Here is a 72,089-nt window from a genome sequence, read left to right on the forward strand (position 1 = left end):
GCCTACACAAGACAGCCTATCAACAGGCAATCACAGATTGGAGAACTGATGGCTACCAATGGATCCAGGGGAAGGGACGGTCATTGTCTTCAGTTGTATACCCACTTAGGAGCCCACTAGTTCCAAACTCTTGGCTCCACAGACAATCCTGGTTAAACTCAGTGTGTCTCGAAACAAAATGGCATGGATGTGGGAAGGAGACACACAGGGAGAATGATGGATTGGGGAGGAGGTTAGAGAGGATTGGGGCTACAGTAATCAGAATGCACTTCATACATATAGGAAATTGTCAAAGAACAAATTCAATAGCACTTTTCTTTTTAAAGAGTCACAAATGGAGGTGTTTACATATTTATTGAAACAAGTTTCCAAAATCTGCCAGACAATGCTGTGCTTTAAAAAGACACCAAAGTCTGTGTCTTCAATGTTTGTTTTTGTTTTTGTTTTTTTTGAGTAAGGGTCTTACATATTCCAGGCTGACCACAAACTCACTATGTGGTGGAGAATGACCTTGAATTTGTAGGAATCATCTTCCTGCAGCCACACTGAGTTTATGCAACACTAAGAATTGAACCCAGGGCTTTGTGCATGCTAGGCAAACGACTCACCAACTGAGATAAATTCTCTGCCCATCTTCATTTTAAAATCTGATTTATTTTGGTTGGCTATCTAGCCAGAACAAATTGATGAGGTTTTGTTTTAAGAATTCTTGGAGGGTTGGAGAGATGGCTCAGGGGCTAAGAGCACTGGCTACCCTTCCAGGGGTCCTGAGATCAATTCCCAGCAACCATATAGTGACTCCCAATCATCTATAATGGGATCTAATGGCCTCTTCTGTCAAGCAGGAACACATGCAAAAGGAGCACTAATATACATAAGTAAATTTTTTTTAAAAATTATTGGAATTGTCATATACATATGCTGTGCATTGATTGTATAACAATAAAAAGATTCAGGATCCTAGGGTTAAGTTGACTGCTTGGCCCATGCTAATATCCTAAGCCCTGCCAGAGCAAACTAGCTTTGTAGAAAGTTCCTGTGCACTGTGCAGCTAGACAAGTCAACACAGTTCTCAGACATAAACTCAACATCATGCTGGTAAATTTGTTTCTTTGGGAGCTTGAGGCTATTTAGCATGTTGAATGAGAATTTTGTTATCATCTCAGGAAACACTGCTTTATCCAGAGGAACAGTCCAAGACCTGGACACGTCTGAGAACCTCTCAAGTCTGATAATGGACAAGACAGGGTCAGATCAAAGTCAAAGGCCTGGGTAGTCACAGAGGATCTTAGACAGCCCTAGAAAGAAGGAACTAGACTTTTCAGAGAAAGAGAAGGAAATTTCAACTAACAGCCATGGGCAAAGAATAGAAGAGCCATGATGACTCAGAAGGCAGCACCTGCAGTGTGAATGTCTGAGAATCAGGGCAGATTAGAAATTGACTGTGAGTGTCCACCGGGGCAGGGACTCTGGTATCAGTGAGAATGCTGAGAATACAACAGACAAATCTGTTGAGGATACACTGTTGAACACCGTCTTTTATCAGACCACTGCACAGTCCCAAAACAGTGCAAGCAGAGTTGTCTTCCACTGTATAGAGAGCCCACACTAGCCTGCAGCTCTGCCTATAAAATGTCTGCATATCTCAGAAGGCAAGAGCTCGGTAAAGGGGCCCCAAGGAGGCAGAAGGTGCTCTGTGCAGCATGAATGAAGCTTTTCAAACACACCCCAAGTTGAACAACAAAAAAGTTCGGTTAATTTTTAGCTCCCCCTGGTTTCTACATGGTTAGTAGAATAAAATTTTCATTCTTTGTTTTTTTCCTGGAATAAAATACTAAGCATCCCAGGAGAGCTGAGGACTCAATTTGCTAGATGGCCTTTCAAAGTCGGAATTAGAAAGCTAAGCATTAAATGGGGCTGACTAGATTGAGGAGAAGAGGTTAGTGGGCCCTTCTGCATTTTGCTCCATTGTTTCTAAAAAAGCACATGGACGTCAAGCAACCTCATGTAGAATGTCTTCTCTGATGGTCTGATAGCCACCTCTGGGAGTGTTGTATTGAGGACTGGGGACTCTTTCCAGCCCCAGTAGGAAAGGTTGTAGCATGCAGGAGAGACCTCAGAGCACCGTGAGCTACAGTTGCTACGGGTACTGATATATCATGTTCGTCCTTGAAGATCCCAAGATGCAGAAGGGTGATAGATGATCTCAGTCTGCATGCACTCCATGCCTTGTGCCCACACAGCACAGGCCAGGCTGGTGGGATGAGGCAAGATCAGTATAGCAGCTTCCGGATGTTTCGAGCAGAGGTAACCTTAGTGGAGAAGGAAAAATGTTGCTTCTCTCTTTAAAGATTGCTATTTCTTCTACAAGTTTTCCAAAAGTGACCAAGATGTGGCTAAATGTGGCACAGTACAAGTTTACCAGCCACTCATGGATCTTCTGTGAGGATTGTGCACTTTCTTGTTGAGTTTTCTTAGCAGGTAAAAACAAGCTTAACAACTCCCTGGGATGGTGCGGATATGAAGCACTTGCTTTGTTTGCTGTCTTTTCCGTGACATAAAATAACATGGGGGGAAGTTCCAGATGAACTGAGTTGACCTGTCAGAGGACATGAATAATTAGAGGACATTATCCAAAACTGTTAGGGAGTGAGATGACCCAGAAGAAGATCAGCTTCCTGATTCAAGCCCTCGGGGGTGAAGCACACCAGTGACGGTGACTTCAGGGTGATCAGCATGAGTGAGGAGAAGGCAGCAAGGAGGGGATACCCACTGATCGGAAGACAACACATCACAGTGCTCCTTGTGCACCCTGAGTCGGATGGCGGGCAGCCAGGCCTTTCCTAGGATTTCAGTCCTTCCTTCTTCCAAGTCCACGGGATGTCATCGTCTGAAGAGAGGGTGGTGGAAGAAACAGTAAAAGGTTCTTGTGTCTACACTGATTTGAAATTAATTAAACTTGTCTCCTCTTCGTCTTCCCTTGGCAGGCCCAGCAGGTGCCCTCAGGGTGTGCACTCTTGGAGAACATCAACACTGCTCAGAGTTAGGATTCATTGTCACTGGGAAAGAAAGAAACACAGAACAGAACAATAGCACATTTCCAAGAAGCAAGGGAAAGGTGTTCCCTCGATTGCAGAGGTGACTCAAGAGTCTAGATAATCAGAAGGTCAGTATTCTTTAGCTTACGATTTCCCAAATAAGGGCCAGTTTGAATTTTATATTCCATTCTTGAAGAGGAAATCCATGTACACCAAGAGACTATCCCTAGCTCTCCCAAATTCCTCCCCAGTGACAGGCAGACAACTAGATGGAGTTGGGGGTTCTCTCCTTTAATTAAATCTAATCCCATTCCCTGTGAATAGATGCCAAATGTCTTTTCAAAAACAAACAAACAGACAAATAAAGAAAACACACATGTGTTGTTTTCCCTCAAGAGTTTGTGGTCCTGGCTTGTTCGAGCCCACAGAGGGACTAGGGCATGTTCTTTGCACCATGTAGAATTCCATCATGGGTATCCTGGGGTGTAAGTCAGAGACCTGATATTTGAACATACCATGCTGTTGGCTTTTTTGTGTGTGTTCGTTTGTTTCTAGTTTGGTTATCTTTGTCCAATATCTGACTTCACAGCCTTTTCCCTGTGTGGCAGGGGCTCCACTTGCCTGTCCTGGAGAGTAGGTGCAGCCCTGCTTCTTGCTTCCTGCTTCTCCTCTGGTTTTGGTGTCCTCTCTACTGACATTCTAGCACATCTCTATTGTCAGTCAGCTCTATCTCCAAGGAAGGGCATGAATGACCACAGTGAGCAGCTGTGCTCTCTCCTTGGCTCTTGGGTATGTGCAGCCCACTGTGGTCTTCCGATTCATCCCACAGATGCTCAATAATGCATCGGGCATTAGCAAGGGCATACACCTGTAGTTACAACATCTACAGCCCAGGAAACAGTGAAAACTGTCTCAGAAAAACAAAACAACCACAATAGATGATACATCAGTCAATAGATGTCAGTGTGTCCTTGACAAGGGAGAGGACCCTTCACCGTGTGTGTGTGTGTGTGTGTGTGTGTGTGTGTGTGTGTGTGTGTGTGTGTGTGTAAGCTGTGGGAACCAAGGAAGCATAGAAGAGGGAGAGGAAGGCAGAACTGTATCTGATGCACTGATGCAGGAGAATAAACAAAGGAATGACCTCTATAACAAAACTTATCAAATGTGGACAATGAGTGGAATTTTTCCCCTCTGGGGGTGTAATTCAGTGACAGAAAGCTTGCTTACCACAGGTACTGTCCAGACCCTGGGACTGATCTTCAATACCCCTTACACACTAAAGAGGGAATATTCTCTAAGAGTTAGGTACAACAAACCTTTAATTATGTCACTCTGAAAAACTCAAAGTGAGTGAGTGAAAAACTCAAAGGCTTCATTTCCCAGAAACAGGGTGGTAACAAGACAGTATTGCTAAGTCCAGGAGGCCATCTCTGTGGAACAGAAGTCCCCAGATTGTATGGTCTCCCTTTATGGCCTTAACTAGCAAAACCCTCTTTCGTCTGCAACACTGAGCTCTGTCCAATGGTTCTAACAGATACAGTTTTCAAAATTATTGTAAAACCAGCCCATGTTCATTTTTTTTTTAAGTGGAAAATACAGGGCTGGGGATGTAGCTCAGTGGTAGAATGTTTGGCTACCATGAGCAAGGTCCTGGGTTCCATCTGTAGCAAGCCTCCCCCCGCCCCGCCCCCCAAAAAACATAGAATAAAAACACTAGTACCTTCACTATCGCTAAGTATTTGGCACTTACTCTTGCAAGTTTTTCTGTTCTAAACATATTTTCTCCTGTGTTCAAAAATAGGATGTTAATATGCACATTGTCCACTCCTGCTCACACAGAGTGGGACATAGCTCTTCTTCCTAACACACATAAGGTTCAATGCTGGGTTCAATCCCAGCACTACAGCCCACAGGTTAGAATTTTCCCCACTTCCCCTCCCTTTTTAGTAGCTATATAGCAACCTATTAACCCATTGGATGCTTTTAAAATGAGGCTTAGGAATGTAATACAACAGTAGGGTGTTTGGCTGGTGTATGCTGAAGCCTTGAATTCAATCCCCAGTACTAAAGAAAGAAGGAAGGAAGGAAGGAAGGATGGGAGGAAGGAAGGAAGGAAGGAAGGGAGGAAGGAAGACCAGAAAAAGACAAAATAACAATAGAACCTGCCTCTAACCAATATTTATTATAATTAACTCTTTAGGCTACTTCTAATTTTTAACTTTTACAAACACTTCCAATCATTCCCTTTGTATAAGTCTCTACAGGAGGAATTTTGGATGCTTTCAGGCCCATTGTTAAATGGTCCTTCTAGGTGAGAAAGCTGTTATATTTTCTTTATCTATGCTTTTGTTTTCTTTTTTATTACTAAAAAGGATATACTTTTTCCAAACATTGATTGGTAATTTTAATGTCTTTAGCTAAGTTATTTTATTGATAAACTTTGTTCATATTTAATTATCTTTTTATTGGTTCCCATAGTAAAAATAATTTGACTCATTATCTATACTGCAAAACATCTCCAGTTTTTAATTTTGGTTCTAATTTTTTGTTTTGTTTTGTTTTGTTTTGTTTGAGGTGGGGGGTCTCACTCAGTGGCTGTTGTGTAGCAGTTTCTTCTGAGATTAAAACTGTCCATCTTGGCCGGGCGTTGGTGGCACATGCCTTTAATCCCAGCACTTGGGAGGCAGAGGCAGACAGATCTCTGTGAGTTAGAAGCCAGCCTGGTCTCCAGAGTGAGTGCCAGGATAGGCTCCAAAGCTACACAGAGAAACCCTGTCTCGAAAAACCAAACCAAACAAACAAACAAATAAAAAACAAAACAAAACAAAAAAAACTGTCCATCTTGGAGGAAAGCCAGTTAAGGCCCATGATGTTAAAGGGGAGGGGAGTTCTAAAGGGTGGTGAAACATTCCATCCTGCAGGCAAGCTTATCAAGACTGAAAGTTAACAAGGCTTCCTGAACTTCCCAAACTGAGCAGACTCACTAGGCCCCTCCCTCCTTTAGCATGTAAAAGCAGAAAGCACACTGAAAGATGCTCAGACCAGTGATACTCCAACCAGTTGAGCTGCCTACAGGCTGTGCACTGTGTGAGCTGTCACCCATGTTGGGGTGGGCTTTGGTGATGTAGCTTGTCTTTGAGTCATTTCTGCTCCTAAAAATAACCCTAATAAAATTCACTGCTTCACCAGTTTGGACTTTTGTGGTATCCTTACTTTGGTCTGTCATCAGTTCCCTATCTGGAGCAGGTAGACGCTGTTCACACATCCTAAGAATAGTCACACACGACAGTAGCCCAGGCTGCTCCGACTCACTCTGTAGACCAGGCTAACCCTGAACTTGTGTGATCTTCCTGCCTCTGCCTCCCAAGGGTTAGGACTGCAGGCATGTACCACCATGCCAGGCTTTTATTTTGTTTTGCTTCTTTTTCAAACAGGGTCTTACTCTGTAGGCCAGATTATCCTTGAACTGACAGCGATCTTCCTGTAAGCTTCGAGTGAGTTTCCTGAGTGCAGATTACAGGTGTGAGCTGTCACATCCAGATCTCCATTAATGATTCCTATCCAGTGCTAGTGGAACCATGTTTAATTTCTACTGTGAATCTTCTGATATCATGCCCCAGCTCATACCCTGGCTATCTGTGCACAGTCATGCTTCCAAAAGAAATGTGCATTGAGATTTGTAAGAGATCTGGTTGAATTTGAAAAGATAACTTCACAATCTTGTTGAACGTAAAAGTATTAGCTCAGGACCCACAAGACTAAGTTCTCAGCTCAAAGGAGATTTGTTTGCTTGAGAGGGACAAAGGGCTGGGAATAAGAGACAAAGACAGGAGAAGGGGAAGGGTACAAGGGAAAGGGGGCAGGAGTATTTGTCCCAGGGAAAAAAGGACTGCTCCTGGATAGAGAGAAGACAGACATGGCCCATAGGAAATTGGCAGTCTTTAAAGGTAAAGGGGGAACCCTATTTTTAATTGGGCATGTTAATTAGGTGAACCAAAGGGAGCTTTTGATTGGTGGAGTTCAATACTTGGTAGTCAGCTTCAGGAGGAGGAAGTGGCCAAAAAAGGGGAATAGACCTTGGGGTCTAGCTTTAGGGAATGTAATCTAACGGTTTTTAGCAAGGCAGAGGGAATCTGGGAGAAGAGCAAGACCTGCTAGAGCCAAGTTCGCCAGATCCGGGATGGTTAGAGTCCTTTCATTTGTCTTTGGTTAGCAGCACTATGGCTTCTGTTTGTTCACATTTTTTACGTCCCTCAGTAAAAGGAATGAAGGTTCAGCTCAGTGGTAAAGCATGTGCTTAGCATGTGGGAGTTTCTGTTTCAGTTCCCAGCATCAAATAATAAATACATTAATCAACAAATAAATAAATTTGTGTGTGTGTGTGTGTGTGTGTGTGTGTGTGTGTGTGTGTGTGTGTGTTTATATTCATGGATGTAGGTGCTTAGAGTGTAAAGCTGGGAGAGGGTGTTGGGTGTCCTGTTCTGTTACTGCCTGCCTTACTCTCTTAAGACCTCGTCTCTCCATGAGTGTGGAGCTCGGCTGTCAGCTAGCAACCCATCACAGTTCTCCTGTCCCACTGTCCCCACAGTGCCAGGGTTAAAGTCAAGGGTGGGCTCACACCCAGATTCTTTACAGTGTGGGCTAGGACCAAAGCCAGCACATTTACCCACTGTACCTTTCCCATTCCAGTAAATAAATATTCAAACCTTTAAAATGATGATTCCATGCATCGTGTTGTGGGTGTCAGCGCTGGGTAGCTCCCATTTTTTTTTGGTGGCTTTTACAACAGTTATAATGTTGGGGTACACTAACAAGTGGATTCTTAGCATAAGAGGAACACTATTGGGCTGGAGTCTGACCATTTCCTTGCTGTGCGACCATGGGCAAGTTAACCTTTCCTAGCTTCAATTTCCTTGTCTGGTCTCATCTCCAAAACACACCTAATAATTATATAGCTTATAGGGTTGTTGTAAAGAATAAATGGGGAGTTGAGGTGGTAAGACATGAGAGAGGCTCTGGCCTCAGTCCTGAGCATCACACACTCAAAGAAAACCAGAGAAATACAGATAAAACCCCATGTTAAAGGCCTCGTGCTTAGACACACATCTATTGGCAATGCTTATTCCGAAGACCCAGAACCAGTGACTGTTTGCTAGTTGTCTGGAACGTTGCCACTAAGACTCAAGGCTTTAAGGAAACATCTTCAGAAGCATGCTTTACATTTCTAAGGAGAGGCATTTTGTTTAGCAGTGTCATTACTTAACTTCTCCAAAGCAAAGTGCTCATGATCTCTGGCCCCTCATCGTGGGATGACAAGGTCCCAGCATAGACACAAGCTGCTTCTGCTTTGATGAGACAGCCGGCCATTCCCAGGGAGCAGCTGCCCTCCCGGTGTTTTGTGTGGTTTGATGTCCACCTGGCCAGTGAGTGAGTCAGCACCCTCCCCCCACAGCCTCCCACAGCCCCAGCACAGTGATCCAGGGCATCCCCCGTTACAGGCTCATTCTTTTATTTAGTTCAAGGCGCTCGCTGCTGCCTCTGGTTATTCATCATCTCTGGGAAATGATCAAATAAGCCATGCATTTTTAACTCTAGCAAACCCTGGAGTTCCCTGTTAAAAATACCTTGGCGAACTGCCACTGAGCTGCAACAAACACAATAGTGGCTCCGAGTTAAACCTTCCCTGCTTGCCATGATGTGCACACGTGCAGTTTTAGCAACTTATTTCTGACAGTGACATTAAAGAGCAATTTGTCTAGGGGTGTTACATAAACACGTGAAGCACATGGAACACCTTTCCACAGCGTACACAGGGACAGAAGGACAAACTGTAAAATAGTCTGCAAGCAGGCACTTGATTGGCAGGCTGCCAGCAGAATGGGGCAGATTCAGCTCAAATACCTCACCTCATAGCTGTGACTCTGTTTGTCCAGATTAGACAGTTATCCTCTTCCAGACCCATCTATCCAGCAACAATTCTGACTTATGGCCACAGCTAATACAGCCATCTCTGAAGATGGCAATACGCCATCGCTAAGCCCGTGGAAGGTCACGGTGCTCTGACTCAGCTTCAGAGAGCGTAGAGCTCAGTTTGGCATGAAGTCATGTAACAGTTAGATCAAGCTCCTTCTCATCAATACAAAGTCCCTTCCCGACAGAGCTGGGCCTGGGTGGAGTCACAGGGATGAGGTGCGGAATTAGCCCAAGACACGGAGATGGTGCCTGCTGTGGAGATATAGTCTGGTTACGGGGGGGGGGGGGGAGGGAGGGAGGGAGGGAAGAGGAGAGAGATCATGCAGAAAAGGGCAGTTAGAACACGGAAAGTGAAAATCAAGGACTGGGATGGACTCTAAAAGAGCTACCCTTTCCCAGAAGCTCAGGGGACATCTGACATCCAAAGAGAACTGGTACTGAACATGGATTCTAGAAGTCTTTGTTTATCAGGAGGATCGACAGTGCGGCAAATTCACTCCATTTTTGCTGTTCCATGCTTTTTGAAGCATTAAGGTCACCTGATGAAGGCTGGTGTCTCAGGGGTCAATGCCAACGGTTACTTGATGATGACAATTGATTGTAACAAATGTGTCACCTGTGGGGAGGTGTTGATGATGAGCTGGGCTGTGTATGGGTGAAGGTAAAGGACAAGTGACAGTCCTGCAAATTCGCTCTGCTTTCAATATCATATGCCTGTGGCAGTCACTAGAAGGGGTGTTGTAAGAGCTGAGACTGGCCAGTCTAGAACTCCAGTGCTGCTTTCCCAGACAGGGAATGGGGGGAAGCCCTGGCAGACGTCCTGTGAATCAAAGCCAGATGGTTCCAGGCCCACAGAGGAGTTCAGATACTCACTTGCAAAATGATCAGTTCACATAGAACAACTCTCCAAACAGATAAGGGCTTTTTTTTTCAGGCAACTTATTTTGAAACCAACCTCTCTATATTCAAAAAACAAAACAAGATTTTTAATAAATTTCATTACCATACAATTCTGTAAGGGTGGGTTTCTTCAGCAGTACCAGTAATTTCAGAGTGAGAGTCATATGTATAAAACTACTGACATTTCTCAACGCTGAAGGGGCAGCAATAATGTGAACAGAGTTTGAGGGTGATCTGTACTGACCCATGTGCCGTCTTGTTAGGAGGGGAAGGTTAAGATATGTGGAAAAGATTTCTCTGTGATGTTCCTTGTCATATAACTGTGGCATTATTTTTCTTCCTTTTGCCTTCTTGTTACCATCTGGAATATCATTTAAGTGAAATAGAGTATTTTTCTGACGTAGAGATGAATTGTAACATACAAATACCCCAAGAGGCAACATGGACTTGATCTCTAAGAGTCAACTCGGAGTTTGAGCTGAGGCTGGCCTGGGTAGGACTGTGGTAGTCCATGACTGAGAGAGATGAAGGGTGGTGAACATTTGGGTGGCGTACCGAGATTCTAGAGGTATAGATGCAGAGACAAAGACCCCAGAGGAAAACCTAATAAGATCTTTACTTGCAGTGCTGTGGCCTCAGGGACTGTCTGGTGACATGTAACTGCATTCTGGAAGCATCTAAGAGAGCTTGTATGTTCATGGGTACTCACCATGCTTTCAAGCTTCTTCTGTGTGTTCTAACACAAGTGTTTCATTTCCATCACAGTCCAACATCTCTGCTGTCTGGTCATCTTTGTGTTACCCCAACAGAAAACTTGGTGACCTCCCTCCAAATCATAGTGATGCTCTGAAGAGCAAGTCCCCTCTTAATTCCTTCTAGTTTTTTCCACATACTGAGCAAACACTTCGCTAATCGACAATCCCCCAAACTCACTCATTTCCCTCCTCACAAGATAATATCATTTAAATGATACCATCCAGGGCTAATAAATTACACCTGGCCCCAAGGCACTAAAATTTTCTATCAAGCAGAGCCACCTAGTGGTAGAATGGAATATTCTTTTAATTTCCATTTAATTTCTCTCTGATAATAAGTCCAGACCAGGTGGGTTGGGGTTCTTTGTTTGTGGTTTGCTTTTTAGCAAATGTTCCTCCTAGTCATGATTACTGAAAGCCACCTCCTTTGGGACTGTCCTCTCCACCTGTTTCCTTACCAAACATCTATCCAAGGCAAATAACCTCACAATTCAATTTGTTATAATCAGCAAATTTTAGGACTAAAATGGAAGCCAACTCAACAAAGTCTCCTTGAAATATCAAGGGCACATCAACACTAATTTATATCTAAGGATAAAGAGCTACTGGGATATTTTGTATTTTCCAAAACATTCTTCCTGACCACACATTCCTCCATGAAAGCTGACATATTAAATTGCCAGGCATAGGAAAGGCAAACAAAATTCTGTGTTGTGGCTGTGGCCCTCTTCCACCCTACATGATCTCTGACGTACCTTGGGCTGAGGTTTGGCTCCTTTTCTTCCTTCAAAGTAGGTAAACATTCATAGTTGGCTAAGACAGAAGAAAAACAATTCACTGTTAGTCACCAGAATTGCTTTTCTACCCACAAAACTGACACAGCTGGACATGGACATAGCCCTCTGTGTGGCTACCTGTGAGGAAACAGCCCTGCTATGGACTTCTAGAGCTTCAAAGATTAATGATGCTGAGGCTCTTTAAAGGTAAGCGCACGAATCACGCAGATACAAGACTGCAATGTCCTGTGCCCCTGATGAAAAGGGCACAATTCATCATCGCTGGCTTAGTTGGTCCCCTGAAGCCCACTGTGTTCTGAAAGCTAGAATATGCCTCTTGGAAACTAGACAGGGGAATAAAATGTCTGTGCCTCAGGTCCTGAAGTGTCTGCAGAGCAACTTTATAGCAGAAGCATCAGGAAGGTGGGGAGTGAGTGACCACCTTCTCCCAGGGAGCTTCTTTCTCCTCTACCACACACACACACACACACACACACACACACACACACACACACACACACACATGCATGAACATACACATACCACATAACATCTGCATACACCATGAATGTAATACATACAAATACAAATAGCATGATAATCTAAATAGTGGATTTTTATCAATTTCATATGAGCGTTAAGAAAAATTTATTGATTTTTAAAGAAAACACACCTGTTACCATTTTAAAGACTTGAAATTTTTTGTGTGGGAATACCCTATTACTGTCTACAGTAGTCCTGCCTGATAGCACTATCTACCGACATAGAGATGTTCTATAGTCTTTTTGTCAAATACCATACCCACTGGTCACCAATTGTTACTATTCGGCTACTAAAACTATGTTTTATTTTTATATGATTAAATAGGCACACAGCTCTAACACTTTTGTATTGGACAGTGACTCATGTAAAATACACTTGATGAAGCTGTATAACCACATACAGATTGAAATTCTTTAAATTCAAGAAAATGTAAGGTCATGTCAGATTTCCTCCCCTAGATAAATTGGTATCAGATTTCCTTCCCTAAAGAGAATGATGAAGGCTGGGGATGCAGCTTAGTGGTAAGGCACATGCCTAGCATGTGATAGGCTAGGGTTTGATTCCCAGCACCACACACATGCAAAACCAAACCAAACACACACACACACACACACACACACACACACACACACACACACACACACGTGTGCTCGCACGCGCGCACACACACACACATGAACACACATACATGCACACACACACATGCACACACACGTGTGCATACACACACACACACACACACACACGCATGAACACACATACATGCACACACACACACACAACACACACACAGAAAGAAACAAGTAACAGCACCATCTCCTTTTGAAAAGTCCCATTTCAACTTGTACACAAATAAAACCAAGAGGTAACAGATATAATGATTATGATTAAACTGGACATTTAAAGACCATTCAGACCCTGTGCCAGATGGAGCATGACCTCAGATTTACTGAGTTGTCGGCTAGAAGCTGAGGCAGCCTTCTAGCCTTCCATTACCAGAGAGGCAAACAAACACTTGGGGTTTCCACGTACCGTTTCTATTCATGCTGTTCATCCATTTATCAAGCTCTTCCATCTCTATTTCCATAACAGAGGGTGTGTCCTCTTCAAAAATAGGGCTAGACAGAGAGTAGAAACACACGTTTTAAAAAAGAACAAACCCTGTAGGCTGAACGTTGCTCAGTTAGAAACAACCCGATTCAGTGTCTGATGCCCCAGTCCAGCCCAGGTTTGCCCTGATCAAAGGAGATCAAACTCTAACAGGAAGAAAGGCAAAATCTGCAAGAAACCCTCATCTGTCACTAAGGCCAAACTAGATGGCATAGAGGCTGGGAGTTGACTAAAAGAGAAGCTGCTCCCTGGAGACCAAAGACACGGTTGCCAGGGTGCTCAGTGGCTGCCTCATTTAGCTTCCTGGCCTTGCCTAGCATCACTTCTCTTTTCTTGGAATTTTGATCAATGACCCAGATCAAGAGGCCAGTCACCAGGCTACTTTTATCTGGTCTCTTTCAATGCCCAGGCTTTTCTAACTAGGAGGAATGGAACTGCAGCTCTAGGAAATGCCCTGGCCCCATCTCCCAGGCTTTGAGGGCATGGATAGGGGCAAAAGCTCTGGTCAGAATTGATGGAGCCTGGGAGGAAAGACCCCATCTCTGAATGCAATGTGGGCGTTGCACTGGGAGATGAAGTAGGTAGTGTCTACTCCAGGGAAACTGATGGGAGGGGCAGGAGAGACATCACTCTGTGTCTTTGGATTTCACCCAGGGCCAGAATATTTAACTACTATGCATTTGGCACCAGTAGCAGCCAGACAAAAATTCTTTTCTGGCAGGTGACAACAGCAGAGACCACTAGGCAAGGTTTGGAGACTAAGACACATCTCCCTTGTGACAACAGGGGCAGTCAGAGTCCAGGGGTATTAGCCACAAGAGACTGTCACCACCCAGATTGTCACAACAGAAGCTGGGAAAGGCTAATGGCTCTGTCATCTCTTCTCCCTGACTATTCTTGTCTACACAGCAGGGGGACTAAGGACTGGCAGGGAGGACTCACTCACACTTTCAGGTTTTCACCAACTGGTTCATCTGAAAGAGAATAAATACAGGAGTAACGTCAGCTCTGATCATCTGCAGCGATTTATGACAACAACCCTAAGTCTGTTGTACAATGGGAAGGAAATAGAGGCAAGTAGATTGTATTTTAAAAACTTGTTTTTCTTGTATGTGCTCTGTGCATGGGGACCCATAGCACTTAAGTGAAGATAAGGGGACAGTTTGTGGAAGTTGGTTCTCTCCTTCTACCATGTGAGTTCCAGAGATCAAATGTAAGGCCTTTACCCGCTGAGTGAGGCACCTTGAGGCAGTGAATCACATTTCTAAAGTAGTAGGGAATAGCCTCCAAGTCACACAGTGCAGACGGCTATGATGAAACCAAGTCCGAATCCCCATAGAACCATGGGACTCTGCTTTCTTTAGAGATGGGTGCTCCCTGAGAGTGCTCACCTTCCTAATTATTTTTGTATCCACGTGAAGAGGGAAAGCATGGTCAGGAAAGAAAGGAAGTGTTAACAAAGCCAAGGGATTGATTCTTGATTCCTTCCCTTCAATAAAATAATGTTCTAGCATCATTTCTTTCTGACACACCATTCTGAACACTATGCCATATGGGTGACTCCATCAATGGATGCCTTTGAAAGTCCCCTTTATCCTGCTATTTGAATGGCTGGATCCCTCCACTTCTCAGTCAATCATCCCCACCTCTGTTTCAGGAAGGTCCATCTGTCCCATTGGTCCCTGGCTCTGCATCTCGCTTGCTTCCTTCACAGTACTGGCCAGTTTCTCACCTGTTAGACCATCTGTTTGAGTCTGTTTCATCTGTCTCTCCCACCAGAGCATAGCTCCCAAAGGGCCAGGATAGCATCTGCTTGTTCACTGTGACATGCCCCAGTCCCCATCTTGCTAGCACAGTACCTAGAAAGTGCCTAGTAAATATTCACCAGACAGATGAGTAGGTTTGAATCTCAGTTGTCTAGCAATGGAGTTAAATTCATGTCTGATCTTTTGGACCTGTCATTATTATAATAGTGGGACTTCCAACCAGCTTGTCTTTGATGGCTGCTGATTGGGGTGAGAGTCAGGCATCATTTGACTCCAGATGAACAGGTGGCAAGAATCATAGCCTGCTGCTTGGCCCAAGCAAACTGTGTTTAGTTTGGCAGGGAGACCGACATCCCCTGAGAAAGGAATCAGTGATGGCAAGTGGGTGCACGGCAAAGGAGACAGATGCTTTGGAAAGCAAACCTTTGTTGAGGTCCCAAGATAGTCAGATGCTCCTGACCCCTGACAGTCAGAGGCCACCTGGTGTCTAGCCTGCAGAAGTACAGTCATCAGTGAGGAAACACAGCCAGCAGGCACCTGCAACTGAGCTCAGCGTGGCACAAGCTGCTATGTCCTGCTGGTTGGCAAGCTTCAGTGGCATGGCTAATCTAGGAGAGCTGGTAAGATGCAGGTTTCATGCCATCACTACACTGCTTGCCTTGAAGGCACCGTGGTGCTGTCTCCCTGCACCCCAAACACACACACACACTGAATACAATCTGAAGCCTCCTGCGATGCTTGACTTTTCAAAACTTAGGTGGGGGTAGGATAGCTTCATCTTACACTTTGTGCCTACAGTTTTGTTGTTTAAGACATTGTTTGAGACATGGTCGCACTTAGTCCAGGCTGGCCTCAAACTTGCTATATAGTTGAGGGTGGCCTTGAATTTCTGATCCTCTTGCACAGGCATTATAAGCATGCATCACCACCCCTGGTTTCTGCAGTGCTTGGGGACTGAACCCTGTAGAGAACCCCTTGCCCCATCACCCTCCACTCCTGACCAAGCCCCCTTTCCCTGCTTACTAACTTTCCCACTAATTTCTCAGAGAGCAAGGGGCTCCACAGCCTGCTGCGAGCACAGATTTCTTTCCCTAATCTGGACCCCCACAGGCTTGGAGGTGAGCAGGAGCTGACCCACATGCAGATGATGGAAAAGTTTAAAAATCCATTACCAAAGTGCTCCAGATACACCAAATGAGAGGCTCTGTAATCAGTATTAAAAGAGCAAAAAGCCTTCTGTGGCCTCATCTTCCCCGCTCCAGGGCCATTACCTCTGCCCCAGCCACCATGGCAACAGAAACACATCTGGGAGAGAGTACAAGAGCACAGCATTAAGCCAGGGAGGAGACCAATTACTTGTCCTCAGCAATCAGGTCCTGCCTGCTCCACTCCACATGGCCTACATCTCTTTATTAACAGCCACCGACTCAGTGCACCTAGCCCCATTGGGTTCCATTTTGTCCCTTTCCATCCTGCCATGTCATAGTCCCCCCCACCCCTGCCCCACCTTGCCTTTCTCCTTTACAATCACATATCTTGATGAGACCCTCTCCAGCTCCTCTTCTTTCTGTGGACGGTGGGATTGCTGGCACAGTGGCTGAGGGGAGGAACTACGGAGGGCTCTGGCCACCTGGTTTCCTGGCTGAGCAGGAGACTCACTGTGCAGAGCCAGGCATCGGGTGGCTGAGGCCTGTTCTAAGTGAAGACTTCCTGCCCATGCTTCAAAGCAGTTCTTTGAGAGACGCCCAGCACATCAAGACAACTCAGAGAAAAGGCATGCCCACCCTAGCTTACTCTAGACTGTCTAAAACAGTGAAGATCTTTTTCCCTCAGAGATGACATTTTGCAAGTAGAATTTGCCTCTGGTTTGAGGTAGAGGACGACTGTGGCCCTGGGAATGACACCACCTGTCCAGAAGTACCCACAAGGCACACAGTGATAAATAACTTATTAAGAGTAGAAAGGGTGCCACTGTATACGTTTATCAAAGTAAGTTGAGACTGTAGCTGCAATTGGCTCTATTAAGCTACATCAGGAAAACTGGGCCTGAGAAGTCACTTGACATACCAGGCTGAAAAAACAGTAGAAATCTGTCACCTGAACAACAAAGACTGGACAGCTGACACTGTGATAGCAACAAGCCTACCCAACTGTCATCTGAACACTGTGATGTGTGTGTGTGCATGCGCACACGAGAGACAGTTTTATTTTTTCTGAAAGCCCATGTATTTAACGTGGAATTTCATTTATTTAAATATTCTTTGAACTTAAATTATGCTAAATGCAAATGAATAGGCTACATAAGAGGCATTTAACCTTTCAGCCTTTAATTGGAGAAAAGGGAATTTGTACTTACATAAAAATAGTGGTTAGTATAGAAAAGTATCAAATAAAGGTCTCCATCAAAAACTTCTCTGGGGCAGAGGAGACAGCTCAGTCAGGAAGGAACTTGCCTCACAAACATGAGAACTTGAGTTCAATCCTCAGGACGTGGGGACAAGTTCTGGGCATCAGGGCCCGTGCTTGCTACCCAGCCCTGGGAGGTGGAGTCAACAGGATCCCAGGGGTGTGCTGGCCAGCCAGGCTAACCCTATTAGCCAATGCAGGCCACTGTCTCAAAGGAGGTAGATGGTGTTTCTGAAGCAGACCCTCCAGCCAGCCCTCCACACACGTGCATGAAGCGGCACATCAATGAACATGCACACACACACATATCCATACGCACGTGTAAAAACTTTCTGAAATCTATTGTTTCAGAATTTGTAGTTTTCTATGTAATATTTTCTTAAAGTGAGGCATATTTAAACTAAAGACAACGAGCTGATCTGTAGTAGGGATAATGGGCAAATCTGTGCTTTGTTGTTGGGACAGAGTCTTGTTTTGTAAAGTCCAGACTACCCTGGAACTCAACATCCTCCTGCCTCAGTTCCTGAATGCTAGGATGACAGGTTTGCCTCATCACCCAGTTTTGCAATTTTCTTTACACTTCTAAGGATGTAAAATTTTCTAAAGAGGCTCTTGACCTTTATTCATCCATCCATTCATTCATTTGACAGTATATAGCAAGCAGCAAACATACAACAGACTGAGGATTATGCTGCTATGATAATAATAATGGTGATAATAATGATAATAATAATAATAATAACATTAAGAGAAGGGCTGGAAGAACGGCTCAGCAGTTAAGAGCATTTATTGCCCTTGCAGAAGATAGGGTTCAGCACCCACAAGATGGCTCACAACAGTCTTGTAACTCCAATTCCAGGGGATTTGATGGCCTCTTTTGGCTTCTGAGACACCTGTATAAACCTGATGCACATAAACTCACGCAGACACATACACATAAAAATGTCTTTAGTAAGTAGATAGTTAGCATTTACTAATCTAGGCATTCTTAAATGACATAACTTCACCTAATTCTCACAACTCTAGTGTTGAATTAACCAACTTTACAGGTGAGGAAGCCATTCAGAGAATCCACAGAGCTAAATAGCCAAGCAGTCTCTCACCTCGATGCCACAGTGTCTGTCAAACAAGAGGTGAAGACAAGTTCGTGGTTCTTCTGGACTTCAATAAGATAACAGACCAAATCAAAACAGAGCAGAAAACAAACTACAAGTGCTCTCATGAGGCCAGTAGGAAGCCTGTGAACAGGAAGTGTGGATGGAGTGCTGAAACAGCACAAGGGGGGGGGATGAATTCTGCCCAAGGAGGGATTGTTCAAACTTCATAAAACCTAAGAACTGGGCATTGACAGAAGAGGTGGCAGTTTGCCAAGGAGACACGAAGAAAGTCCAGACAAAAGGAGTGGTGTATTCACCGGGCCTCTGGCATCCCGGAAGTCAGGTCAAGCTCTGAACCTGGACAGCGGCCACCGAGTGTGGGATGCTTGGAGGATGCTGGGGCCTAGACTGTGGGTGGGATTGCTCCTCACATGCAAATACCTGTGGAACTGAAAGACTTGAACACCAGAGTTAGAAGAGCTCTAAAGTCTAAGAGCTTCAGTGAGACTGGAGTTCCTGAGCCCCACCCTGCACTCCCCTGGGTATTGAGGGTTCACAGGGAACTCCCACTTCCTCTCAGGTTAAAAAAAAAAAAAAAAAAAAAAAAAAAAAAGGAGGAAAGGAGAGAGCCAGGTGCAGTGTTACATGCCTGTAGCCCAGAGCTACTTTAGAGACTGACTCAGGAGGGCTGCTTGAGTGGAGGAGTTCAAGCCCAGCCTGGGCAACAAGAAGAAGGGGGGGCAGAGGGGTGGTCCGGGCAGCAACACTGGGTCTTGCTTTGGCTATAAAGGTGCTTCCACAAGACCACGGTTGCTAGGTTACTCTGAAATCTCAAGCGGTGGGCATTGGGTTTCCTCTTCCTCCTCTGTCTATCTCACCAGTTCCTTCTGTGAGAGAAGAGGGTAGTTCTTCCTCCCCAGCTCATTTACCTCATCTCTTGGCTGTGCATAGTCATTACAGCACCTGCCCAGAGCTTAATGGCTGTCCTGGCGTGGGATAGAGAGCAAAGAAATCAAGGTGCCCTGTCAGAAGGCCTGGAGGACACAGAATGCATTTTCTATGTGAGCCTAACTATGCGTCTTACTTGAGAAGCTCCTATCCTTTAAGTGAAGTTTGAAATGACTTTTAAAGGGTTCAATTTAAAAACTGAAGCCTGGGTCAGTCAGCTGGTTTAGTAGGTGAAGATGCCGGCTGCCAAGCCTGGCAACCTGAGTTTGATCCCTAAGAGCTAAGTGGTGGAAGGCGAGAGCCAATTCCTGCAAACTGTCCTCTGACTTCCACCTGTGTACCAATGTGTGTGCAGGTTTACACACACACACACACACACACACACACACACACACACACACACACACACGAATGTAATTTAAAACAAACAAAAACTGAAGCCTGTTATAGCTTACTAGCTTGGTACCCAGAGCACCCCTAAATTTTAGTCTAGTGTTCCCTTCATTCTTCACTATACTTCAAGAGCGCACCTGTGACTGGGCTTTTCCTATCTTGGTTTCAGTAGTCATATTTAGCCAGTTGACAATTTCCATATAGATGTGCAGCCTCAGTGGGAACAAGACGAATGTTTCTTTCTGTTCTTTTCAAGGTCAAACTGGGGTGTGGGGTGGGGAAAGTAATGCCCATTGTAGAAATGTGGGCCAAAGACCCCCTTTTCAGGGGAGAGTGATGAACTCTTCAACTATTTATCCTTAACTGCAATCTGACTCACACCTCACCTGCCTGGCCCTTTCCTCCCACAAAGTGAAATGTCAAATTGTTCTAGTGACTAAGGTTCTCCAACACCCAGTCTCAAACATGCTCCAAGAACAGCAGTAGATTGTAATTTCAATGTAGACTGAAAACTTAAAAAACAACAACAAAAAAAGGCAATACAGAATACGGCGTGATCAACTTCTTGAAAACTTCAGTGAGATTTATCGCCCATCAGTTACTACTTTACCCCCCACACCAAGCAGATACTCACATGTCTGCAAGACACTTTGAGATCCTTGGCTAGAAGGCTCTGCATAAAAGAAAAACACATTTTGTTTCTGGCAGCTTGTTAAGGTGTAAAGTAATTGTCTGAAGACAGTAACACACGAATTACCTACCTTGTTTAGGTCTCTTGCTTTTAAGGTAGATTGCAAGGAGAACCACGGATAAAAGAATGACCAGCGCAGCCAGTGGGACCACCACCATTAACACAAACTCCATTGGGCTTTGGGGCCCAGTGGTATATGTAGAATTTGTATCTGTGGTTAATGCTTCTGTGGTCACTACAGCCAAAGCACTTGTTGTCTCTTCTTCTACCTTTTCCTCTTCCGTGGTGGTGCTGTATCCTGAGTGTTCTAACTCCTCATCATTGCCTGAACATGAACAAAATTGAGATTACCATGGAGATGAGGCTGGCATGTCATAGTTTCTGTGAGTTTAAATATACCCTAGATGCATTTGGTGGTGAACTTGATCCACTGTACTTAGCATTTCCATTCAGTGTGACATGGAGAATTGATTTGACTTAAATGAAGCTCAAGCTGGGAGTGTATTGAACATGGGGCCAAAGCTGGAGGTAAATTTCCCATAAACACAGACAGTCTAGCCTCAACCAGGCACTTGGACACACATACAGGACATTAGAGACTTTGTCACCTCATGAACTATTTGCCAAGCCATAGGGTATCAGGATATTGTCAAACAGTTTCTGAGTAAATTTAAATGTACACTTACAGGGTGTGAAGTACATGCCATAAAAAAGCCACACATTTAGATGTAAATAAATGGTCCTGGAGGTACAACTTGGTATAAAAAGAGTACATGTCTTCCAAACATAAAGCCTGGATTCAATTTCTAGCACCACAGAAGGATGGATGGATGGATGGATGGACAGACAGACAGACGGACAGTAAGAGAAACAGTAGCTAGATAGAGGAATACATTCTGCCTTAATTTTTAAATAAAGGGCACTTATCCATGGAAAGGTATTCTTTGATTTTGGGGATGACATAGGCTTTGGTGTTGTGTCTTACATTATACACAGCACTCAGTCTGCCCTTTAGAGTGTCTGACAGAATCCTCCTCGATTTTAAATAAAAACATGATGACTATCTCACTTGTGAAATAAGATTCTCAAGACAATCTTTTGGAAAATAAGAAAACGTACTGTTTATATTTGTTTAGGAAAATGCCCTGGTGGGGTGTATAGTTAACATCAGTTGCCCAGCTGACAGGATCTGGAACCAAACAATGGACGTGTCTGTGAGTTTCTAGATGACGTTAACTGAGATGGGAAGACCCACCCTCACTGTGGATGGCACCTGTCCGTGCCCTGGGTTCCAGGTGAGTAAAAAGGTGAATTCGAGTATTCAATTCCTCTCTGTTCTGACTGTGGACCCAGTATCACCAGCTGCTTCCCTTTTCTGTCACAAGTCCTTCCCTGCTGGGATGGACTGAGTCCTTGGCCTGTGACCCAAAATAAACTGTTCTTTCCTTAAGTTGTTTTTGTCATAGCAACATGAAAAATTATTACTACAGTGGACCTTTCCCTATTTCAAAGTATAAAAAAGATTACCCTGCCTGACCTTGAGTGCCATTTAAAAACCCATCACAGAATGAGAAAGTGATGTGGGTGGAGGAATGTAGTTTTGCTTTTTTTACTCTTTGGGGGCCCACCACCCATCCCCTAAATAAATACACAGAGACTTACTCTCACTTATGAATGCTTGGCCTTAGCTTGACTTGTTTCCAGCCAGCTTTTCTTGACTTAAATTATTCCATCTACCTTTAGCCTTTGGGCTTTTACTGTTCTCTATTTCTGTATATCTTTTCGTTCCTTCTTACTTAGTGGCTGGCTGTGTGGCTGGCCCCTGGCATCCTTCTTTCCTCCTTTTCTTGCTTTTCCCTCTTTATCTTCTCCTTTTCTCCTATTTTTCTCTCAACCTGACAGCCCCACCTATCCCTCTCTTGCCTTGCTATTGGCTGTTCAGCTCTTTATTAGACAAATCAGGTGTTTTAAGCAGACAAAGTAACACAGCTCCACAGAGATAAACAAAGGCAATGTAAAGGAATGCAGCGCATCTTTGCATCACTAATCAAGTGTTCCACAGCTTAAACCTAATGTAACACATCTTAAATTAATAATTCCACAACAGAGGGACTTTGTTTGGTTTGAGGCTATCTCATACTCACCCTGGTCCAACAAAGGAAAATATTACATGCAGAAGACACATAAGTAGGTGAAAATTCCTTCTAAGGAGAAAGATGTGATGCCCAGGGAGAGGTCAGTGGCTTTAAGCTGCACTCTGGATGACCACGCTGGACAGTGCAGAGCCATTCAATAGTTTATCTTCCTTTGTAATTGTATGACAGTGAATTCCTCTAATTCACATTCCAACAACAAAAATAACTGTTTACTAACAGTTATGGACTACTTGTGGATCTCCCTCCAATGCCTATATTGATCCCTAATCTCCAATGTGATGATATCAGGAGATGGGACCCCCCCCCCCAGGATGAGGTTAGTGCCCTCGGATGAAAAGAAGCAAATCAGAGGTATTCATATTCTCTCCCCTCCACCCCGTCTTCTCTGGGTACCACACTCAGCAGCATGAACATGCTCCACTACTGAGTTATTCTTCCAGGCCTGCTTTCCTTTCCTTTGCCTACCCCTACTGCAGCTGTAGGTGCCATCACCTATTTCAGGCTAATTTTTCTTATTTACTTATTTGTTTGTTTGTTTGTTTATAGAAGGTCTTGCTATATAGCCCACACTTACCTCCAACTCAGGATCCCTTGCCTCAGCTTCTAGAGTATTGGGGTTGCAGGCATGTGCCACTACCCTCCTGCTTCTTGAGGATTTATTAAGAGCCAAGTCTTGCCTGGCAGTGGTGGCACACGCCTTTAATCCCAGTGCTTAGGAAGCAGAGGCAGAGGGATCTCTGTGAGTTTGAGGCCAGCATGGTCTACAAAGTCAGTTCCAGGGCAGCCAGGCCTACACAAAGAAACCCTGTCTTGAAGAACCAGAAAAAAAAAATTTTTTTAAAAAAGCCTTTACCTGTATCATTCCATTTTATCGCCTCTATGTTTGCAGATAGATACTGGGACAGAGTTCACACAACATGCTCAAGATCATGAGGAAGGGAAGACCTGTATCTCCACAGACTCATGGTGGAACCTGAGATTTTAACCTGGTAATGCATTATCCCTCTGTGGAGAGGTATGAAGCTGACAATCATGGGGTTTGGCTATCAGGCAGGGAGCAAGAGAGTGGACCCTGGGTTCTTGTCCCTCAACCTAGAATAGGTGGTGGCTTTCTGGCACAAGGGAAGATGAGGAAATGGTTCTGAGGAAGCCAAGCATTGCTGGGTTCTCCTCGCTCCGGATGCACCAGGCAGCTCTGACTAAAAGTACAGCATCACTGAAGCTTCTCTCCACGGGGAGTCCAAGGACCAAGTTCCTGATAGAAGACTCACTGTCCTCCTCCCTACTGGACCCATGACCCCAGAAAAGAGAAAATAGGGAAGGATACAGGCCAGTAAGAGTAACTAGAGGCTTCTGACAACAGAGCAATGGAAGGAAGAAAAAGGGAAAGAAATGTCCTATGTGACCTTGGGCTATGTACTCTATTTTTCAAGACCAGGCAGGTGGCCATTGGTGACACTGTGGAGTTTAAAGGGACTGAAGGCTTTCACTACAGCACACCCCATAGACTCAAACATGTTTTCTGTCAGGCTCTCCAGTGTCTATTTAAGTAAATGAGAGCTGAGAGTTCTTTCTGCCTCTGTTCTTTCTCTGCTTTTTAAATTAATTTTGTGGAACCCAGGGACACTTGCATGCTAAGCAAGTACTATACCACTAAACTATGCCCCAGAGCATAAATGCTCTCTCTCTCTCTCTCTCTCTCTCTCTCTCTCTCTCTCTCTCTCTCTCTGCTTTATTCTGCAGGCCTTCATTTTCGAGACTCCTTTGACAACATCCCCTATCTCTCCCCCTATGCTAGCCAGGCTTAACCTCATGAACAGCACTTGCCCCACCCCCCAAATAAATAACAGTAAATGGGCTGAAGGAAGACTTACTGTGTGCTAGGTTCTAGAATAAACCCCACTCCCACAGACACATAGCCCACCTACCCCACCCACCCCATGTCATCTAATTTGACCTTTTAAACTTCACTGTCCATGCTTTGCTGATGAATAGGTGAGAATGGCTTTCCCTGGGGTGCAGTCCTGTCACTTGGGCTACATTCGAAAGATGCACAAGGGATTTGTTTTGTTTGCTTGCTTTTCTTTTTGGAAATGGGTGCAGCCCAGTGGTGGTGCATGCTTTCAATCCCAGCACTTGGAAGGCAGAGACAAAGCCAGCCTGGTCTACAGAGCAAGTTCCCAGAACAGCTGGGGCTACACAGAGAAACCCTGCCTCGAAAAAAAAACAATCAAAATAAATAAGAAAGTGGGTGCTAGGAACTGAACCTAGGTCCTCTGTAACAGTAGCATGTGCGCTTAGCCCCTGAGCCATCTCTCTAGGCCCCGACAGTTTCCTCCACTCTAAGAAGTTTCACTTGAAGATGATTCCATGAGTGTCTACAGACAGCCACGTTTTCCTCCCTGTTATTTGTTTGTGTCATCACCAGCTCTTATCGATGGAAACTAGTTGTTTCTTTTGCATTTCCAACCTCACTGCAATAACATCCCTGTTGATTCTTCAGATGTCACATGAGTGAGAGTTCAGTGTACCTCGAAGAGAAGAGGGCATGGGAGACAGTGTCCGGCATAGGATAAGGGGGCTCCATTGCTCGACCCTTGATGGTTGATCTCAACTCCCTGAGACAAGCCTGGCTCAGAACCTGGGTAGGGCGGGGCTAGCCATACAGCGAGTCTGAGGTCAGAAGGAAAAATGCTGAAAGCACTGGGCATTGGACCCTGGAGTTTGTGGGAAGAGGAGTCAATGCCGTGGAAAGGGGAGCTGGAAGACCAGAGCAGTTGTAGCCAGGAGCGGACCACCGGGCACTAGGAGTAAGAATTAGAGGAAACCGGAAGCAAGAATATCAAGGTGGAACTCAGAGTTAAAGTCAGAGGTGACAAAATGATGTGGGTGGAGCCAGCAGAAGGCAGCTGTGGGGCTTTACCCCAAAGGATTACAGTTTTCTTTTTTGTTTTTCTCCCACAGCCACTGAGTTAAAGCAGCTTTTAGCCCAGTGGACACGGGGGAACCCTAAGCCACTACTTGGCCTCTATGCATCCAGCCCCATGAACTCTAGTCTTTTCTAAGGAACACTTCCTGTGCTTTGTGAATGTCAGTGACATATTAGACAGTAAGTAATATGGTCCAGCACACTCCTCAGGAAGTGAGTCTAGCTGTGGGCACCACCTAAGCTCCCCAGGGATTACAGCTTTTCTCCTTTGGGCCTCAGACACCCTTTGCACCCAGGACTTCCCCTCTCCATGCTCATAACCAAGGGACCTGGTCCCTGAAAGTACCAGAAGGCATTCCCTGAAGGCAGGTGAAACAGTAAGTGTGATGTGTGAAGTGCTTTCTGGGCCCCGGAACACACACACACACACACACACACACACACACACACACACACCAGGGTGGTATATTTGATATCCCCTTCGGTCCTGCTCATCTTCTTTCCTTGTTTGCTTTTTAGCTGTCCCCCACGTCTACCTGTTACAACTTCCTTGTTTATAGTCTAAATTTGGATATTGTTCAGGACACGAGTGATAGGGGTGGGGATAAAACTGGCAAAGCTGGGGGTGAGGTGAGTACAGGGTGGGTGTGGAAAGAGGTGTCAGCAAGCAGGAGGCCAGCCGAAGAAATCCTGAAGGTACTGTGGGAAGTACAGTAGGCCCTGTGGGGGTCACTTGTGCCTGTCACCTGTCTGCAGGTCTAACAAGAGCTTCCTGAGTGACCTGGGTGGCCTAGTCACCGTTATCTCAAATGACCCCATCACAAACTTCCCAAGGCTTCTTTGTTTCATCATTTCTCTTTCTCTCTGTGCTCACTGAAAGGTGACAGGAGCCGTCGGTCACTTGAGGATGAAGGGAAGCTACATTTCTTCATCTGACTGTTAAGCCCCAAGTTGCCAGGTAGTCATGCAGGCCCTCTTACAAATGTTTGTTGACAGTTTTCATACCAACACATCTGGGACTCAGACATCTGTGAGGGCCCTGGGGGAAATCTTGAGTGGGGTAAGAAATGAGATGATATCTGGGAGTTCCAGCAGCTGAGCCACATGTACGCCTTTGGCACCATTCTGATGGTCACTAAGTGGAAATGACTTTGCTTCTTGGTGAAGCAAGCCAGTTAACTTCCTCTTTTTTTGAAAGTGGAACAAATGTGTAATCAAGATCTAGGTTTTGTGGTTGCTGCTGTGGTGTCTAGTTGGTGCTGAGAGCTGGGGAATGAAGACTGTTTAGTTCTGGGGTGCTGGGGGTCCTGTGCATGTGAACATATGCTCCACCACTGACTTACACCCAACCCTTACTGGTTTCCAAATGGGAGTGTATTTTGTACCAACCAAGAGAACACCACACTTTGGATGTCCTGTGAAATAAAGCAATGATAAGAGAATGTTTCCTAACTCAGGATAGCAGGAGATGCCCTCAGTCAGATGCCCCTTTCTTGCTTTTGTTGATGGTGAAGAGTGTGTGCTCAAATGATTTAGGTACTTATAACTCGGGCAATGAAATGGAACAGTGCCCACCTGGCACCCCACGCTCTCTTTCCTGCTCTGGGGTAACTGACAACTTGTGTTAATTTGAGGATGCTCAAGAAACTAGACCCAAGACTTCCACTTACATGTCACCCCTGACATCTGCATGGAGCAAAAAGCTCAATTTGTGTTAGAAGTAGAAATGAAAAAAGAAAAGAAAACCAAGGGGGGAGTAGGACTGTAGCTCAGTTGGCAGAGTACTTGCTTAGCAGGCATGAATCCCTGGGTGAAACTTTAGATCAGGAGAAACTAAGCATGCCTACAATCCCAGCTCTTTGGAGGTAGAGGCAGGAGGATTACAAGTTCAAGGTCATCCCTGGTTATGTGAGATTCTCTCTTGAACACCAAAGTTTAAAATCAAAGGGCACCTCTGGCAGTTCTGCCTCAGCTGCACATCTGCCCCTCTGGGGTACTTAAAAGCTGGATACTCAGCTCTCACCTCGACCCATAGTATCTATATCAGAGGCTGGGGCAGAGGCTTTGATGCTACAGGGATGTAGCCAAAGTTGAGACCAACCTCTAAGGTCTCTGACTTCTAGCCTTCCCTTGGGCTACCTCAACTCACTCTTGTTCTAACTTCATTCAGCAAACTTGACAAGAATCAAAACTCAAAACTTGGAAACCTATTACCCAATCTATCAGCAGACCCCAATAGCTTAAGGTTATCAATGAAGGCTGAGCTCCTGGGAGATGCTGGCCAGGGTATGTTAGAAGAGGAACAAGACAAGCACCGAGTGCTCCCTTTTCTGAGTAAGTCTGGGAGGTGTGCTTGGGTTTAGAACCTGCATCTCCCAAAGAGGTCTGCTGATGCCAGGGCATGGTGGTTGACGCCTATTGTCACTGGGACTGTATGGGAAGGTTCATGAAGCATAGACTGCTGGGAATGTCTCCCAGTGTTACCACGTAGTGCTTCCAGTATTCCCATGTAGTGGGCTTGAGTTAGATCCCAAGACAGTTCACTGGTCTGGAGGTTGTTGCCGAAACAATTTTGTTTTGTGGTAAATAATGATTAGTCATCTCCAACAGCAACTGTTTCTCAGCTTCACCAGTTATTTGATGCTATCTAAAGATGTAACCTAGGTAACAGGGTATGTGTCTCAGAATCAACCCTAGGGCCTTGCTCCTGTGACACACATACTCCACTGCCCTGGTCCCAACAGTATTTCTTAAAATCTTCCTAGATAACTCTAGTAAATATGCTTGCTGGGCTAAATCATGAATGAGTGGACATTCACCACTACTCATGATGACAGACCGATCCATTTAAGTGAGTTGGGGAACATATGTAGAAAGGAACCTTAAGAACAAAGTGAATAGGTGTATACACTGTTAAGTGGTTGTTTGTGTTTTCTATTGATCACTTAAAAAATAATTGTTCAGTATTTGTGCAACCTGATTATAAGGTGGCCAGGAATAAAATAGGAACAAATGGCCATACCAAAGATACTGGGAACCAGTCTGGTTATGGAGAATTGACTGTCTGTGATACACAGAGAAGCTAGTGCCAAGGAGAAGGATAGCACCATTGGGCAGCTTTGCTCACGGACCTCAGACTGTGCCCAAAGTGCCCTGCCCTTTCTCAGTTCACTGTCCACAAAGTGGCACCAAGTTATTATCCATGCCAGGTGGTAGTGGCACCATACCTTTAATCCCAGCACTCAAGAGGCAGAGGCAGGAGGATCTCTGAGTTCAAGGCCAGGCTAGTTTAGAGAGTGAGTTTCAGAACAGCCAGGGATACACAGAGAAGCCCTGTCTTTAAAAAACAATTATTATTATCTGAAATTATTTCCGCTACCCATTTCTCTATGGTCTGCTCTTTTGCTGTCTGGTACTCTCCTGGCACCTGCAAGTCTGGTATAAATAGTTGTTTACTGACTGAATGACTGAAGGAAATGTCAAATAGGTCCACAGGACTGGGACTGTTACTCCGAGGTAGAGAGCTTGAAGCACGCACAAGGCACTAGGTTCCATGGACAGCATTGCAACAGAGGGAGGGTAGGTGGGTCTGGGGTGGCATCATTAGTCTCCCCCATTTCCTGGCTACCAAGCTGGATACCTTCCTCACCCTAATGACTTTTCTCTTGGAAGCATGGGGTGTGCCTCTCATCACAGAGGAACACAGCCTTCGAGTGGTTTTCTTTCAAAAAGGTACCTGAACTGAAAACACAAAACATGAGGTGACAAATGCTTAATGCAAAGTCCCAAGTCCCTGTGATGAAAGGTTAGGTTTAGTACTTTTGTGCCCCAGGGTTGAGAGAGACAGAATAAGGCATTGGAGTACTGTGGGTCTCCTGTGTGCTTGATCAGGTCTCCACATTAGACAGTGGCTTCCCATACCTCTGCCCTGCATCCCCTCAACTGACTATGTATTCTGATTACAACTTCAAGGACATGAGTCAGGGCAAACATACTGAGTGACTACTGTCACTTAATAAAAGTTATGGAACCCATAGAATACAGAGTATCCAATGAAACAGCAATGCCTCTGCACCAGGGGAGAGAGCACATGGCCATTACACGTGGATGTTATAGTAAAGCACCCTGTCTCTCTTACCCCTGGGGCAAAACTCGGCAACCACTTGAATCTGATTTCTGAAACTCACAATGGGGTGAAGAAGCAGGAATAAGGAAGATGGGGCTAATTCATATGAAACAGAGAAATTCTAAAACCAAGAGAGATCTATTGCTTCTGTTTTAAAGAAAAGAAGCAGAGCAGAGGTGGGGGCGAAGCTTAGCAGAAGGCTTTCCTGGCACGAATGAAGCCCTGGTTCCAGCCCAGCAGTGTATAAAACTGAACATGCTGGAGCATACCTGTAAAACCAGCACTAAGAAGGTGGGGGGGTGGAGAATCGAGAGTTCAAAGTTATCCTTTGCTATACAGTGAGCTGGAGGCCTGCCTGTGGTACAAGACAGCCTGTCTCAAAAGCAAATGAGACAAAAGACAGACACCATCCCTGGAGGCCCTTCTCTTCTCCTACTCCCCTTCATTTTGCAGGCATTATTTCTGTGTTGTCTTTACCAACCGAGGCAGACTTTCTCATTTATTTTATGTTCCATACACTTTATTTCAAGTTTTCAAACCAACTTTCACTAGATTGAAGGCTAATGTCTCTGGAACTTATTCCCCAGTTTGGTTCTTGCATAAGTTTCCCCTTGAAATGCTGGTAACCACTGTCCTTTCTAAAAATGTTCATACAAATTGTCTGGGTCTAAAGTTCCTTCCACTTCAAGAAGAAGATGAGTACAAAGGCTTGTTCTATCCAACTTAGTGGTGGAGGAGGTAATAGCTGTTCGGAGTTGAAGATGCAGAATGGAAACTCTCACTCATTAGATGAATTGGGATTGTTAGGTGTATGTGCATATATGTTGTAAGCATGTGCTCAATTAGTTTATCCAATTTCCTAATTCTATGCCAAAATGTTAACTATAGCCTAAATCTTAGCCAGATTTGGTACTACATACCTATTATAATCTCAACAATTGGGAATTTGAGGCAGGAGGATTGTTAGTTGAGGCCAACCTTGGCCACCCAGCAAGATCTCATCTCAGTAAGATAGCTAACACTAAATCAATAATCTCAGGGCTGGTGACATGGCTCCATGGTGAACTGCTTGCTGTGCAAGCATGGAGCTGTGCAAGCATGGAGCTGTGCAAGCATGGAGCTGTGCAAGCATGGAGCTGCGCAAGCATGAAGACCTGAGTTTGGATTTCCATCAGCTGTGTAAGAGCCTTGCATGGAGGGATGTATGTCCATAACCTCAGCACTGGGGGGCAGGGGGTGGACACAGGTGGACCCTAGGGACTTAATAGTGAGCCAGTCTAACCAAAATGGCAAGCTCCAGGTTCAGCTGGAGATCCTGTCTCAAAAGATAAAGCAAGGAGTGATAGAGAAAGACTCTCAACAATGACCTTTGACCTTCACACATGCATGTATTGAGTGTTGGGACCCAAATTCTAATCCTCTACAAGAACAGTGAGAGCTCTAGCAGGGCTTAGTGGCACATGCCTTTAATCCCAGCAACTCAGGAGGCAGAGGCTTGTGGATCTCTGAGTTTAAGGCCAGCCTGATCTATAGAGGGAGTTCCAGTACAGCCAGAACTACACAGAGAAACCCTATCTCAAAAAACCAAAACAAACAAAGAAAAGAGGTCTTAACTTCTGAGCTGTCTTTCCAGCCCTTTGTTATCCTTTTCACCTGAAGCAAACAGAGCTACAGATATTGTTATAGTATGACTCTAGCATGACTCTGCAAATCTCATGTATTGAAGGCTTGACTGCCAGGTTGTGGCACTATTACCTGGTGATGGAACCTGTATTAGGTCACTGGAGGTATGGCCTTGAAGGAGATCCTGGGACCCAGTCCCCTCCCCATCTCTGCTTCTCAACTGTCTGACCATGAGCAGTTTTCTAAACCACAGACCCTTTACCATCATGTACCTCCTCACCACAGGCCCAAAGGCAACATGGGCCAACTGACCATGGACTCAAACCATGACCTAATGTAAATCTTTCTTCCTTAGAAATTCATATCTTCAGATAATTTACTTTGTTTATGTTCATTTGTTTGTTTTGGTTTTTGTCTCTTTTTGTTTACTGATCAGTTGGTTGGTATGAGGTTTGAACCTAGGGCCTCATGTGTGCTAGGCTATATCCCTAGCCCTTCCTCAGATATTTTATTACACTGACAGAAAGCTCAGTAAGAGGCATGGCTATACTTGATATAATTTCTATCCCTTACTCTCAAAAGTAAGCACTTAAAAATTAGTGTGTACCCATACTACATAGTGTGAATTCACCCACCTATGGCTCTATCTAAGTCATGCATAGCATAGTTTGGGGCACTTTAGGAACTTGAGGTAAACACGATGATTCTTTGGATAATAATATTGAGTTAAGGGTCTGTGCTGGTCTCAGATTTCATGGTTCAAGCAATCTCCTTGCTTCGGCTCCCAAAAATCTGGAACTGTTGACCTCATGCATATTAATCTCTTGTTTCTGGCCAGCGTTATTTCAAGACTGATCCAGCTTGATACTAGTAGCTCAGGTTCATCAAGCTCTCTCTATGGCCCTCATTCTAAAACTGCAAATTTCTATTCCCCCTTCTTCTGTGGATGGACATTAGATTTTCTTTTTCTCCCCTAGACTTACAAATGGCACAGTCAACATTGTTGGCTGCCCATTCTTGAGTGATCTGGAATAAGCCCTTGGGATGACAGGGTGAGAACATTTCCAAACTACCCTCCAGGATGCTGCACAGAAAAACTCCCCTCTCCAGCAACCTGATCCATTTAAGAAAATGTTCCCAATGGGCAACAGCTAGAAATACCAGATGAAACAAGAGAAGTTGCCTTTAAATTTATAAAAAAAATCTAAGGGAATCATCTCTGGAGAGGGTGGCATCACTGGTAATCCCAGCACTAAGAAAACGGAGGTCAGAGGACTGTGATTTTGAGCTAACCTGAGTTACAGAGGCAGACCCTATTTCACAAAACAGAACAGCTTTAAAACCCCTAAACAAACAAGATTATAGAGGAAATGAAAACCCAGAGCCTATCTAGTTATCAGGATTGCCTCAAAGACTTGGGCTCCAGAGATATAAGAGACCACACAATGCTTTTAAGGAATACTTTTCCAATAACTGTTTCCAAAGTTAAAGCTACAACACTGGGCCATGACCTAAAGGTTATGTCTGGTGGATAACAATACTCCACACTCAGTGTCAGCTGGGACAACCCCAACCCTGTGGAAGCCAGGCCTCCTCAGATCTTCAGTCTGGTTTAGTCGTCTTTACCTTTCTCACTGGTCACCTCCCCGACCCTATAGTTACTACTGGTTACTGACTGGCCTCACACTCTTGGTTCTGCTTTGATGGCTTACATCTTTCCAGAGGTGTTGACTCCCTCTCCATGCAATAGTCAGAGACTGAGTCCTACTGTCTGCCTGCCCCATGGCTGAGGTGAAGCCCAAGGTCCAGTCATAACTTCCTATAAACTCAACCCAGCCCTGGCCTCATTCCTAGTGTGTAGTATAGAGGAGGATGCTGTACTTTCCAGGAGTTAGGGGTTGATGGAGAGAATCTGGCACTAAATAATAGGTGAGCCATTCCCTGCAAGCCAGGCTCTGCCCTCAGTGCCCTCAAGACTTCCCTCATGACTGGGAAGCCAACAGTCCAGCAAGCAGCAAGAGTCAGTCTATACAAGTATTAGAAGAAAACCATCCAGTAGATAATAGCAAACATAAAGTGAATAGGATGGATAAATAACCATGCTTAAATAAAAAATTAAAAAAAAACATTTATATGTTAGACTTTCTAGAAATGCAAATCATGATCACTAAAACCAAAAGCTCAGTGGGCGGGTTAAGCTGCAGACTGCCCTGCATAGTTCCTGTTTCTCCACATCGTGGGCAGTGTTTGAGTGAGGGTGGTGCAAACTGTGGCAGGCTGGGCAAGCACAGGGCACGTTGTGTCTTCACAGAATTGAACCCATCCCAAAAGGCCCTCCCTCTCACAGTTTCCTGAACTTTGGAACTGTAGACACTTTTTAGTCCCATCCCCTGTTGTTTGGTTTGGTTTGCTGTTGTTTTTGTTGCTATTGTTGTTGAGGCTGGGTCTCTATATGGCCCAATTAAGCACTGACTCCAGTCCTTCTGAGCCCCCACCCCACCCCCATGCTAGGATCACAGGCATGCACCACCAATATCGTATTTGTCTTTTCTTCTGTACTCTTCTCCTTCTTCTCTCTTCTCTTTTGATTTGTTGTAGTTTTGGATCCCCAAGACCACTGCCTCTCTGGAGTCAGTTCTCAGCTGTGCAGGGGACATTCCCACACCCCAAAGCCTCTCATCTGGTGGCTTTTTTTTTGCATTCTGTTCTTCTGCTCTTAACTCTGCTAGTCCCCAGCTTCTCTGCTCACTCTGCATCTTCTTCAGCTCTACTTCCCTTACAGCAGCCCACATTAAAAACCAACTCTCGCCATTCCTTTTCCTGTGGACAGGTCTTGGCCAAGGCAAACAAATACCATTCTGTTACTAATATGCAGGGACCACAAAACTTGGTCTTCCTATACACAGACCTCCATTCCAGCTTGCTGAAGACCCCACGCTGGCTGAGATGTGCTGTTCAGAGTTCGTCTCAACTATGCTCATTGATTTGGTCAAAATCCAAAGAAAGCTGTTTTCCTACTTGCCTCCTGCTTGTTTCCCAGGGGATAATTTCACTTGAGATGGTTCTCAGTTCTGAACCAGGCTGTCCATCAAAGACAAGCTGACACACAGAGAATGAGGTTAGCCTCCTGCAGCTGGAAGTACTATATAGTCTTGCTTATTTGTTGTCATAAAGGCTTCGTTTGGGGTAGATCTCAGAAGATGCTTGCAGTAGAGAGGGCGGCACTGTTCAGGAGATGAGACTTTTCTACTAAACATCCCCAGACACTTTATTTTTTAATAACTAAAGGCATAAAAAAACTGTAATCTAACTCATATTCTTAAGCACCACTGGTTCAAAAGGATATGCACTGATTGCTTTAAAATCTAAGCTTTAGTGTGGAATAGCCTTTCCCTTAACTAAAGTTCAAGCACCCAGCCTTTAGTATGCAGCTTTCTGCCAGTGGTGTTTTTACATCTTTTAGACACTGGGGATACAGGCAGGGCCCAAGCAGCATGGTGGCTTATGGAGACGCTCTCTGCACAAAGCACTGCAACCATGTTTCACCTCTAGCTTCTGACTTCCCTCTGTACCACCTGCTTTCAGGGCTCTGTGACTGTTGAAGATCAGCCTCACAGCCATTTCAGGGATGGCTTTAATATTTGTTAACAATTACTGAGTTCCTAGTGTATGCTAAGCTCTGACAGAGCTTAGGAAAGTCAAAGATAAATGAAAGAGGATTTTTTTCTGCATGTGCTCATGGCTCCTTCCACTTCCTCCCAGCTCCAAAGCCCAGTGCACAAAACAAGGATGCACTTCCCATCTCACTTTGAAAGTAACACACACCCCCACATGTTACTTCAGACACTTGCTCACACCACGGAGAGAGTGCCCTGCAAGAGAGCCTGAGAGGCTGGTAGAGGCGTGGAAGCTGTGGTTTCTGTGTCATCAGTGCCTGATGTCACCATCCTATCTAAATAACAATGGCACATTTTCCTTCTGCTTTAGATACAGCCCTTCCCTAGAAGCAGGCATTTTCTACCCATCCCCAGAAACCATGGACCGCAAGTGCATCTACAAAGGGCAAGTCAACAGAACCTTCAGTGGCAACTGAGAGAGTGTTTGCCTGTTGTAGCAACTGCCAAGAGAGCCAGTCAACAGCTGCTCAGTCTCACATATTGAGATGTAGTACTGTTTCTCCCAATACCTCGATTGCCTGTAATCATATTAGCCTTTAAAGCAAATGTTCATTAGTAACAATGGGTGCAAAGAAAACATCCCCATGGTACCAAGACCAAAGAAAACCAAATCAAAGAATTATCTGGATGTTAGAGCTGCTGAATGGATGCCTGGTATCTCATTTCCCTTTTAAATCTTTTTCCAAGAGTATAGTTCCATACTCTAGTTGTTTGTTTGTTTCTCCCCAAGAAGTTTTTGCAATTGGCAGAGTTCTCAACTATTAAAGTGAAATCATTACTTCTGTCTTTTAGCAGACTGGAACATTCTTTTCCATGAACTGCCAAAAAGTTTATGGTTTTCTTAATATGCCCAGTAAAGCTGATTAATTACAGGGATCATAAAAGGCAAAGATAGCCGGGGGTTTAGAACAAGCAAGAGGCTGCGATGAAAGCAAGACCTCCAGCCCTGCCCTTCTAAAGACAGTTTTAGTTTTCTTCGCTTTTAAGTCTCACCGAAAGGACTGGGTTTTCTAGGTGGGACCCTCCCCGAAAAAGTCCCATAGCCGCGGGCACCTACAGGTTTCTATCCTTGTTCCCAGCTGGAGGTCGCTTACCCTGGTCGGAGTGACCGAACGCGAGCCCCAGGGCCAAGACCAGGGCAATGCACAGGGCGGTCATCTCAGCTGGCTCGCCCTCGCTCAGGATGCTGCGGAGCCCCGGCCTCCCTCCGACGCGCACATTTCCTGTTTCCTGCTCCTTTGGGTCGGTGCTCACTTGAAGGAGAGGTGTTTGCCTGATTTTTAGGAAGTGATGTAACTCTGCAGGAGCCTGTCAGACTGGCAAGGGTTGCAACAGAGGAGCTGCTCGCCCAGCACTGATTCAGTTAGCACCTCCCTAGCCTTCGGGAGCCTGGGCCTCTACCTTTCTGTCGCTGAGAAACTGAGTCCGTTGCTCAGGTGTCATTCAGTATCAGGAGGGGGCCTGGACCACAAACCTCTTCTGACTTGGCAAGTTTGCACGCCTCTCTAGCGGATCTCTGGAGCTGTCCAGAGCCTTGGATAGCACTGCCCTGAACTCGGTGCTGATGATATTTTCTCAAATCGGCGCTGTCTGGTAACAGCCATTAGCCACATTGTCTGCTGTGCACTGGACTGAGGCTCGTGTTTAGTGAACTTTTACATTAAGTAAACTTAATTTTAAATTTAAACGTCACACGCTTAGTGACTGTTGAGATGGACAGCGCCGACTGTTCAGGCAGCAGAAAACTGCCAGTCCATTGCTCCCCAACCAGCCAGGCTCATTCCTCTGCGTCAGCCCTCCAGTGCCTGCTTCCCAGACCCCCTATTTGGACCTACCAAAAATACTGCACCTTCCTTCCCTGGGAGAAATCTTTGCAAGGGAGACTGTACTCGCAGGTGGGAAGCAGACCTGTACCTCCTGACCTTTCTTTTACATGACAATTCGTTTCTACAGGGCTGTTAACCAGAAAAACAGGATTGAATAGGAGTAAGATAAGGCTAGAAATCCTACCCAGTAGAAACAATGAAGGAAGGAGGGTCTTTTGCATACCGGGGTGGCTAGATTGCTTTGGAGCCCTTCCCTTGGTTGGATTAGCATCTATGTACATTAATAACTAGTTACCTATTGCATTTGTTGTGGTGCCTAGAAGCAGGGAAGCAAAGAAGAGGCCAGCCTCAGACTCCTCTAAAGAGGAATGCCACTCTCCCCATCCCATCCCAGGTGAGCCGCTAGATGTAAGCATACCAACTGACCAGGCTTCCTCAGTCCCTGACACAGCCATGAACTTGTTCTTTGGCCCACTGCTTTCCAGTGTTGACCTCAGTTCTTGTCTGCATAAATAGTGGCGATTCACATGATAACCAGTGTGTTTGCAGACTTACAGAATGCATCTGAAAGTCTTAAAGTGACGAGCCACTCTTGATACACTACACTCTTGCCTTTGGGAACAATGCAAAAGAAAATAGATGTGTTCAGAACTGGATGACGTATCAGAAAGCAGCAGAGTGGGAGCTATTCATCACACTCTTGCAGAGAGTCACTGGGCCCCAGGCTCCAAGACACTGTGGTACAGAGTACAGGTGGCAGTTATTCCTGTGGGAGTGAGTTTTAATTCAGCTGTGACACACACCTGCAAAAGAGAAGGCCTGGGACCTGGGAGTTCTGAGCTTCATTTTGTCATTGTCATCCTCCTCTTAAACACAGCTTTGGCTCTTGGGCTGAGGCACACATTTGACAAGGGAGAGGCTCAATTCCTTCCAGTCAGATCTCCCAACGAACCCCAGGCATGGGCACACAGTTTAGTGTCCACAAGCCGGCTCTGTGTCAGTTCTGAGCGGTGAGAGTCACTCTGTTAGAATGATGGGCAACAGACGGCAAGACTGCAGAGCCCCCCTGCACAGCGTATCATTTTCTTTTGACCTCTGTGCTCACTAAGACCCTTATCATGATGCAGTGGCTCTTAGGGAAAGAAAATTACCATTATTGATCGGAAAGTGGTAACACCCCAGAGACTCACCCACTGCAGCTAAAATCACCAGGGACTGTGTGGCAGGAAAAGGGCTATTTACCTCTGGTTGTTCTCATTTCACCAACCATTAATTTTAGAAAGTGCCTGCTAGGGCCTCAGATTAAATTCTGGTACACTCTCAGCAAGAAATCAGGGCCTCAGTCCTCACCCTGAGGCACTGGTCTTTGTGACTGGCAGGCCCACAGGTGCCTGTAGATGGCTGTGGAACAGCAAGGAGAAAAGGATCAGGGGTGTCCAGGACATGCCCTGACCCCTCACAGGCTCAAGGGGGTCACAGACGTGAGCCAGTTTCTAGCTTTGACTCTAAGGCTGCTGACTCCCTTTCCCTGAGAGTATGGCTTTTCCAGCCATCCGTTCACTCTACAGAAGTGACTCCCTGACACTACCATTGCTTTCTGTCTGTGTCCGCACTTCAACTCCATGGACCACAGAGGCTGAGGAAGCCCAAGGACTCAATGGAGAAGCATGAAGCTCTCAATGTGAATGCCAGCTTTGTGTCCATAATTCATTCCCTTCTGCCCAAACTGTGTTCTTGCCAACATACCCATGCCAACATGCACGCACACACACACACACACACACACACACACACACACACACTTCATGTGGTGTTATACAGGTGCAGTACTACCTCACACACTCATGCACAGACACAGTGGTGCACACACCACACACAGGTGTACCCATGCTTGTACACACTCCCCCCTCACATCCTCATAAATGCACTCAAAGCTCTCCTTCCACACACATTCCTGCACACCATGGAATAGAGCAAACAAGAACAAACAGTGGCCAATTAATTCCAAGCTCATCCTAGCAAGGGAGCTGGCTACTCTCTTTGGCAGAAACCTTGAGGCAGGCCGGAGCTGAGGAAGCATCCCAGGGAATCAAGTGAGAGGCTACAGGCAGGCTCCATGAAAGTTCAGGCTACAGGAAGTTGAGGCTGTTGTTTTCCGCCACTGGTGGACAGTCTGCCCTTGGCTTCTCCAGAATCAGACAGTGGAATAAATATCTGTCTCTGTCAGACAGTGACCTTCCTGCAGTGTTGCTTTACAGCAGGCTGTCTTCTGAAATGGCTACTGGAGACAAGAAGGTTTGCTGGGCTGTCGCAGGTCCAGAGCCAAGTGCTTTTGCACATATGATCAGATATTGCCATTTGTATATTTGGCTTCCTATGATCACCCCATGTACACTCGCATACTTCTACAGTGTTCTCACACTCTGAAACACCCACAAACACACACTGCTGCAAATTTCCCAGACCATTTTTTTTCTGTGTCTAGAGAAGGGGCTGGCAGCTCCCTGGTACTTACTAAGCAGAAGCAGGCCCTCAGACAAGGTTACTGACAGCAGTAGAGGCTATAAATCCTCTTGAAGGCAACATGGATGGAGTGGGGGAAGCCAATGAGGGCCCCAGGAACCAAAGACATGCCAGAGAGAGCAGGTGGGAGTAATGGCTAGAGCAGCAAGAGGAGAATAAATCCCAGTGTGTGCAGAGAGCTGCAGCCCGGTGGGGGTGGTGGCATAAGGCTAGCTTGCTCCCTACATTTGGAGGGGCAGTGCATGGCCAGCTGAACCTGAATGGCCAGCTTCCTCCTTACAAGTATAGCTGCACTGCCCCTTCATCCTGGCTGCCAGCTCTTGTCCCACACTCTTTGCTGGTCATTTAGTTAACTGACTTCTTGTGAGACAGATGAGGGCAACTAACATTTCACTAGGTTCTGGGCATGTGTTAGGTATTGTTTACAACTGTTAAAACTGCTGTTAATTATTGTCAACAAGCACTCCTTCTGAAACTCTTTTTCTATAAGGAAGCAGAGACATGGATGGAACAGTTTGAAACAAACAGGCTATAGGTTTTACAGCCAACTGGACTATCCTTGCTAGCTTGCTGGCACCAGTGATCTTGAATATCCACAGAGGGCTAAGCCTCCTGAACCATTTCCACCTTGGCCAGAGGGGGAGCACTTCCTCTGGTAAAGGGACTACTATAATGGGGGGGGCACAATATACATGAGGGGGGCAGACAATCCAACAAGTCCATGATTGATCCAAAACACAAGCCTCCACAACCGTGATTGGTTCTAAACCAACAGCTGCAACAGGTCAAACTGAAGGGACCAGTTCCCCTTTTGGCAGCCAGAACACGTGCTTGTCTGACCTTGTCCTAGACACTAGAAAGTCAGATGCCTGCCTCGTGACAAGGAACCAATCAGATGTTAGCTGGTGGCGCTATGCTTTTACGACCCTGGATGTACTTTACAGACAAGCGCACAGCAATGGCGCACAGAGCATAGCAACCACCCTGGGAGGGCCTATGGGCCATAACAACCAGTTGGCCAATCAACACAGGGCAAGCCCTCCAAGCCTGGAGGCACACCAATCATGAGCCTCTGCGTACCCCTAGACACTCCCCTTAGGCTGCCCTACAAGATCTCTCTCTGCAGCGGTTGGAGCTGTCTTTGCTAGCCATCCGCCATGGCGGGTGGGTGAAAGACCCAAGCTAACATGGGGTTAGCTCATAAAAAAAAAAAAAAAACACAATAAAGCCTCATGCAGTTTGCAGCAAGCTCTCAAATCTGCCTGGTGTTTGGGGTGACCTCGGTCGTGGCCTGGGACCCCGGATACCTGAGTTTTCTGGGGGTCTAACAAAACAAAGGGGTGTGATGGATGTAAGCACTTCCCCACTCTTGTAGTCTGTGACCCAGGCTGCTTAGATTCAGTTGGGGAGTCTGCTGCCAAGTGCCTTCCTATGCTGCAACACTGGGGCCTGGAATGCTCTTGCCTTCCCTGCTTTAGTGTGTGCTGAGTTGGTAAAAAGAAGACAGAAACAGTGTCAGTGGGTGTAGTTTTACAGCTAAGCAAGCATCCACCAGAGTTGAAGCAGCTTTGGCTTGGTTCTGAAGGCACTATGGATCAATTGTGTGGGCATGTGCACAGCTCCTTCTCTGTAGACAGCTAAGACCTTGAAGGCATCAGATGGTCGTTCATACACCATGAACAAAGTAGTGGGTTGACAGGAGAGAGCAGACAGGTTATAAAAGGATAAAGGGCTGTCAGGCGCCAGAGAAGAGAACCTGCAGGTCCCAGTCTCCAGAAAGGCTCCAGAGAGATGTCCAGAATCAGAAGGATCTCAGGCCCAGGACTGAGAGTGGTAACCCGCTGCCACCAATGGCCAGGAGTTCCAGTACCAAAGATTACAACAGAACAACGGAGAGCACCGTTCACTATTGCTGTCCCCTGCTCACCGTTATTGCCCCCTGCTCACTGTTACTGCCCCCTGCTCACTGTTGCTGCCCCCTGCTCACTATTGCTCCCACCTGCTTGCTGTGTGCTCAAGTCTGTCAAACACTGGAAAGGAAGGAAAGCTTTGAGATCAGCATCTGTGGTGCTGCTCCTTGCCCAGAGACTGTGTTTATTCAGAGTTAAAGATCTTCAGCAGCTCATTGATGACACGGGGGGGGGGGGGGAGGAGCACTTCTCCCCACAGAACCCAGCCCTGGCCTCCTTCAGGACAACATGCAGAGATGAAAGCCTGGCTGCCACAAAAGGAAAGGGAAAGGGTTGTAAATGGGGATTAAGGGGGCAGCTAGCATGAAGAATGGAATACAGAGATGGGGTTCAGAGGGCCCTTGGGCAGCATCTGGGAGGAGGCCCCAAAAGCTGATGTCCCTCTGTCTTCTCCAGTCTGTCCTCAACACTTCAGGACAAATCAGTAAGTGAATAAACTTCCTTTTATGATAGTATTTTTTTTTAAGTGGGCTTTTCTAGGGAGGACACCTACATTAGAGTTATTTTGGGTAACTTATCAGAGTTCAGTCCTGGGCTACACCCTGAAACTACTGAGTGCCAATCTCCAGTCCAGAACTCTGCATGTTAAATGATGTTGAGGGGGGTTTTACATACTAAAAATAAATCTGAGAAACCTGCTCGAATGTTTCAGTTTTAGTTCCTGGAAAAAAAAAAGTATTCTTTTTCTCAACAAATAGGAAGTAAATAGCACCTATTGTTTCCCCCTTTGCCTTCACTGAAGGGAGCTTGGAACTAAAAGTGAGGCTTTAACTGTCATCTGCCCAGGTTTCCTTACTGAATGAGCTTTCAAGACTCAGATAAGTGCCTCCCCCACCCCTCCACGGCCCTCCCCAAGTCCCCTCCCTTCCCCTCTACCACCTTACTCCACAACCCCTCCACAAACACCTCCCCAGCTCCCCTCCCCAACCCCCTTCAAATCCCTCCAACTCCACTCTACAACTTTACTCTCCAACCCCCTCCACAACCCTCCACAACCCCTCCACAACTCCCCTCCTCAACCCCCCTCCACAATTCTCCTTTCAACCCCCAAGCTGGGCCATCATCCTGTCTTCCCTTCTTGTGAGACCCATCAGAATACAGCAGGAAGATCTGTTTGTATCTCTGACACCCCCCCCCCAACAGTTTTAGTCATCTGTGGCCTCCCACGCCTCTTAGAGGGAATTAAGCTTCCTTCCATGGTAGTTTCCTTTTTGATTGTATCTTACTGTCTTTCCCCCCACTCCCATGTCTCTTAAAACATTTTTGCAAGTAAGGCATACCTAGTATTGATACCGAAGTCTGCTCTAGAACATGCATGCATGTCAATGATCTCCTTTTTGTCTCTTCAGTGTTTGTTTTGTGTGTAGTGGGAGGGATGGACTCTAGGACCTTGTGCATGCTTGACAAGGGTTCTGCCCAGTCCTTGTTTTCCTGTTTCATTGTGCATTCCACATTCACAGTTGATGGTGTCCCAACCAGCTAAATCCTCAACACCAACAAAACTTGAAAATACAAAGACACCAAGGTTTTGAAAATACAGCAAATGATAAAAGAATTAAGGAAGCTGCTATGAGGAACAACTCCAATGCAGGGTACTTGTGTGGGCAGTGCCACAAATAACTTCAGAGGATGTTGTAGCCACAGAGAGAGGAGAGGAAAGTAATGAATGACTATTGTTTTTATCAAAATATACCTGGGAGTGTGGCACAGTGGCAGAACACTTGCCTAGCATTCAAGAGGCCCTGGGTTCCATCTCCAACACTCAGAAATATTACAACACTAAAGAAATACAATACATATTTGCAACAAAATGATAAGGATGCATAAGTTCCAAGCTGAGATCATTCTTTTTAATCTCCCTGTCTCTGTCTGTCTCTGTCTGTCTGTCTGTCTGTCTGTCTGTCTGTCTCTCTCTCTCTCTCTCTCTGTGTGTGTGTGTGTGTGTGTGTGTGTGTGTGTGTGTGTGTGACTGTAGTGCCTGCAGAGACCAGAAGAGGGCAGCAGATTCCCTGGAGCTGGAGTTAAAAGAGGTTGTCAGACATGGGTGCAAGGAATCCAATTCCTATTCTCTGGAGGAGCAGTAAGGGCTTTTAACTGCTAAGCCATCTCTCCAGCCCCGAAGTTATTCTTTTAATCCTTGTGGGGTTTTCTCCTGTACATGGCAGGTGATGTAACACCCAGCACTCATTCCTGCCACTAGCAGTTGTTATCAAAGCTCCACTAACACACAATATTCACCTCTGTGGGGAAATGGTGACTTACTCTGTTTTTCTGACAGTCATCTCTTTTGAACTCCAGTACACCCTGCAATGGTGATATGGATAGGGTCATTTTCAAACACAGTCAGTGCAGTGATTTCCCATGGTTCAGAACCAGCTTAGTTTAGGAGTGTTTTCTCTAGGATTGCCTTGGAAATTCCAAAGAATCAGCAAGGGAGGTTGTAACAATAAGTCTTTCCGCCAGCCGCCTGAGCCCCGCCGCCATGCGGGCACCCAAAATAACACACAGAGATTAATATTAGGTACAATGCTGCTGGCCAATGACTAGGATTTCTTATATGCTAGCTCAGTTTTAATTATCACCCATAACTATCAATCTATATATTTTATAAAGACTTATCTTATGGAGGACACCAGTGGAATGTGTCCTGTCTTCCTGGGATCACATGGCAGCTCCACAGAGAAGAGAGGAAGAGGAAGAGAGTGATATCCTGCTTGTCCCTGCTTAGATTCTGAGTCTGCCTGCTATGTCACTTCCTGCCTGGATCACAAGACTTCTCTTTACTACATTTCCCAGAATCCTCCTCAACTCTTAGTCCCACCTATCTTGCTTCCCTGTTGGCCAACAGTGCTTTATTCAACAATCAATAAGATAAACATACACAGAAGTACTTCCCCCATCAGGAGGTGGTTTCCAAAATGGAGTTCTGGACCTTAGAAGATCAAAAGCCAAAACCAAACTCTGTGTTTATCCTTGTATCTTATCTGTGGCCTCTTCTACCTAGACCCCATGGTGTCACTTGTTACTCTGGGTGTAAACAAAGTGTCCAGGGACCCCCAAACACACACCACTCTCCTGCAGTGGTTGTGATGATTTCTCTAGAGACACAGCAAACTCCCATCAGGGAAGGAATGGATGTAGTGACACACTGTTGGTCCACAGAACTGAGAGTCAGTAGGACTGAAGGCTAGAGACATAGACCAGTGGTTAAGCGCACTTACTGAGAGAACCCAAGTTTGGTTCCCAGTGCTCATGCTAGGTGGCTCACAATGGCCTGTAACTCCAGCTGCAAAATTCTTTGCTGGCCTTCACAATCTCCTGCATGCACACATGACATATACTAATAAAGATACACATACACCTAAATAAACCTTGAAAACAAGAGAAATTACAGGCTGGCTAAGATCCCAGAGCCTCAGCACAGGTTCTATACAACCATCAGATAAAGGTTTTCAGAGGAAAGGCTCAGCTCTATTAGACAGGCTGCTGCAAACCCCTGCTAGCCAGATTCCTCCACCTCCACCTCCACCTCTTAACATTCTCTCTCTCTCTCTCTCTCTCTCTCTCTCTCTCTCTCTCTCTCTCTGTGTGTGTGTGTGTGTGTGTGTGTGTGTGTGTGTGTGTGTGTGTGTGTGGTGTGTGTGTGTGTGTGTGTGTGTGTGTGTGTGTGTGTATGTGTAGGAGCACACACTGTAGCCCACATGTCCCAGGTCTCTGATCGAGATCCCCAGGCTTTGCAGCAAACTCGTTCACTGAGCAAGCTGAGCCATTTTGACAGCCCTAGCCAGGTTCCTGAGCCTGCTCATCATCACCAAGATCCAGAGAGGAAAGGCACACAGCTTTCTCCCACACCAAAATAAAAGAGAGAGGAAGGAGGAAGCAAGGCAGCCTTAAACCATAAACACCCATAAATACTGTGGGTCAGATAATCTCACAAGGGAAGAGGAAGGAAATAAACACAGCAGAAGGAGCTGGAGGTGAGCCCTGTCCATTCTGTGAAACAACAGGTGCAGAACTTATCTGAAACTAAGAACAGAAGTTTTCAAGTCCGGTGGTGTGATCATTTCCGCTACAACCACACAGGATGCCCAGTCCTGGTGGTAACAACATGCTTCAGCACCCACAGGTCAGCTGCAACTTTCCTGAGTGGCAAGGAGTCACGGGCTTATATATCTCGGGATATGTCCTCTCTCTGAAAAAATGGTGCCTCCTTTCAGAGTATGGATTGGTGCTTCCTTTTCAAATGGCCGTTGTTTATGCCTACCCTTGTGGACCCTTAGCTCTTCCAGGCCCTGGATTCTTAATGTTGTGCCAGGCTGTTGAAGACTTGCCCTCAGCACTGAACTATGGCTGGAAGAGAGAGTGTGGCAGGTGTGGACAAAAATCTGGAAGAATCCTCCCAACACTGTACCTGTGACCTTGTACTTCTGGGAGCTGCCAACATGAGCCCCAGAAGGTTATACTGACTCCAAGGACACCAGAAATCTGGGGCAACCCAGCTTAGCTGAGCACGAACGTGAAGATAGATGCTGATGATGACAAACTATGGAGGTATTTAGGTTAAGTCTTGCATGGACTTAGTGCAGCAACAGCCCTGGGAAGAAAGGTTGTTCACACTCAACAAAGTCACCTTCATCCCTCCTCCTTCAGGAGCCCCCTGCTCAACCCAGAGCCAGATGTTTCCAAGAGTGCAGGTGTGCTCTGTTAACCATGGTGGTCCTGGGTTGCCACATCACTGGACAGCTGCAGGAGAACCCTGTTCCCAGAGGTGGTGACTGGAGACAAAACTAACATTGAACCATTTAAGCTGCACTCATGACCTTGATCTCCTCATACTCGCATTGTGTGACCTAGACAAATTGCACCGACTGCTTCAGGAAGTGGGATCCTTGTCTAGATTAATTTGATCACTTCCTTCTACTCAAAGGCCCACAGCAGAGCCTGCAGTTCATTAGTACACACTGAATGAACAAAACAGAGAGTCTGGGGCTGTAGATCTGGGGAAGAGTTCTGGCCTAGCATGCAGAGGCCTGGCTTTATATCCTCAGTGCTGCAAAAAGAAATAACAAAGAAAAATGAGAGAACCTAAAACTGGCCTTTATTCACACATTCACATGCCTGTGTGTGTGTGTGTGTGTGTGTGTGTGTGTGTGTGTATGTGTGTGAGTGTGTGAGTGTGTGTGTGTGTGTGTGTGTGTGTGTGTGTGTGTGTGTGATCTTTTCTTTGTGTTCGCACACCTGACTCTATACATGAACTGAAACCAAAGCTTCTCACCATCCTCCTGCTGGGAGTTTTAATTCCTGAGCCCTTGCAAGGGAGGCATTCACCAGAAGGAGCCCCAGTGCACAGCCGGCCTATGTTTTCTTTCCTGGGAATAGGGCTGTTTATTTCTATTGCATAAGCCTGTTTGTCTTCTTTCCTCAGGGTCCTTTGTCAAGCACCTCCTTGCTCATCCTGAAAAATAACCTGATACAATAGGATGGAGGCTTATGTTTCAGGTTTTGTCTAGGAATACCTGAAGGAGTTTGGTCTGCAATGAGGGGAGGTCGGGCAGACTATTGCCCACTCAAGCATTTGAAGCTGCTGGGGGTAGGGCCTGTTTTAGATGCTCAGGAAGCACTGAGCACCTCTTTTGACCACCTGTGGGCATAGAGCTCTGCCTGAGGACGGAATAGAAGGAAAGCATTGTCGCTGCATACAAATGTTAGCATGAAAAATCAATGAGAAAAAATATGCTTGCCTATGCAGGGAAAACTGGCAAGATAGTACTCACCAGGATAGACAGTGTCTCTGAGCAGGGAAGTGAAACGTTGGGTAGGAGGGACACAAGATGGAGAAAGAGAAATTGGAGTCACAGTGTCCTCAGAACTCTTCTGTACTACACAAAAATATAATAATAATAATACCAGGTAGTGTGTGTGTGTGTCTGTGTGGGTGTATCTCTGTGTGGGTGTGGGTAGTTGTAGTCGTGTGTGTGTGTGTGTGTGTGTGTGTGTGTGTGTGTGTGTGTATGTGTGTGTAGTGCTGTGTACTTGCAGGGGTGTCTGCCCTGCTCTCCAGCCTGTTTGCAGCTACATAGGCCAGGTTAGTTGGCCCACTAACTTTCTGTGGTACTCCTGTCTCTGTCCCCTCCCGGAAGGGATGCGCTGGGGTTACAGACACTTGTGCTGCCTGGCTTTTTAAAATGTGGCACTTCAAAGACATGAGCGAGCAGAAAGGTTGAGTCAGGGGAAGAATTGAAGAAAACAAGAATGGAGATACCATAATAGAGGGAGACAAATGTCTGGAGATCTACAAAGATGACACCAGCTAACAATCTAAGCAACAAAGGAGAGGCTACCTTAAATGCCCTCCCCTGATAATGAGATTAATGACTGACTTATATGCCACCCAATAGCTCTCATCCAGCAGCTGGTGGAAGAAGAAGCAGACACCCACAACTACTCACTGAACTGAACTGGAATCCAGATGCAAAGAAGGACAAGTGATGAGCAAAGGTGTCCAGACCAGGCTGGTGAAACCCACAGAAACAGCTGACCTGAACAATGGGGAACTCTTGCTCCCCAGGCTGATAGCTGGGATACCAGCATGGGACTGATCCAGACCCCAGGAACATGGGTTTCAGTGAGGAAACCTTGGAAATCTATGGGACCTCCTGTAGTAGTTCAGTACTTATCCCTAGCATAGGTGTGGACTTTGGGAGCCCATTCCACATAGAGGGATACTCCCTGAGCCAAGACACACGGGGGGGGGGGGGAAGCTACGCCCTATCCCAAAGAACACGATAGACTCTGATGACACCCTATGGAAGGCCTCATCCTCCAGGGAGAGCAGAAAGGATATATGATAGGTAGGGTTTTAGTTGGGGGGGGTGTAAGGGAGGAGGAGAGGGAAAGGGAACTGGGATTGACATGTAAAACAATCTTGTTTCTAATTCAAATTTTAAAAAAGGAAAAAAAATAATAAGGAAAAAAATGTGGCATTTTGTATCTAAATTCAGGGTTCCAGACTTACAGGGCAAGTGTTCCCCCAGTCTGAGGACTCCTTTTTTAATTCAGTATCAGGAAATTAAGTTTTGTTGCAGAAAAGTCTGTGGAGAGAATCCAAGGAAGCTACTGTGCCTGTGTGTGGATGGCTGCAAACACCTCATTATGAAGCATTGGCCCATACAGGGAAGTATGCCAACATGGGATGAAAACGAGCCTCATTCATTGGATGGCCAGAAAAGACCATAGCTGGGACAGTAGGAGCAAATAGCTGTGTGATCAGGGACACGAAGCTGATGGGTCTCAGCCAAGGCAGTTACCTTCAGAGGCATTTGGCACATTTTTGGTTGCCAGAACTTAGTGATGCCACTGGCATTTTGTAGGAGGCATTTCACAGCACCCGGTCCAGCCCCCCTACAACAAAGAGTCATCCAGCTCCAAATGCCGATAATGGAGGTGGAGAAACCCTGTGATGGCTGGTGGGAGTGATGAGATACATCTTTACATCCATTTGTTCCTTATCACAAACCTTGTAGTGGGCAGGACAGGCCTCTTTATCTTCTGAGAGCGCTGAGGCAACCGAAGGTCCAGGACTAACCAAGGGTGCAACACCTGGGGCCCAGGTTTCGGGCCTCAGCTCCTCCATTTACTGGTTCTCCAGAGGAACCTCAGCACAGCACAGCCTGCTTCTGCTACTGAGAAACTGGGGTCCCATCTTGGGTTCTTTGTCTCCTTGATGAAAAGAGTTAGGAGTGGATTCAGAAAGGAGTATGGGGACAATTTTATTAGAGTTTAAAGGAAAGCAACAGGTCAGACAAGTTGTATATATTTTGTCAGCCACCAGGACGATGGAGATGGAAAAGAGGAATCAGGAAGGAGACACAGGGCAGCGTGTTAGCAATGGTGGTCAGTGTTCAGTCATGGCAGCAGCAAGCAGCTACATGGTAAAAGCAAGGTCGCTTCTCAGAAAGAGTGAGGAAGCACAAAGCGACAGAAAAAAATCGTGCTTAGGCTTTAGCCATTATCCAAGGCAAAGAGGTAGAAAAGAGGAAAGGGGAAAGAAAAAAATAAAAGGTGGGCAGACTTATTAGAGCTGCAAGGCCACTGCCACTTAAGCAACTAAGGGCAAAAGTTCTGGGAAGGAAAAGAACATCAGCTCAACGAGGGTATAATTATTCCTCCTGTCCCTTTAGAATGGCTTTAGGGAATCAGCCTTGCTGTAGGGTGATCTCTTGGCCAGGTGACTGATGGGTTCTGTCAGAGCCCAGTACAATTCCATTAGCAAATTTCTTGGTGGGGGGGGGCAAACCTCCAGAGCTTGTATTGCAGATGCCAGGTGATTTGCTGTTGAATGGCATAGCCCTAGTGGAGAATGTCCCCTAGTTTTGCATCTCTACAGAACTAAGCATTTGAATAGGCCTGCACCAGGGCAGAGGGCTAGGTCTACAAGAGGAGTGAGAACAGAGAGTTAGGAAGTATCTGTGGAGAGGTCTACTGGAGGAGGAACGGTTGACAGAGATCTGCTGATAGGGTCTAGCAAGATGGAAGAGAAATGGTCTAGGGTCAGGGAAGAACAGTTAGATTACAGCCAGGAAGATGCTGAATAAAAGAAAGACTCCAGTTTTGCAGCATGGAACTGAGAGCTCCCTAAAGATGACAAGATGCCTGTGTCTGGTCTTTATCGTCGCTGGATTGCTAGGAATTTCCAAGTCCAGGCTTCCCCACTCAGGCCGGACCTCGAGGCTTCTGTGGTTTGGAACTGAGAGACATTCTGGGCCACAACAAGTTTCCAGGCCGAAGTTAGGAGAAGTACAAAGAACTTCTCTCCCAACATTGCTGGGCTGTGGCCCACACAGTACCAAGGACATTTTCAGCTCCCGATCAAAGGAAAAGCTGTTTACTTTTGGAATCTTCTACCCTGAACTTCCCAGATGTTTTCTCCATCCTGTCCTCATCACTTGCAGCTGTTTGAGCAGCATGGTTGGGTGAAGATGTGCTCAACTCCAGACCACGCACAGGGAAAGAGGCTGCACAGGAGCAAAAGCAGAAAGCAGGGTGTCGTTGCTGGGAGAAACTGATGGGGAGTGAATGAAGTGTTGGTAAAATGGCAAATATTTTTTTCTGGTAGTGGCTGGGGTCACCTTTTGTCACACACCCACAGGAGGACTTTTGGGTATGTGAAGATCTGAAAAGTACCTGTGTCGCTTGGAAAGGGACAATCTCAAGTTGTTTGTAGAGAGATACATGGGCAACAAACCTGAAAAGAAATGCCGGGGTAAGCCATTGGAGATGGAGGGACAATTGGGGCTTAACCATGTGGCCAGAGTTGGGGATGTCCTCTCCTTGCACAACATTTTCCTCTGAGAAACACTGTCCTGCTCCTGTTGTTTTAATAGCAGAGCATGCGGTGCTTCACAGCTTTCACTGAAGAGTGAGTATTTTGCTGCCATTTGGATGGCACAGCCTTCTGAGCAACTGGGAGCAGATGAAAATAGCAGCTTGCACAGGCTGTCCTTTTGGGTGCCTATTTAAGCACACAGCAAGTGAAGTCATAGCACAAATATTCGTATGAGTGGTTGTCACTTGACACTGACCCAAATAGGTTGATTACTACAACTCCACTTTCAAATGGACCAAAATAGGCTGCAGTGTACTCATGGGATACTCAGAGTCACATTTGCCAGCTCTGGAATGGACACCATCACCGTAGATGGCAGGAGGAAGTAAAGCAACTAGGTATTCATAGTGCCACACTGGAAACTAGTGCAAGGAACTACCCTTCCCTTGATAAGTACTTACAATTCATATATCAATACACACGTGTGTGTGTGTGTGTGTGTGTGTGTGTGTGTGTGTGTGTGTGTATGTGTGTGTGTGTGTGTGTGCCTGATCAAACCCAGGACCTCATACAGCATGATTTCACAAGTTCCAAGACAAAAGGGGAAGTTGACAAGAGCTACATCCTGGGTGGGGCAAGATTAAGACAAGTAGGGAGTTGGCCCTTGGGTCATGAGGGCTTAAGGTCCACAAAAGACCTTAGAAAAACTCAATTTCCTTATGGTGATCAGATATCTTGCTTTGTTTTGGCCAATCAAAAAGGCTGCATGCTCAATTTCATTTTCATGTCCCTAGTTTTTAGTATAAACCTAATGCTTATGAAAATGAAATTAATTTGTTCTCTCAAATACCCTAGCATCTAGCCTGGTCTACAAAGCCAGTTCCAGGATAGCATGGCTGTTACACAGAGAAACCCTGTCTCAAAAAACAAACAAAAACCCCTAGCATTCAAGAATGTAGGACAACTCCAGGTAAAGGGTTATAATTCCTTTCTTATGAGATACACACACAAATATCTACAGACAAGAATGTATTTTTAAGGGTATAGTAAAGATGTATTATTGACCTCAAGTAAATTTATAGATTTAAATAACAACAATAAATCCCATAATGAAAAGCCTGGAGATGAAACAATTCCCAGGCTGTCTGGTTCAGGAGCTGGAACAATCAAGAATGTGAGCTTCTTCCAACTTCCTGCTTTACTATCTTCAAGGTGACTTGGTCCTGAGTCTGGTCATTTGGTAGATGCCAAATAGTCATTTCTCTTCCTAACACAATGGTGAAAGAAATGCAGGGGTGTTCCTGAATTGAGAATGTATATGTCAAAGGCAGGATGTTGGTCTAGGGTATTCCAGGCCCTGGGTTACAGGACTGTCACTTACATCAGTTTTCTGTTATAAAATGTTTGTCCTCAGGATCCCTGTAGTGAAAGGACAGGTCTGACTTCTGAAAGCTGCCATCTGATTCCATGTGTGTGTGCTATTATTGTGAGATATTCTTTATTCTTTTGGCTCTTTGTGGGGCCCACCACCCAACTTCCAAATAAATAACACACGGAGGCTTATTCTTAGTCATTCATGCCCTGCCTTAGCTTGGCTTGTTTCTTGCCAACTTTGCTTAACTTAAATTATCCCATCTATCTTTGGCCTCGGAGCTTTTATCTTTCTCTATTCCTGTATACCTTTTCTTTCCTTCTTCCTCCACAGCTGTGTGGCTGGGTGGCTGGCCCCCGAAGTCCTCCTCCTTCCTTTCTCATTCCCAGAACCCTTTCATCCAGATTTCTCCTCATATTTATCTTCTCTGTCTGCCAGCCAAGCCTATTTCTCTCTCCTGCCTCGCTATTGGCTGTTCAGCTCTTTATTAGTCCATCAGGTATCTTAGATAGGAACAGTAACACAGCTTCACAGAGTTAAACAAATGCAATACAAACAAAAGTAATACGCCTTAAAATAATATTCTACAACATCAGATGGCATGCTCCCCTCCCTTACATGAATAAAAGTAATACAAATTTGTATTAAAAAATAGGAGTCATTCCTCACCAGGGGTAGTAACATGCTTACCATCCCAACTAACTACTCAGGAGGTTAAGGTGGAAGGATACTTTGGGATCAGGAATTTGGGACCAGCCTGGGCTACATAGTGAGAACCCCCCACATGTCAATACAAGTCACCCCCTGAGACTTGGGAGGAGTCCTGAAGGGTGAGACTACGTCAACAAAACAAACATTAATGAAAAGACAGGGTGTAAAATGATTTTTGAGTGGACAACTAAGGATGTCTGTTGTGGAATATTAATTTAAGATGTGTTACATTCATTTATGCTGTGGAATATTTATTTAATGATACAAAGATGTGTTGCATTCTTTCACGTTGCATTTGTTTAACTCTGTGAAGCTATGTTACTTTGCCTGCCTAAAAAACCTGTTTGGTCTAATTAAGAGTTGAATGGCCAATAGTGAAGCAGGAGAGGAATAGGTAGGGCTGGCATGCAGAGAGAATAAATAGAAGAAGAAGGAAGAGAGAAGAGCAAGAAAATAAGAAGGAGAAGAGGATACCAGGGGCCAGCAACAAAGCCAATTACAGAGTAAGAAGAAAAGAAAGATATATAGAATAAAGAAAGGTAAAAGACCAGAGGCAAAGGTAGATGCAGTCATTTAAGTTGGCAAAGCTGGCTAGAAACAAGCCAAGCTAAATTTGGGCCTTCATAAGTAAGAATAAGTCTCCATGTATTTATTTGGGAGTTGGGTAGCAGGCCTCCAAAGAGTTAAAAAAGAAAAGAAAAACCAACTATAGATGTCTGCTATATATATAGTTAAAGGGGGAAAGTCCACTGGATACATTCTGGGGAGGTGTTGGTAAGAGGATACAAAATTTCAGCTGGATGGAGGAATAAATTAAAAATGTCTGCTGAATTTTACGTCAAGGTGACAGCAGTCTACTATACAATAGGGTGACTACAGTCTACTGTACAACAGGGTGACAGCAGTCTACTTTACAACAGGATGCTTACAGTCTGTTGTACACAGACTGACTACAGTCTACTGTATACAGAGTGACTACAATATATTGTATAGCAGAGTGACTACAATACTTTAAAGCTGGGTGGCTACAGTCTGCTGTACAGTAGGATGACTACAATCTACTGTACAGCCGGGTGACTACAGTCTACTGTACACAGGGTGACTACAGTCTGCTACACAGCAGGGTGACCACAGTCTACTGTATATAGGGTGACTACAGCCTGTTATACACAGGGTGACTGCAGCCTGTTTTACACAAAGTGACTACAGTTTACTGTACCGCAAGGTGACTACAGTCTACTGTACACAGAGTGACTAGTCTACTGTACAGCAGGGTGACTACAGTCTACTGTACACAGAGTGACTAGTCTACTGTACAGCAGGGTCATAACAGTTAATAACAAATATACTGGAATCTTGAAAACTGCTTAGCAAAGGTGGAGAGCTAGAAAAATAACATTGAGTAATAAAGTCAGAATTAAAGATGATGAGAAAAATCTAGATAAAATAGAGACTAAGAAAACAATTTAGATATAGAATGATATAACGAATAAAGGAAAACAAAGATCCCCACTGAGACATTTAATACAGAAAAACAAGACAAACCGTGAGCTAGGCAGGGACCTTACAGCAGATAAACTCTGGGCCATGAACCTCTTACTCCCCTTAAAAGCATGCCTTCAACAGCTAGCTTATAAAACACCAGATTAGGCCAGAGTCGGAACATTGACAGACCAGGAACCCAATACTACTAAAGCAAACTAGAGCTAGCAGGGCTCAAGATAGCTACACAAATGGTAAGCATAGGGGGACTGTTACCAAAACAAGCCTACACAGGCCTTCTGGCTTTGCTCACTCTTGAGTGGCTTAAAACTCACTAATTTTAGAGGTCACACAAGTGAGAAATGCATAATGAGTCTCCCAATAACTTTGAGAAAATGGCTTCTTTGACATAGTGGTTGCCATGCTTAACCTTTGCAGAAATTTGAAGACCTTGTTTGCCAAATTTACTGATGCTTCACTCTACCTGACTGTTGGCTAAAATGGGATGAAAGTCTTGATGCCTCTGTCTTCGTAGTTTATCTCTCCCCTTTGCTGTACCAGCCTGTCTCCGCAAAACTCTCCTCAGTTCTGCATGTAACATAATTAAAAAAAAAATTCCCAAGACCTGGCCTATTAACCACTGGAGCAAGCATTCGTTTCTTCTACCCTGCCCTTGTGCTTTCTCAGTAACAGAGCACCTTCAGTCCCACAGGCTCACTGTAAGACCCAGAACAAACCATGAGGCCAGGACAGTTACACAAAATGATGGTACCTGTAACACTGCAGTCATTGAGTGAACTTGACAACCTGCTGAACACTACACACACACACACACACACACACACACACACACACACACACACACTGCCAGGATGTTTGTGTACAAGAGAATGAACATCTTCAAAGACTAATGGACAAATATCAAACTTTAGGTCTCCTAGAAAATCAAAGCTTGATGCTCCTTTTTTTAAAAAAATAAGTATCCTGGCCATCTTTGTTCAGTGTTAGCTGTTTGGCAAGAGTCTAGTGGCTAATGGGAAGGTTCCAATAGAGAAGGTTTCCTCATGTCTGTTTGAGTTTGTGGCTTGCTCTCATTGTTACTGCTACAGTGTTATGTTCTTTTGCTGTCCAGAATCAGGAAGGCCAAAAAATCTAAGATTGGTAGTTCTAAAAGAATGCAGCCTGGGGACTGACTAGAAACCTAAATCTGGGAAACCACACCAGGGCAGCTGAACCAGAATCCTGGGGGTGGGGCCAGCGATCTGCCTTAATAAATTCCCCCAGAGACTATAGTGTAACTGGAAATTTGAAGATCTGAAAAGAAAATCAATATTTAAAAACATTACAAGTCATAAAACTTGATGTTAACAGGCATAATGAGAGGGAACAAGGTTCCAGGTGGCTTCTCCCAAGTTGGGAAAACTGGGTTTGATGTCAGCAGGTGCTCCCAGTCCCTCCCAGCTTCTCAGCTGCTCCACTAAAGCTAAAACCAGTGGTTCTTACGCTGGCTACACGTTAGAGCCACAGACCCTGCCAACAAGTCAGAATCCCTGGGGTTGGGTAGCTGGCATCATTAGGTGATCCCAATGTACAGCTGTGATTTTGAACCACTGGTCTGGATGGAACCCCTGGATGGACAGGCACAGCAATAGCCTTGATCCTGGTAAGAGGGCAGAGCTCTGCTGGGGAGGAACAGCAAGGAAGGGTGCTAGGCTATGAGGTCATCCTCCCAGAATTCTCTCTGATCTCTGATGGACACTGGGGTTCTGTATACAGCTTTCATTCCCTAAGTGAGAGATTCGGAGTGTTCACAGAGGCTGTGCCTGAAGGATCTGGAAAGAGTTCAGAGAAGAGAAACAAAGATGACTAAAGAAAGGGACAATGGGTCCTTTGACTAGACATGAAAGGAAGCAGAATGGCTCAGCCTGGAAGGCTGAGAGACGGTCGCAACACTTCTAGAGGGTGCGCGCGCGCGCGCGCGCGCGCGCACAACACACACACACACACACACACACACACACACACACACACACACACACACACACACACACACACACACACACACACACACACAGGGTGCTGATCTGCCGATCTCCACTTCCACTAAGGATGAAACAAGAAAACAAATAAATGTCACTACACCTGTGTAAGTCCTTTTCACTGTACTAGAAATCTCTGCCTCCGCAGATGCACTCCTCCCTGTATCCAGGAGATACTGAGCCCACTTGACAGTGATTAGAATAAACTGAGAAAATGCCCTGATGCTTGTAGAGCAGCAGGTTAGAGATGCTTCTTTTAAATGCACAATAAAAACAGAACCACTCTTCTCTACCAGGGAGGCTTTATCTATTTCCCACATGACTTTTCGAATCACATTATTAAAGGGCTGGTGAAATGGCTCATTAAGGAAAGGCACTTGCTACTGAACCTGATGACCTGAGGTAGCTCTCTAGAACCCACATGGTGGGAGGAGAGAATTGACTCCTGTTGGTAGTTTTCTGACCTCACAGGTTAGCTGTGGCATGCACTCCCATACTTGAGAGCATGCACGAATGCGCACTCGAAAACACACACACACACACACACACACACACACACACACACACACACACACACTTGTTGAAGAGAAGTAGAACATATACCTTTAAAGTATCTACCTAAAAAATATTTTGGGAACTTGATTTTATGCTACTGATACAACACTACCCTCACATGTACCAGGCTCTAAATTCAGTTCCCAGTAACATAGGTACACACACCACACACACACACACACACACACACACACACACACACACACACAGGAGAAGTATATATTTTTATGATGTCAAATTTAAACACACCCAACAAACACAATAATTATGTATTTTTGTTATGTCATAGTTGAACTTTTTAAAAATTTTGTTTAAAAGTTATTTTTCATTTTACATAACAACACCAGTTCCCCCTCCCTCCCCTTCTCCTGGCTGCCTACCTTCCCCCTTTCAACCCTCCATCCAGTCCTCATGGGGTAAGGCCTTCCTTGGGTAGTCAACAAAGTCTTGAATACCAAGTTGAGGCAGGACCAATTCCCCTCTCCCCTGCATCAAGGCTGAGCAAGGTATCCCACCATAGGAAATGGGCTCCAAAAAGCCAGTTCATGCCTCTGGGATAGGTCCTGGTGCCTCTGCTGGGGGCCTCCCCAGCAGATCAAGCCACATAACTGTCACCCACATTCAGAGGGCCTAGTTTGGTCCCATGCAGGTTTCCCAGCTGTCAGTCCATAGTCTGTGAGTTCCCACTAGCTCAGATAAGCTGTCTTTGTGGTTTTCCTCATCATGGTCTTGACCTCCCCCCCCCTTGCTCATAGGATCCCTCCTCCCTCTCTTCAACTGAACTCCAGGAACTTAACCTAGTGCTTGGCTGTGAGTCACTGCATCTGCTTCCATCAGTTACTGGATGTAGGTTCTATGACGACAATCATGGTTGTCACCAATCTGACTAAAGGGAAAGACCTGTTCAGACACCCTCTTGATTATTGCTAGGAGTCTTAGCTGGGGTCATCCTCGAAGATTCCTGAGAATTTCTCTAGCACCAGTTTTCTCCCTAACCCCATAATGGCTCCCTCTATCAAGATATCTCTTTCATTGAACTCCCCACAGCTTGGTATTGACATAAAAACAGACATGTGAATCAATAGAATCAAATTGAAGACCCTGATACTAATCCACATACTTATTAACACCCGATTTTTGACAAAGAAGCCAAAATTGTACAATGGAGAGAAGAAAGCATCTTCAATAAATGGTGTTGGCATAACTGGATGTCTGCATGTAGAAGATTGCAAATAGCTCCATGTCTATCACCATGCACAAAATTCAAGTTCAAGTGGATCAAACACACTGAACCTGATAGAAGAGAAAGTGGAAAGCAGCCTTGAACGCATTGGCACAGGAGACCACTTCCTAAATATAACACCAGTAGCATAACTATTTTAAACACTGGTTTCCATTGTACTTAAATTTTGTTGGGTCTCTTATTATTCCCTAGTTCGGGGAATAATAAGGATATTTTACATTTACATAATTCCTTATCTGAATACCTTTCAGCTTGGTGAAGGTGTTTGGTCCCTGAAACAATCATTTGAGGTCACAGGAAGACACTATCTTCCAATTCTCTAAATAAGAAAATGGAGGCATAGAGAAGAAGAGCAACTCCAAAAGCCTGGGAGAATACTCCAGGCTGAGTGAATCTTGGTTTCAGACCTTTTGCCTTGCTAGCCAGGCTCACTCTTTAGCACGTACCAGAGTCTTGTTGCAACACAGATAACTGGATCCACCCCAGAGTCCTGACTCAGCAAGTCTTGGGTGGGGTCTGAGAATTCGCATTTCTAATAAGTTACCACAACTGTTGTCATCGAGAGCCACTGGCTCACACCGTTCTCATCATGCATGCTCCTGGTGTCTACCCTTCTAATTCAGTGTTTAGTTCTCTGTTCTTCTCTAAGAGTTCCTTGAATAATAATAATAAAAGGCCCAACAAAAGTGCAAAACTGCCTCCCCGCTACATCCAGATCAAGGAGAAATAAAACTGGCTACCTCCTCTGGGGCTCACATTTCCTATGCTTGCTGAGAGCCCCATTCAAGGACATCTAAGAATTGAGTGTATATAATGATTTCTTCAGGATCCTTGGGCTCGGCAGGGTAGCAGGGAATGGAATACACTGACTCATAAATCTAAATGATTCATAACAACAGCGTACATAGCATAATAAATGCTTCAAGAAATCAATGAGCAAAACTTCTAGGCTACAGCAACACCTAAACACACTCAAAAATTAATAGCCGGAGTTTGGAGGCTACAACAGAGTAGTAAATTGTCTAGCAAAGCACTACCTGGGCAAGTCTGTAGGAAACCCCAGCACAGTGGAAGCCCCAAGCTGGGGGCTTGCAGGACGAACATTCTGCAGTGCCAAGCCAGGGTCTCTCTGGGATCAAGGCTCAGGTCCAGGACTATCAGAGGCCACTCTCTAGTGAAAGATCAACCACAAGAGTGCCCGGTACCAGTGAACCCGCTCAGCCACACCCTGTGTTCTTTGTCAAAGCTTGCTCCCAGTTTAAGGGAGTGGTTTTTTTTCCCTGTATGCTCAACAATAGAAACACCTGTGACCTTTAATGCCATTGGGGTAGGAAAGGGAAGGAACACCTTTCTTGGTGTGTGGGAAGGATGGGGGAAGGGAACACCTAAGGAAACAGAGAGAAAAAAGAAATATTTAAAACCAGACAACATTCCAGAAGTCTCTAGAACAGGACCAGGGAAGTGAAAGCCGTTCTCAGTTCAGGCAGGACCCACCCTGGAAGTGCTTCACCCAGGAAAACAAAAATGACTCCTCATGGAGTCCACAGTGGCTCATTGTTTTCTAATGAGCTCTCAGGAAAGCCTCAAAAATAAAACCACTTGGTTTTCTGTCTTGGAGAGAGAGCCCATTCTGGGTTAATCTGAGCCCTGATCTATCTCAGTCAGACCATCCTATGGAGTGGAATAAAAAAGGAAAACTGATTCCCAGTGTCTGCCCTCAGGTTGAGGGGCTCCATGGACACTGTGTCTGGGCACCTGTTGGCAAGCCAGCAGCTGATTCAATTCCACTCTGTGTGGTGAAGAGAAATTTCTTCTGCATTCTATCTTGGGCCTATTGATGAACTGACCTCTCCTCCTTGAGGCATTTTTTGTTGTTGTTGTTGTTGTTGTTGTTTATTTTTGAGACAGGGTTTCTCTCTGTAGCCCTAGCTGTCCTGAAACTCAATTTGTAGACCAGGCTATCCTCGAACTCAGAGATTCACCTGCCTCTGCCTCATTAGTGCTGGGATTAAAGGAGTATGCTGCCATTGCTGGAACTCTACAAGTGTTCAAAGATAGAGGCAGCCTGCTCTTCAGCCAATCAGGATGGCAGCCTGAGAAGACAGCAGAGTTGCTTCTGTGCAGGCTGTGATGGCTCCTGGACTGCCATAGATGGCTGGAGTCAGTGTGAGAAGAGCCTTTATCTTCATAGAGTCCCTCTACTTCTCTATCCCTCCTTTTCACCACCTCCCCTGAGCCTTGACTCCAGCATCCTCTCAGATCACAGCCTCCCCCAGGAGGAGGCGTCCAGAGGAAGCCTGTGAGATGGAAGGAGGCGGTATGTGCTTTGAGACAAGCACCTCTGCAGAGCAGAGAACAACTGACAGTTCCTTTAAAGACACTGGCTCTTGGAATCGGATTTTAAGAGGCTGTAACCTTAATCTTTGATGTAGATACAAATCACTAGAGGGTCTTGTAGAACAGAGATTTCCATTCTTTAGGCTTGGATAGGGATCCAAACCTGCCCATACCCAGCCAGGTCCAGGAAGATTCAACATTACTCAATATCAGGCCAGGCTCTGGTGAGGGGCCAGTTACAGCTGCTTAATTCATGATTGCTTTTGAACAAGCGTTTAACCACTGCTTATACAACTCCACTAAGTGCAGGTTAACACAGACTTTCCTCTCCTGGCGATGCCCTGTAGCTACTGCTAACACCTCAAACTCTCCTGAAGCTAGAAGATTCCAGATCACAAAATTGCTGCTGCTTCCCTTGTTTTTCTACCTTGCATCTTGGTACCTGGGAAAGACAGCTTTCGACTGAGATTCTGCAGGAACATCCTTTAGATAGTTCTGAAGTTTAGTGAGTAGAAAGGGAAGCCAGGGCACTGGTAATTAGGAAGACTTTTTAAATTATTTTTCCAGTTTTGATCCTGTAGGAGCCCAAGAAATGAATCGTGAACATGAGATATGCTGTGGGTTTGAAATCTAATCCCAAGGAAACCAGTCCAAAGGCCTTGCCAGGCACACTGATGCAGTTAAGTGTTAAATGTTGGCTGACTCTAAGGGAATCTTTCTTCACAGGGACCGACTATCACCGACCTTTCCAGGCAGGAAATGAGCTGATAATGGGACCTTCGGAAATCAAGGATGCCAGTATAAGGTTTTGATAAGGTGATTCATTTAATCATGCAAATGAATGTTTATCTCCTGTAATTTGCAAGGCACCATGGATACAGCCCCTTCTCTCCAGGGAGGCCCAGAGGAGAGCTGATGCGCTAGGGAGGAGCCATCTGGATGTGTTAGGGGACCGCAGGCAGCCTGCAGCTGGTGGTCCTTAGGACTCCTGAATGACAATTTCTGGGAGCTTGTCAGGGAGGACAATCCAGTGGTAGAGCAACTGGAGCAAATGGGGAGGGACTGCCCACTGTGTCTTTGGGGAAAGGAACTTGCTTGCTCCAGTCTGGAGGAATAGAACAGGTAGGAGTGAGGGCTGAGACGATACTCCTTGGACTATATTGGTAGCTGGCTGGGAGGCACAAAGGTGACAGAGGCTGACTAACGCAAGTGTCAAATGCTGGGATGGAGAAGCTTTAGGCGTGTCCAACCGTCTGACATTGCGAAACAACTTTGTCATCTACGAAATTCATGCTCAGCAACCATGAAACGAGTTATAAAAACTATTATAGAAAAAAAAATCTCACAGTGTTTTGAGTCCGTTTATTACTTTGTGTTGGGCCATATTCATAGTCACAAGAGATTAGATGTGGCTCTTGGCCACACATAGAAAACACCTTCTAGAGTATGTGAAGTAACAGGCCAGGATGCCACCATGTCCAGCTAGGTGTGAGAGCCTGAGAGCAGGAGTGTGGAAGGAAGCAGGGATTGGATGCCTGTGTTGGTGACAAAGGAGAGCAGCGATTGGGCTCAGACTCTGAGACTTCCTGGAGAGTGACAGCTCTTAACTGTGAATTTAGGCTGCATTATATATAAACTGAGCCACCTGGATGAAACTGACCCACAGGGTCTTTGGTCTGTAGCATTAGAAACAAGAGCCTCTTGCAGACAGACACCGAGTGATCCATAGGTGCCTCTGTATCTGTTACAAAAACAAGCAAGCAGAAACATGGGGCACTCATACTCCTTACCAGCTAGGGCTATGCAGGGGCCGGGCCAGGGATAGTGCCCCTTTCTGCTGTGTTCTCATGTTGCTGAAGGTCACCCCTTCCCTGTGGCTGCAGAGATGGCAGACCTGTTGGTAAAATGAAAGACCTTAGGCTGTAGGCCGGAGAAATGGATCAGTGGGTAAGAGTTTTCGAAAAGATTCCAAGTTCAGTTCCCAGCACCCATATCAGGCAGCTCACAGCCACCTGTAACTCCAGCTCTAGAAGATCTAACAGCCTCTTCTGGCCGTCAAGGACATGTGCACACACTAAATTAATTAATTAATTAACATAATAAAATATTTAAAAGATGGAAAGCCTCTTAGGCCTATCTTATCAAAAAAGTTTATTTGTACATAGAAGAAACAAACTGGATTTGTCAACTGGGCAACTCTAAAACAGCATGGTTCTGAGAACTCCAACCAACAATGTGATCGTGTAAGGAGAGTGGAAGTGAAATACAGAAGACAACCTTGATGACTACAGCCCAGTCACTCAAGCCACTAAGGGCTGAAGATCAGCTTCCTGGTGCCAGAGCTTCTGGCAGCCAACCCAAACTCAGTCACTAGATGAAACCCATTCCCTTCAGACTGTGGGCCCACAGCAGGTGCCCAAGCCGTGCCCACAGCCTCCCACAGACTTTATCTCTTGGTGAGGAAGGCCCTGGGAAGGATGAGAGGCCTGAATGGGTAGGGCATGGAGTGAGGAGGCTCTTTTCTTGTGACCACAGTGTCTTTTGAATGCTCATGATGTGCCAGGCTCTGCAGTGAAAATGAGATTGTGACCCCTTGCTGTGCTGTGCCTTTGGAAATGTCCAACTTCTGCAAGCAGGGAAGAGACAGACAGACACACAAACCAGGCACACACACACACACACACACACACACACACACACACACAGACACACAGAGAGAGAGAGAGAGAGAGAGAGAGAGAGAGAGAGAGAGAGAGAGAGACATAGAGAGACAGACAGACAGACAGACAGACAGAGATACATAGAGAGAGACAGAAAGATTGAGAGAGAATAGAGAAGGAGGTGAAGGAAGAAAGCAGGAAGTATCCAGGGACAGAAAGAATGAGGGCGAGCTGCCCTATGGATAGCTCTGTCATCAGTGCTATGCGTTGTTACAAGTCAAGAAGCTGATAACAAGTAGAAGTGGCAGATTTGGTAACTGAGAAGTTATCGTGAAATTTAGAAAAAAATTGTTTGAAGCAATTTCAGTCAAGAAGTATTAGAAAAAGGGGAAAGGAACATGGCTCTGAGGACAGGTGGGGTCTATATGAGGACAGGGGTGGGGTCTATATGAGGACAGGAGTGGGGTCAATTTGAAGACAGTGGTAGGATATCAGATGTAATGTTTTATTTTGTTGAAAATGTTGATAGTAAAAGGGAAAATGAGTTCTGATAGTTCAAGGTGAGAACAACTTAGGATTTTTAAAATTTCAATTTAAGTGTGTGTGTGGGGGGTGGATGGATGTGTGTGTGTGTGTGTGTGTGTGTGTGTGTGTGTGTGTGTGTGTGTGTGTGTGCTGAGGAGGCCAGAAGACGGTGTCTGTCCTTTTTCCTTAGAACTGGAGTTACAGATTTTGTGAGTCACCTAACCTAATGTGATATAAGGATCTGAATTTGAGTCCTTCTGATTGGAAATCAAGCTCTCTTAACATCTGATCCATCTCTCCAACCCCAGTTTAGGATGGTTTTAAAGAACCTGTTGGCATGTAGGTATTCAGGGGAAGCAGGAAGCAATGAGGTGGGATGATGAGAGACTGAGACAGAAAGGCCAGAGTACAGCACATGCCTGCTGGGCCCTGTGCTTCATTCTCAGCAGCAGGTAGGGGTAATTCGAGGAAGCAATTAATAGAATAGAAACAGCAAGAAAATGTCAAGGACCATATGCCTGGTGGTGCACACCTGTAATCCTAGCACTGGGGAGGTTGATGATGAGAAGGATCATGAGTTGGAGGCTAGTCAAATCCTTTGGAGCACTCCTGTGTGGGAAGTCAGTAGCCCTGGTCAGAGCAACAAGCCTGGAAGGGATGACCTGGTGGCCTGATGCCCAGCTTCCATGGCATACTTTGGCTTGCAGATGTACTCAGTCAAACCCAAAGATCTCCAGAAACTGGTTTTCCTAGTCTGGAATACCAGCTGCCCCAGAGCAAAGGAGCCACACACCCTCCCTCCCCCCAGGGTTGAGTGCTACGGTACCCCAGCTCACTTTATGCCCACACTCTAGAGGAGTTGCTTGGAAATTTTTACTAGTTTTCTTCCCCTCTGTGACTCTATTTGGAAAACACCCTTTTAACTCACATCTTTTACAAAAGAAAATGTAGCTTGGCTCATTTGCATCAGACAGCTTCATCTGGCATCTGCTCCAGGACCAAGAAAGGAGGGTTTTGAGATGAAGAGCCTGGTCAAGTGGGGACCTTCTACCTGGCAAACTTCAAGGAAGGGACAGATGAGGGAATTCAGTCAAGTTGACCTTGAAGTCCAAATTCTCCAGTCAGTCATCTTTCTCTCCACCCACTTATTTATTCATCATTCACTAGTTTGTCCATCACATCTACGGAAACAAGAGATGAAGACAGAAATCTTCAGGAGAGACTGAAACCAGATCATGGTGACTCAGGCAAAGGCACACCTAGATGTTCTTTGCTTCCAGCCAAAGAAAAAGAAAAAGACACATTCTAGTTGTTCACCTCACTGCCTGGCTTCTGCCGACCTCCTCCAACCTCAGGCCTCTTTGCCCTCCAAGTGTTTTCTCTCTCTCTCTCTCTCTCTCTCTCTCTCTCTCTCTCTCTCTCTCTCTCTTCCTGACATGGCAGGGGGAGGGGGGCTTTATCTGCCAGTTCTGGCAGCAAGGCAAGTACAGAACACATAAAGACTTTACAAGAATGACAGTCTGAAGTTTTCCCATTCTAATCCTTGCTATCCACCATGGCCATAGAAAAATGGGGGTTTGTAACTAGGAAATGTGACATTAATTCCAGCTCTAGGGAGGATTTGATTTGAGACCTTCTAATGCCCAGTGGCTAGACACCAGCCCTGGCTACCACTCTGCACGAGAACTAAGTGGAGGGGACAGGCTTGGGAGGTAGAAGTCATCCTGACTTAGAAAATTGGCAAAATGCTAAGTGGTCCGCTGTATTACTCTATGCCTTATTCTTTTAAGACATGGTATTTCACTAAGCTTGGTGCCATTCTAGAAGCCAGCAAACTCCAGAGGTAAACCTGTCTTTGCTCTCCACAGTGCTGTGGTAAGAGACTCGGGTAACACAACCACACCCAGATTTTTGCATAAGTGCTGGGATCCAAACTCAGTTCTGTTTATGCTGCAAGCAAGCACTCTTACCCACTGATCCATCTCTCTGGCCCCGGAGGCTCCTCCCCCGTCCCCCTCCCCCCCAGAATGTTGGTAGCACAAGGGAAAACCAGTGCTGGTAGTTAAAGATGAGAAGACACTGCATTTCTATCCATGACGTCACTGTCTTGCACAGGGCTGTCACAAGACTCTGAATCCTACCAGCACTGCTCACCAGGCCAAAGCAGGGCCCAGCCTTGGGCCACAGAGAGGGAGGCCAAGGAATGACATAAAAGTGAAGTGGACCCATGAACAGAAGAGCAGGGTAAATGTCCTACCTCAGCCTGCCACTGTCAGACGGAGAACCCAGCCGGAGGACCACAACCAAATTACAGGCATTTAAAAATAGATTTGTATTTTTAAAATTCCTGATTAAGAGCAAAATTAGTGTTATGCTTGAAATTTGTAAGATATTAAAAACAAGAAGATAGAGAAATCTCCCCCAAACTCCACCACTCAGATCTGAACATGAACATCTGGTCCATTGCCAGTCGTTAATTTGCCTATTGTATTTCATGCATTTACTAAATTGTCGTTATTACAGACGCTCTCCTGTAACCTCTTTTATTTCATTTAGTATATCATGTTTATTTCTCCATATTTTTTAGAGGTTCCCTTACAAGACATTTCTTGGCCATGGCCTATGCCCAGAAAGGAGCATAACAGATGAACACTTAAAATGTAGCGGGCACTTCACACAAAGTAGTTCATTCCTCACGACAACTTAATGAGGTAGATGCTGTAAGTTATCTTCATTTTACAGAGGAGGAAATGAACAGAGCACCAGGGAGCTTCATGGCTCTCAAGCAGAGACTCAGGTTCAGATTCCTCAGTTAAGTGCCCACGCTCTTAGCGCATTCCACGATCCGATTCAGCCAGTCAATCACCATCTATCGTGTGCTATCATCTTGACTGAGCTTTCTGTCATCACAAGCAAGACTAAGCTGAATATCCTCGAGTACACACTTGAAAGCATGTATCTGAAGGTTTCCTTGTGATACTAAACTGAAGGTTTTTGACACATTGACAAATTTCAGAAACCCATCAAATAATATTCTGTATACATAGAAGTAATACTTTTTAATGAACTCTTTCCATTTTTGGTGGTGGATTTAGAGCCACCAAGGAGACACATCAGGTGTGAATGTGATTTAAACCTTTCAAAGAGGTTTAAATTAGGAGGGAGGACATAGGTCCCTTCTGCCAATGAGGGCAGCACCATGTCACTGCCTGTGGTCTGGAGTCCTAGTCTGCATCAAAAGGCGGTGGGGAGTGTTATTCTTTTGTTTAAATTAGAAATAAAGAAGAAAAGAGGCGGATGAAACATAAGACTAAGAGACATATTAGACATGTTAATCGGTTTATTATAGGCCCGGCAGAGTAGAGAGACTAAGAAAGAAGAGGAACATGGCCAATGGCTAACCACCATGGCCGGTGGCCACAGAGAGGCAGAGAGAAGAGAGAGAGAAGAGAAGAGCAGAAGCAGAGAGAAGAGTAGAGAGTGCAGAGAGAGAAGTGTAGAGAGACCAGAGACAGCGTAAATGGGCAGGGATTAAAGGGGTCCTCTGCACCTGCGAGCCAATTTAGTTCCCATGGAACCCTGGGCTGACCAGGGTACTGCCTGTTCCGTCAGGTAACAGGGGCAGGCTAGCATAATGCCTGAACCTTTCAGAGAGAGGAAGCCAACAGCACCAGTTCCATCTCTCTGTGTCCTGGCTGTAGATGTGATGTGACCAGCTGCCCTTGCCTCTGGCACCACAGCTCTCACTGCCATACATTTCCTCATGATACAAAACAGACCCTTCCTCCTTAAGTTGCTATTGTCAGGCATTTTGTCTGAGAATGTTTAGATGTAAGAGAATGAACAATGAGAAGAGTAACTAATATAGCATTACTGGTTATTGTTTTTCTTTGTGACTTTTATGGCCAAGATGATCCCTAGAGATTGTTTCCATTTGCATATTCGTATTTACTACTTTAACATAATTATTTGAAAAAACACTGGCTATTTTCATTTTCGTAGTAAATTTTTTTTTTTTAATTTTGTTTTGGTTTTGTTTTGGTTTCTAGGCAGTGTATCTCTATGTAGCCCTGGCTGTCCTGGAACTCGATCTGCAAATCAGGCTGGCCTCAAACTCAGAAATCTGCCTGCCTCTGCCTGCCTCCTGAGTGCTGGGATAAAAGTCATGTGCCACCATTCCCAACTCTTTTCTTTTTTCCCCTAAATTAAGATTTTAAATGGGAAGTGGTGGCACATAGCTTCAATCCCGGTACTCAGAAGGCTAAGGCAGGGGGGTTGTGTGTTCTCAGTTAGTCTATGCTACATAACTTTTTTGTTAATAATGCATTTTTAGAATTTAAATTCTCTCTCTCTCTTTCTCTCTCTCTCTCTCTCTCTCTCTCTCTCTCTCTCTCTCTCTCTCGCTGTGTGTGTGTGTGTGTGTGTGTGTGTGTGTGTGTGTAAGATATGGATACGGAGGTCAGAGTACAAGCTATGGGAATCTGTTCTCTCCTACCACCATAAGGGTCCCAGGGTTCAAACTCAGGTCATTAGGCATGGCAACAAATACCTTGATCTGTTGGGCCACCTCACTGACTCCTGATGTTCTATTTTCAACACCTTGCTTACAAAGCCTTGCCCTACCTGTAGAGTAGATAAATACCCACTCATATGTTCTTTGACTTGTTTCAAACAATCTCCTTAATGACTTTCTGATCAAAATGTTAGCATCTAGGCATTATGCAAACCTGCCCCTTGGGAACCTGGCAGGATGCACTTGGGCAGAAGTCTGGCCTGTTTGGGGCCCTAACAATGTCATTGACTATGTCACTAGGGCACATGCTCTACATCCCCTATAAAAGGCACCTCCTCCCACCCATCTCTCTCTCTCCCTCCCTTTCCTCCACTGTCTCCTGAGGCTGCCTTCCCCCATTTTTTCCCACTCCCCTCCCCCAATAAAACCCTCCATATTCTGTCACATGGCATCTCTTTTCTGCCATTTTTAAAAATTATAACACAAGTGAGAGAAATTGCAGAAAATGAAGCAACTAAATCCCACATTTTTGATTGATTACTTAGTTCAGTATCCACTTTGCAGCGAGTTTTTAAAAAATGCTTGGGGGTGGGGAGGAGGCTGATGACGACGGAGGATGGCATAGTCCAGTTTGGTGAATCTCCTAAGAGCAGCAGGTTATTGTGGTCCAGGGACTTTTGATTCCCACATGCTTGAGGCATTATTTCCCATCTCAGAGTCTGCCTGTTCCAGGTGAGGGGGTTTCTTTGCTGCTCTGAGTGGGAGCTGGGGGGGGGGTCACAGCCTGGACGAATCTGGAGGCTTCTCCAACAGATATTTAAAGAAATGGATATTTAAAGAAAAGAACCCATATGCTTCCAAACACACGGAAGGACTGGTTCAAACCTCCTGCAGTTCCTTTCTTTAAGAAAGCAGTCACCTTTCAATGCTTTTGCTAAACCTTGTCCCTGTAGAGGCACCCCACCCAGGGACCACGCTCTCCCTCACTGCTGAGGTCCCAAGAGGGTTATTTTCCAAGCCTACAGGATTCTTGTGGATGATGGGAAGTCTCTGGCAAACAGTCGTCAGACTTCAGGAGAAGCTGGGATTCAAAATGGTTTCAGGGTGAATGCCTAAGAGGCAAGGTTGGGGTTTATTAAGTAAAGAAAAGTTCACAGTATAAGAGACAGAATCCGGTACAGGTGTTAAAAGATATGCTAGAGGTGTGTGGCTCATGCCTGTAATCCTAGCATTTGGGAGGCTAGGGGGATTGCCATGACCTTGAGGCCAGCCTGGGCTACAAAGTTAGTCACAAAAACCTCTACAGAAAGAAGGGAAGGAGGAAGGGAGAAGGAAAGAGATGCACTAAAATATCCTATCATAGCCAAACATGATTTTTGTGGTCTTTATAAAAATACAGGGGGGAGGGTGTCAACTCATAATCAGCTCAAAGAATATCCAAAGTTGAAAAATTAAGAAAGGAGATACAAATTGGCATAATGAAAAACAAATGAAATGTTTTTAGCGAAATGGAAGGAAATAGAAATTAAGTAAATGAGTCAGACACAGAAAGACAATTATCATGTTTAGAAGCTAGATTTAAGTCGGACAGTGGTGGCACATGCCTTTACTCCCAGCACTTGTGAAGCAGAAGCAGGAGGATCTCTGTGAGTTCAAGGTTAGTCTGGTCTACAACCTGAGTTCCAGGACAGCCAGGACTGTTACAAAGAGAAACCCTGTCTCAAAGAAAACAAAACAAAACAAAACAAAAAAGAAGCTAGATTTAAACCTGTGTGCCTGTGTGTGTGTATCCGTGTGTGTCTGGTTATATGTCTGTGTCTCTGATTGTGTGTGTATGTGTGTGTGTGTGTGTGTGTGTGTGTGTGTGTGTGTAATATGATTGGGGAGAAAGATATTAAGGAAGAGGAGAAGGCAGAATGAAGAGTAATGGAGTACCTGTTGCACGATAGCAGAAGAGAAAACTATTAGGGAACAAAACTATTAGGAAGGGACAAACAAGGATACAGTAGAGAAAGGAGATGACAGTGAAGAGAGAAATGAACAAGATAAAGTATACTGACATACATGTACGGAAATATTAAAGAAACCTGTTATCTTATATGCTAAATTAAAAATAATAGAAATAAAAACTCAAAATTTAAGAAAAAGGGGAGCTTGTTTTCTTATTTATCTTATCCTAAGGAATTCCCTTCTGTAAATGTCATAAGTTGTTCAGATTGACAGATGAGAAGAGTGCCAGTAAGGTTGAAATGGAAGTCCCAGGCTTTAAGACACAGGCCCTGGCCTTTGGCATGGCTCATTTGGCTGTCTTAATCTCCTTGTTTGAGCTATCACTCAGAAATGGCAGTCCCTGCTCAGAAGGGACTTGTAGCAGCTTCTCGATTGTGTAGGAATTCTTGACTCTCAGCAGTGAAAATCCCAGGCCATGAAGGGTGCTTTCCCTTCCCTTGTCTTCCCTGGTTCCTATCTGGCCTCAGCCACTGGAGACTAAGAGTATAAGAAGGGAATCCAGGACTTCGCCATGCTCAGCGTGTGCTGTCCCACTGAGTTGCATCCTTTTTAGACCTTTATTTTGAGACAGTGTCTTGCTAAATTCTCTAGGCTGGCCTTGCACTTGAGGCCCTCTCACCTCTGCCTCTTGAGTAGGGTTTACAATCTTCATTCTTTAAAAGAGAACTGTCTGATAGGGAACATACTGTGTATGTTTATCTTATTGATCGTTAAATAAAATACTGTTTGGCCAATGAGACAGCAAGTTAGACGGGACTAGGAGTCAAAGAGGATTCTGGGAAATATAGTAGAGAAGTGGTGATCCAGGCAGGACGTGACATAACAAGGAGACTCATATTTAAAGAAGGAGAAACAGGAAGCGTCCCTCTTTTCCCCTATGCTCCTGCTCCAGAGGCACAATGTGATACACTGGCAAGGAGGGACGCCAATAAGGCGTCCGATAAGATAAGTCTTATAAAATATATAGGTTTATGATAGTTAAGACTAAGCTAACAGATGAGAAATCCTAGTCATTGGCCAAGCAGCACTGTACCTAATACAAGTTTCTGTGTATTCATTTGGGCCCTAACTCAGGCCGGCGGCTGGCATAAAGCTCACATGGGGCGGTGGGGCTCAGGCGGCTTTTGGCGGAAAGATTTATCCTAACAACTGTTTATTTCATTTGCATGTGTGTAAGCCTAAATGTACAATACGTGTGCAGACACCTTTGGAGGCCAGAAGAGGGCATTGGATCAGTTGGAACTGGAATTACAGGCAGTTGTGAGCCATGGAGATAGATGCTGGGAACAAACCACAGGTCCTAACGTAGAGAGCCAGTCCTCTTAACCATGGAGCCATCTCTCGAGCCCTCAACAACAAAGAATAAAAAGCAAAATTATTACCAACATCTTTCTAGAGCAGTGGTTCTTAACCTTCCTAATGCTGTGGCATGACCCTTTAATACAGTTCCTCATGATGTGGTGACCCCCAGCCATAAGATTATTTTCATTGCTGCTTCATAACTGTACTTTTGCTATTGTTATGAATTGTAATGTAAATATCTATGTTTTCCAATGGTCTTAGGCAACCCCAAAGGGATCGGGACCCATAGGTTGAGAACCAGTGTTCTAGAGCGTGTTCTAAAAGAATATCTTCTCTTGATCATGAGGGTGTAGGGAGACACCCTAGCCCCGCCCAATGGCAACCAGGACAGGTGCCAGGTGGACCCGGGACTTGCCCATAAGGGCGGGGTGAAGGGAAGCCGGGGTGACGTAAGGGAAAGTTCTTAAGGGCTGCACGTGGAGACCCTGGCCGCTTCTCTCTGGCCATGCTAGCTTGGTTCCTGTGAGCTCGCTCTGGCTTGCGTTTTGCTCTGGTGTTTACCTGAATAAAGAAGTCTTACCATCACGGACTATAGGTCATCTCTGAACGCACTCGGTAATCCTAAGATGAGGGAGATGTGTTGAATTCTTAGAAAACAGAGTTTCGTCAGTAACAGTTCTCTTCCTCTCAACCCCCTGAAGCCCACAGTTAGGAAGAGGCAAGCAGCTACTTTATCTGTTCCTCTGAGGTGGAAACCACTGTGAATTTCAGCTTTGCCAGTATTCTGCC

At 45.4% G+C, this 72,089-nt stretch overlaps 1 protein-coding gene across 1 annotated transcript; it reads right to left on the reverse strand.

The window, feature by feature from the left end:
* Positions 1-9,140: 9,140 nt before the first annotated feature.
* Positions 9,141-48,859, reverse strand: Tmem154 (transmembrane protein 154). Its single transcript, XM_035451334.1, has 10 exons — positions 48,743-48,859; positions 38,084-38,134; positions 37,686-37,755; positions 36,002-36,160; positions 20,467-20,721; positions 20,340-20,378; positions 14,042-14,069; positions 13,018-13,103; positions 11,422-11,479; positions 9,141-9,204 (listed from the first exon to the last, which is right to left on the reverse strand). Exons 1-10 carry the CDS (start codon positions 48,857-48,859, stop codon positions 9,141-9,143), a joined length of 927 nt encoding a protein of 308 aa, XP_035307225.1.
* Between the last annotated feature and the right edge of the window lie 23,230 nt (positions 48,860-72,089).

This window comes from Cricetulus griseus (assembly GCF_003668045.3).
Source record: "Cricetulus griseus strain 17A/GY chromosome 1 unlocalized genomic scaffold, alternate assembly CriGri-PICRH-1.0 chr1_0, whole genome shotgun sequence".
NCBI classification, from domain to species: Eukaryota; Metazoa; Chordata; class Mammalia; order Rodentia; family Cricetidae; genus Cricetulus; species Cricetulus griseus.

Coding starts and splice junctions, on each gene's coding strand:
- Tmem154 (XM_035451334.1), bottom strand. CDS start 48,859: ATGGAGGAGCTGAGGCCCGAAACCTGGGCCCCAGGTGTTGCACCCTTG. Junction 36,161..37,685: donor ACTGTGTGCCCATGCCTGGG/GTTCGTTGGGAG, acceptor CTCTCCTTCAAG/TGAGCACCGACCCAAAGGAG. Junction 11,480..13,017: donor GAACAGCATGAATAGAAACG/GTACGTGGAAAC, acceptor CTTCTGTCTTAG/CCAACTATGAATGTTTACCT.